Source organism: Capricornis sumatraensis, chromosome 11, assembly GCF_032405125.1.
Source record: "Capricornis sumatraensis isolate serow.1 chromosome 11, serow.2, whole genome shotgun sequence".
Classification (NCBI taxonomy): domain Eukaryota; kingdom Metazoa; phylum Chordata; class Mammalia; order Artiodactyla; family Bovidae; genus Capricornis; species Capricornis sumatraensis.
Window position 1 is genome coordinate 88108418 of NC_091079.1, and position 72089 is coordinate 88180506.

Below are 72089 nucleotides of genomic sequence, written 5' to 3' on the forward strand. Positions count from 1 at the left end.
CTCTTGTCATCCGTGTGTCCCCAGCTCCAGCTCAACTAATTTCAGGAATGAGAGTGATGCTGGTTCATAACACAGCATGGTAGATCTGCTAGTCACATGGTTCCATCCACCACAAACACCTCTTCAAATCCTCATCCTCCTGATGAATGCCTACTTTACACTACAAGTTCCATTTAAGCATCCTTTCCTCTAAGAATTTTTTCCTAGTATGTTCTCACAATAGTTTAACACTGTTCTTTGGATCCCCAAAGAACAGGTATATCCTCTATATACCTGTACCATGGATCTGATGATGCTTTACTTTGCTTGTTTACATCCCTTTCTGCATGCATAAGAAGTCACTTCTGTCAAGTCCGACTTTGTGACCCCAGGGACTGTAGGACCCCAGGCTCCTCTGTCCACGGGACCCTTCAGGCAAGAACACTGGAGTGGGTTGCCATGCTCTTCTCCAGGAGCTCTTCCCCACCCAGGGATCAAACCTGAGTCTCTTTTGTCTCCTGCATTGGCCAGCGAGTTCTTTACCACTAGCACCACCTGAGAAGCAGCTCTTTCTACTAGACCCTAGTTTCATAGACAGCTTTGCTTCCCCAGCTCCTAGCAGGGTAGTCAGGTTGCTAAGGATTCTAAACCAAAACTCACTGGCAACTCATTCCAGGTGTAGACATTGAGCAGTTGTAACCATCAATGTGCTCACCAATGTGCACGAAGGAGTGACCACAGTAGCAGAATTTGTGGGCGTTTGCCAGGAAGAATGACCAGACCTGCCCCAGGACAGGGTCACACTTACCATTTCCTTGTATTCTCAGCTCCCTAGGGTGGCTTCCTTGGTTTGGGACAGAGAAAACTCCAAACAGGAAGTGCCATGTCAACCTACATAGTGATGTTAATCACTACTGAATAACTGAGGAGTTACATCCCAGTAATGCCACTGAAAGACAATTCCCATCTGGGGAGTTTGTATTAAACTTAAAAAATGTAAAAACCAAAACACACACAAAGTGAAAAGGGCCCTTCCGTGTTCTCTCTTGAACAAAGAGGGGAAAAGATAAAGGGAGAGCTAAGGGATTTTTTAATAGTGGGAGAAAACTTACCAAGGACAAGAAGATGCCCTCTGTCCCAGATGACAGGTCCCAACACCGACGTGCTCCGGGCAGCCGCAGACCCAAGCTCAGGCCTCCGAGCAGCCTATGGAGTGCTCCGTGGAGAAGACAGGAGAGTGGCCTGTCAGCCAAGCAGTTACCCCTCTGAGCACACCTGCCAATTTCCTTCCCTCCTGTTTCTCCATCCTACTCAGTGTCTTTTCTAGGAACCGTTCTATGAACCAGGACCAGGACCGCCGCGCTGGGGATTAGTCGCAGTAGTAAATCTTCTCTGGTGAGAGCAAAATACATATCTCTGACCTCCAGTTTCTCACCAGGACCCAGCTGGATTGGTCCATCAGAACCCATACACCCTGAGGCACACACTGGTTTCATTTTTCTTCTGACATTCAGGAGACACAACATAATTACATCTATTGCTCATCCATTGTCTCTCACTCACCAGCACAGACATGAAAAAGTCAGGGAGAATAACAACTAACTCCCCAGAGCAAGTTTACTAGGCGAGCTGAGCAGCTGTGTGCGGCATCGGTCCATACAGGACATGAAATGTCACTAGAATGAACTCAAAAATACATCTCATTAACTCAGGTCCCACAAACAACTCCTCACATAACCAGTAGATATGAACTGGTCCCACATCCACAGCAGTGGAGAAAATAGTCCTTACCAGCACCAGCTCCATCCATGCTAAATGAATCTTGAAAATTTATTTAAATGAATATTAGTTTGGATTGGCTAAATTATTAGTCTACCTCATATTCCTTGGTTGAGTACAGCGCCCATTTCTCTTGTTTATTATGGTTCATATCTGAGCTAACCAATCAGAAAACAAAATGGAAATCTTTTAGAGTCAAGATGACTTAGAACTGTGTTTCAAGTTTTTGCTCAGAGACACGCTAACGTGCACTGTGGTTTCCCGGCTTCTAGTTTATTCTCCTCTCTTCTCTTGCCTTTCCACTGTCTGAGGAGAGGGAAAGCAAAGGGAGAAAAAGGAAACCAAGACAGTTGAAAGAGAAAGCTGATGGGGGGACTAAAACTTGGCTGATACTCCAAAATATGCCATTTCGGACAAATTAAAAAAAAAAAAAAAGATTCGTGAAAAATGACCAAGCCGAGTGTGACCACTCACTTCTCAAGAGCCTTTTATTTTTAATAAAAAGGAGTTATGAGAACGTCTCCAAAAAGTGACCTCCTCTAACATTTAAAATAACACTTCAGATTCAAATACAGATAGAAATTGAGTATATGCTCAAGACGGCTGATGCTATCAGTTCACGTGGATCTTTTCCTCACATCTTGCTTCAAATTCGTCCCACGTGGACCTAAATGTGAGGCTTCCCACGTGGCTCAGTGTAAAGAATCCTCCTACCAACGCAGGAGATGCAGGAGACATGAGACATGGGTTTGACCCCTGGGTCAGGAAGATCCCCTGGAGTAGGAAATGGCAACCCACTCCAGTATTCTTGTCTGGAATATTCCATGGACAGAGGAGCCTTGCAGGCTACAGTCCATGGGGTCACAAAGAGTCAGACACGACTGACCAACTGAGCACACACTTGGACTTAACTGTAAGAAATCAGAACACAAAAAATACTAAAAAATCATGGGAGAAAAATATTTTATAATCAAGCAGGCAAAAACTATAAAGAATTAAATCAAAGGGTAATCAAATGGATTTTACATATATGGAAAGATGTTCAAACTCATCCATAATGAAACAAAGGCAAATGAAGCTGTTCCAAGAAGGACGGACATAAATCCTGTGTTCTGTTCTACTCAGGAAAACCTTATAAATATTGGAAAAGGTTATCATGCTGGCTTTTCACAGAACATTACATGGGATGGTGGCTTAAACTTTGATTATTAGAGGAAACTTTGACTTCAGAGGCCTTAGATACATTTGGACTACAATTGCAAAATAAGAGAGAGAACATTTTACCACTGAATTAAAATGGTGTTCTAATGAATAAAAAGAATATTGCTATTTCAAATTGTGTTCCTCAGCTAAAATGCAGACTATACTATATACAATACACCAATTTTGTATATCAAATATATATGCCAAGGAAAAATTGGAAAGACATAAACACTATGTTAATGCTGGAAAATGGTAGGAAAGTGAAGTCGCTCAGTCGTATCTGACTCTTTGCGACCCCATGGACTGTAGCCTACCAGGCTTCTCCGTCCATGGGATTCTCCAGGCAAGAATACTGGAGTGGGTTACCATTTCCTTCTCCAGGAGATCTTCCTGACCCAGGAATCGAACCCGGGTCTCCCACATTGGAGGCAGACACTTTAACCTCTGAGCCATCAGGGAAGCCCATGTTAATGGCAGTTCTCTCTTATCTGGCATAATCAGAATTGACTTTATTTACTCTTGATTTTGTTTTTGGCTGAGACGATCTTCACTGCCACTTGGGCTTTCTCTAGTTGCAGTGTGCGGGCGTCTCACTGCGGCAGCTTTTCTTGTTGCAAAGCACCGACTCTAGGGTGCACAGGCTTCAACAGTTGTGGCCTATGGGCTCAGGAGCTGCAGGCTCAATACGTGCGGTATGCCAGTTTAGTTCCGCTGCAGCACGAGGGATCTGCCCAGATCCGGGATCAAACCCTGGTCTCCTGCATCAGCAGGTGGACCCTTTCCCACTGAGACAGCAGGGGAGCCGTGCAGTTGATTTTGAAAATGTTTTTCCTTTATACTTTTGCATTGTTTCCACCTCCCAAGACTTCTGTAATGAACACATGTAGGTTACTTGCATAAAAAGTAAATAAATACATTAATTTAGAAAATGATCACGCAGTAAAAAGAGTACTATACACTCCTCCAAACCGAGATTCAAGCAGATCTAACAACTACATTCAACAGCTGACAAGAAAGGAGCAGAGCAGGTGTCTGTATGTTAAATGAGAACTTTCTCAGCTTATTAGTCCACTTACAAGATTAACACAGGATGAAACCCACTGCAACAAGCAACAAATGTAAAGCAGATGAAATAGCTTCTCAAACGATTAATGTTGAGCTCCTAAAGAATCTTTGTAGCACCCATAAAAGAGATCTTGTGGTTTTAAAAAGATCTTGAACTTGCTCTCTGAGAAATTCAATCTGTAGGCCTGTGTTTAAACACACAGGATATTATTATATAACTAAGCAGCTGTGAAGATTAATCGTGATTAAAAATAAAAGGGAAAAGACACAGAACACCAAGGCAGGACTGTTTAACGAGAAGGGTGACTCAAAGCAAAACAGTAGCTATACTGGGTAATAAAAAGTCAACCCATAGACTTATCCAGTAAGAATAAAGATATTCTATTTCAAATGTGATTCAAAAGGTATGCTTATTAAATATATGATTATACCAGAAATAATGAAAATAATATTCATAAGCGTATATACAAAATACATGTATTATGGACCATTTGTAAATGGCCCAGTATTTCCAAACTTCATGCCATTTTTCAAACCCAAACACCTTAATGTGTCTATAATTTATCTTTCCAGCCTTACTCTTTCCTTACACGCTGCTTTTCAATTTTACCCCACAGTCCAGACACTTGAATGCCATATACACTGTCCACTCACCACTTTCTGACATGAACTTCCAGTTCATCCCTTACATATAAGCCCCAATCCATTAACATTTCCTTGGAGCCCACCACCCCACCTTATACTGTGGCACGTTCATCCAGACCATAAGGATTTATGGAGCAGCAACAGGATCTATGATAGGTTCTGGGGATATGGTCTTGCACTCAAGAACTTTGGATGAGCGAGGGACAGACAGGTAAACAATAGTTAAAATGCAGTCCGCTTGCAGGGAGTACTCATGGCTACGCTTAGTGGACCCAGCCTCCAGTTATTTGTAATCACTTGTTATTAATCCATCATTCACAAATTCTCCTATACCACTGTTTGCAAACTCACGTCTTACAGAGCAAGCAGGTAACATAAATTTACCAGGCTGGGAGTGAGACAATAGCTCACGCTAACTGATCTAAAGGCATTAAATTTCTTTTTTTAAATGCCATGCTTGAAGATCAAAATGTGCCTGTCTTCTATTTACTAGATTAACATCATTTAGTGTCCACTCCATGTAGGTCCCTGTCCCTCTTCTAGGCATTTTACATGCTGAAGCTGATACTGTGATTCTACCCATTTTACAAGTGGAACAACTGAGGCAGCAGAGGGTCCTCATAACTTGCTGAGGTTAGACGGCTGTTAGCGTGGCGAAACTGGAGCCTGAACACAGTCAGGCTCCTTCGGAGTAGTACTTCACAGCATTATACTGCTGTGTCCAAACTTTCAAAATTCCTTTATTCACCTTACACTACATAGTTACATATTTAATAATGTGCCAAATATCACTTTTTTGTTGTTGAACAAACTCTTTTTAATCAGTATATACAGACTTGATGCAAAAAAAAAAAATCTATCTGTTCAATATTTGATAAATTTCATCACATTCCTTGCTTACAATCATTTTTCTCATTTGAAGGTTCTGCTTCTTTAGAAAAGAACATTGTAGCTATACCCCCAAAAATACATGTTCACTACAGGAGAAAGTGGAGAGAGTGAAGTGTTTAAGGTATTCATGGTCATGTAAGAAACCAATCACCAGTCTATGTTCGATACAGGATACAGGATGTTTGGGGCTGGTGTACGGAGATGATCCAGAGAGATGTTATGGGGTGGGAGGTGGGAGGGAGGTTCAGGATTGGGAACTCATGTACACCCGTGGCGGATTCATGTCAATGTATGGCAAAACCAATACAGTAAAGTAAAATAAAGTAAAAATTAAAAAAAAAAAGGTATTCATGGTATTCTCACAACAACTCCTGGTAGCTCAGCTGGTAAAGAAGCTGCCCGCAATGCGGGAGACCTGGGTTTGATCCCTGGGTCAGGAAGATCCCCTGGAGAAGGGAATGGCTGGCTACCCACTCCAGTATTCTGGCCTGGAGAATTCCATCGACTGTATAGTCCATGGGGTCACAAAGAGTCGGAAACGACTGAGCGATTTTCATTCAATTTTTTAGCAAAAACTTTGTAGATATACCCCCAAAAATACATGTTCACTACATGAGAAAGTGGAGAGAGTGAAGTGATTAAGGCATTCATGGCATTCTCACAACTACTCCCCACCTCTTCTCCCCTCCTTCCAGTCCATCTCCAATACCCTTCCCAATTCTGGATGCATGTGGTTTATTATTAGTCCTCCAAAGAGCAGGATAATGTTTGGTTTTCAGTAACTGTCAGCATAACGTTTATACCCCTATGGATCTTTCTGGACAAGGCAATCCATCAGGCCAGTGTCTTCAGAAAAGTCCTATTAATACCAGCTAAAACAAATCCAAGGACACGGAGGCATCTGGTGCAACAGGCAAGATATAAACTCCTGAGTCGGTGATCTTAATTTAAAACATTTCACTAGATCAGGAGATGTAGTCACTTTTTAGTCACGAACTTTCCTAAAAACTCTGAACATTATATTCTTTTCACTTAAGTAATCTGAAGCCAGAAAACTTAAGATTCTTGCTAGAGGCTGTATCAGTTCTGCCTCCTGGCCTTTTTTCCTACTGCTTCCTCAGCAGAGACCTCCCCACAACACCTGCACCCCCTTCCCAAACCCTGCCTCCTACCCCAACTTCCTGAAATTCCTCATGTGTCCCCTCCTCTGGGAAACCTTTGACCTCCAAAGTGGCTATGCGTCCCTCCCATGTGTACCCAGTGACCAGCACGTAATATCTATTTCAGTTGCCTATTTACTTCTCTGATCTGTAGTTAAGAATATACGTAGATACACTTTTTAGCCCAATTTGCACCTAAATTTATTCAGTAATATTTATTTCTGGAAAAAAAAATTGTGCCCTTGAGCTTTAAACTTGGCTGTTTATTTTACAATCTCAAGAATGGTAAAAAATATATATGGGTTGTGAGCTTTGGCATTGAACTAATGTGGGTCTGGCATCCAACTCTAGTTCTAATGGCTGTGTGACCTTGAACTGAGGCAGTTTTATCCTTTGGAAAATAAAGACCTACTTCGTTGTCAAGATTAAAGCAAAGGTGCGCAGAGCACATCACCTGTGCAAGTTCGTGCTAAGTGTTAACTGCTGCTTTGTTTCTCAGGAGACATTTAACTTTCATCAAAAGGAGAGATTTAACCAAAAGGACACAAAAAATAATGCTAGCTGACTGGGGAACTATTCAATGTACTTTATGATAAGCAACGTTACCCACATTGAGATTAACACTTAACATTTGTTATCTGTTGCTCTCCACCTATTCGATATCAAAATGTGTCTTAAATGTCTTAAATGAAAATGTATCTGACTCCTTTAAATGCTCTAATAAAAAACAGATCTGAAAAATAAAAAGCAATGTTGGCACCACCTAACGGAGTATCTTTAATTCCAGAAAATTAATAGTACAGTAAACATCAATGAATAATAAGCTATCTCAATCTCTAGGAAGCTGGAAACTTCATCCAAATCTCTAAGCATCAAATTTAAAAGGACTTAGAAAGTATTTTGAAATTATTTGCTTAACAGTAAATTGGCTTCTGAGCCAGCAAAAAATCCAGTAATCCAGTTGAGTGGTTAAGCCCTTCTTTTTAACCCTTCTTAGACAGGAACTAAGATGCTTAGTAGCCAACTGCTGCCAAGTTTAACCTGAGACCCAAAGACAATGCTTACAAATAGACCGTCTCTATGGACGGAGGAGTCTGGTGGGCTGCAGTCCATGGGGTCCTAAGAGTCGGACACGACTGAGCGACTTCACTTTTACTTTTCACTTTCCTGCACTGGAGAAGGAAATGGCAACCCACTCCAGTATTCTTGCCTGGAGAATCCCAGGGACAGAGGAGCCTGGTGGGCTGCCGTTTATGGGGTCGCACAGAGGCGGACACAACTGAAGCGACTTAGCAGCAGCAATGAACTTTTCAACTCTGGACCATTCGGAATTCCAAGAGGAAATGTGTCCCATTTCCGTGGGTTTTCCTCTTTTAGCTCTCTAAAGCCTCAGGATTAAGTATGAAGATCTTCTTTCACCATCAGTATAATCCATAAGTACACTAACATAAACAACTGCACTGTATCTTAATTCATTTATACATTTATTAATCTCCACTTGCTCTACATCAGAAGCCATACTAAGAACTGGGGGGGGGGGGGGTTCCCAAGAAGAATAAAACAATGTATTCCTGCTCTTAAGCAGCTCTCAGTGTTGAGTTTTATTTGCAAAAATGTAATATTTTAAGCCATCATTAATTCACAATTGAAGCAGGCACTTATTCATAGCTGAAACCACAGACTTGAGATGGGACAGAGAATCGGCACAACGGAGGAGGAGTGGGCAGGAGACGAGATCACTAAAAACGCAAGAAAAGGAACCAGGGTGTCATTCTGGGCTGCAAGCTAGAGCCTCATTCAGAATCCAGATCCGCCAGCTACGAGCGACGCAAACAATTCTGCTTTTTGCAATTAGTATGTATTTTATAATTAAAACTCTTTAATTACCCCAAACGTTCCTTGTTTCATAGTTTTGAAGATCAGATGAGAACACCGGTCAAAGTACATGGCACAGAGCTTTTTAACTGGGAAGCTCAACTAGTCCACTAGTGTTTTAAAATGGAGTATCCCCTTAATCAATTATTAACACAATTTTGTTAATTTAATTGACATTAACACACATTTTGTTAAGAAGAGCTTTGTTCATGATGATAATGCTCGATGACAGAAAGTGAAGCAGAAAGGTAAACAAAAAAGTAAAAGCCTTCAAGTCAGCCAGACCTAAAACCACATTAGGATTGGAGCCCTTGACAGCCTGCCACCTGAAGGAAGTTATTTTATCATCATGGACAAATTTTCACAGGGTGGGAAAGAATAAATATTAGAGATATGAAGGCCTCAAATACTGAGGCTCACTTCACTCTTCGTGATCCCTAAATAAAGCATTTCCCAGCTGTACTGGGTGCCTGGGGTCTGGCTGCTCAGCACACAAACCCAGTCCTACTTCAGCCCCTTCCCGGTTCCTCTGCAACGCTGAGAGGGAGGGGAGCTGCCACTGCCCCGCCCTCTGGCGGCAGAAGCACGGCCTGCAGCCTCAGCGCAGCTGGGACGGGCTCCGCTCCCGGGAAGGTCTGCACTGCTGCCGACAAGGGCCGAGCCGGGGGCAGAATCCTGGCCCCCTGGCCCCAGAGCAACTTCTCATCCATTCTGTGACCTACACACTCCTCTGATAAATTCATTTTCTCCTTAAGTAGCTCCTGTTGTGTGTAAACAAGAACCCTAAATCAAGGATACTTCCGTAAAACTAATAAATATCAGTGCCATGAAATTATTTCAGTATCTTTTTCTCCATGACTGAATATACAAAGATAACGGGAGCAAAGGATTCTTCCGCTGTAAAGATGGGTGGAATAGATCAAAATCCACTCGTTGAATTTTCTCTAAATAGTCCTCCAGAGCAACCTAGAAAAAGAGAATAATGGTCACCAGATCATATGGATTAAGTCTTTTAAAGAAACATAAGACCAGCAGGTATTAAGGCTACTTTAGTATTCCTGAGATGGTCTTCTGCATGCTAAGACTGTAAACGATAATTTTTAAGAGAGAGAAAAGAAAGACATCTTCTAAGACGTTTGGAAGTTATGAAGCTAGTAAAACTGTATCACAGAGCTAGGACTAGAAATATCAAGCCAACTCGGATCATAATTTATAGTGTTCTGGTCAAAATGTAAAAAGAAATGATTTGCAGATCTTATTCCTAGATTCTGTAGAATACAAAAGGGGTGTTTCAATTAAGGAAAAGGAACATCCACCCCCCCCCCCCAGCCCCCTGCACAGAAATGCACTGTGCCATGAGCCAGAGCCCAGGTTGCTTAAAACAATATTTTGTGAAAAAGTTCAGAGTCTCTATATTTTTGTTAGAAGAAAATCTGCAACCAGGGAAAACAATCCTAGGTCCCTTAGAGGTCACGCCATGCTCCCCCATCACACAAAACTTGGCAAAGTTTTCTCTGGGATGGGGGCGGGGGGGCAGGTTGGAAGACACTGCCGATGAGCAGTGCTCTTCATGGTTTTCAATGTTACTAATCTGTAAATTTTTATCGTATTGCAGTAACTTGTTATTACACAGAGGAGCACCTAGTTTGGCACTGCACAATGCAAAGCGGCCGCACCGCCCTCTCACCCACGCGCACAGCGCCCCCTGGAGTTCTGCGGCACAACCTGGGTGTCCACAGCTGGCTGGGGCTCGTCTACAGGACTGGGTTTTCTCCCATACACTATCAACGAATAAGTTTACATATCAATTCAGTCTCTACTTCTGAATCTCTCAACTTATATACACACATCAGGTATGTGCATGAACGCGCACAGCTGCAAAAGACTTGGAAACAGTCCAGAAGTTCTTTGACAGAAACAAATAGCAAAATAAAATGTTCACATGATGAAACATTAAGCTGCAGTGAAATTAAAATGTATTTAGATGGAATAATATGGATAAATCTTAGCAACAGTATATGTGTGTGTGTGTGTGTGTGTGTAACCTAGAAGAAATAAACAGAAAATGATCCATTTTTATAAAGCTCAAAAACAAAAACTAAGCAACATACTGGTTAGGAATATATAAAATGGGAAAAGCATTTTTAGAATAATAAATACCAAGTCCAGGACAGCTACCTGGAGGAGGAAGGCAGAATACGGGGATGAGACGCGGAAAACACATGAGCGCAATGGAACAGCAACATTCTAGTTTCTGGATGGAGCAGTGAGTTCACGGGTATTCATTATGTTATGCTTCACAATACATGCATACATATATAGATATAGTCATTTGTAGATATCAAATAAAAAACACTTTAAAAAAGAATAAAAGAAAAACCTCTGAAGGTATTTTAGTGGACTCTCACATGTTCTCTTTGTTTTGGGGGAAAAAAGCTCATTTTATTCATCATGTTCTGTGACTCATTCTTTGGCTGTGGGAGATCATCATTGCGGCACGCAGGCTTCTCCAGCTGTGGTGACCGGCTTAGCTGCCCTGCAGCACGTTCAATCTTCCTAGACCAGGGATCAAACCCGTGTGTCCTCTGAACTGGAAGGAAGACTCTCAACCACTGGACTCTACTGTAACCTGCTTTTTTGAATCATTCAATATATTGTGATTAACTTTTCATCTCTAAGAATTTTATTATATACATTTTAGTAGTTTTATAATATCCAATTATAGGAATAGTTACTGAAATTAAGGTGTAAGCACATAATAAATAATTATATGGCCATTAAATATTAATAAATATTTTTAATGATGTGGTTAAATGCTTGATAAATAGGATACTACCATATAAAGTGTGATTTTAAATACACATAGAAATTCATTAAAAAAAAAGAACAGAGTAAATAGCTTTAATCTCTGGGTCCAGGAACTGTGCTATTTATGGTATGATAATTATTTTCTTCTAATATTCTTTTTATATTGTCCAAATCTCTATTATGATAATATATTACTTTTATAATCAGATTTCACTGAAATACAAATGAAACAGACCTCAAAATTAGAGTTCAACTAAGCATTCACAAATCAGGATTTGGTTCAAAGTCTGAGTAAGTGAGTGAGTGAGTAGCTCAGTCGTTTCTGACTCTTTGCGACCCCATAGACTGCAGCCCACCAGGCACCTCCGTCCATGGGATTCTCCAGGCCAGAATACTGGAGTGGGCTGCCATTTCCTTCACCAAGCAAAGTCTACTGCTAAGTCACTTCAGTAGTGTCCGACTCTGTGTGACCCCATAGACTGCAGCCCACCAGGCACCTCCGTCCATGGGATTCTCCAGGCCAGAATACTGGAGTGGGCTGCCATTTCCTTCACCAAGCAAAGTCTACTGCTAAGTCACTTCAGTAGTGTCCGACTCTGTGTGACCCCATAGACGGCAGCCCACCAGGCTCCCCCGTCCCTGGGATTCTCCACGCAAGAACACCGGAGTGGGTTGCCATTTCCTTCTCCAAGGCATGAAAGTGAAAAGTGAAAGTCAAGTCTCTCAGTCACGTCCGACTCTTAGCGACCCCATGGACTGCAGCCCACCAGGCTCCTCCGTCCATGGGATTTTCCAGGCAAGAGTACTGGAGTGGGGTGCCACTGCCTTCTCTGAAGCAAAGTCTGGCTAATGGCAAATAAATTGTTCAAGGTAACAAATTCACTGTGAAATTTTCAAAGATCTTATAATTTCTGAATATAGCTTCTGAAAACCATGGGCTTCTCTGGTAGCTCAGCTGGTAAAGAATCTGCCTGCAATGCAGGAGACCCTAGTTCAATTCCTGGGTTGGAAAGATCTGTTGGAGAAGGGATAGGCTTACCCACTCCAGTATTCTTGGGCTTCTCTTGTGGCTCAGCTGGTAAAGAATCTGCCTGCAAAGCAGGAGACCTGGGTTTGATCCCTGGGTTGGGAAGATCCTCTGGAGAAGGGAAAGGCTACCCACTCCAGTATTCTAGTCTGGAGAATTCGGACACGACTGAGCAACTTTCACTAGCACTTCACTTTTCTGAAAACCTCATCTATAGAGAACAACATATGCTACCCCGGGCAAGTCATTTTCAAGTCATTTTTAATCAGCAGAACCTTTTCTTTGAAGAAAGGAATTAACAGATGGCCCACACACAAAGCACATGGGGTGAGATGCGCCTCGGCTGGAATGAGGAGTAGGACAGCAGCAGCTCCCTGGGACTGTCACGCAGTCCCGCCACTTTCTCCTCGCACAGTTTGGAAACTGAGAACTGGGCTCCAGCCCCAGGAGTCTCTCTGACCCATTAGGTCTGCGGCGCACCCCCAAATCTGCATTTCCAACAGGACCCCAGGCAGGTACTGCCAGCACAGGGACCACGCCACCAGCCCAAGAGACTGGTTCTCGGCCTAGCTGCACTTTACGATTTCTGGGGGAACTTGTAAGTGGTATCAATGCCTAGACCCCACCTCTTAGACACTGTGATTTAGTTGGTTTAGAGATAAGTCCAACATTGTTTTCTTTTAAAAGTTCCAAGTGATTCTGACAGACAACCAGAGTTGAGAACAACCTTTTTTTTCCACAAAAGTGAACAAAACAGTCTTTAACCTTCTTGGGGCTTATAAGTCAAAACAGGTGATGGTACATCACCAAATGATCAAATAAATAACAATTAAAAATGGTGATTTAGAACATGTTGACATAGAAAGAGAGGCTCGACATCTCATTTATACCAAAAATACACATATAATTATATGAATATAAAAAGTCCAAAAAGATGAACAGACATTATCTCTGGAAAGGATGGAATTGAGAAAAGATTCCGCATGGGGATGACCCACAGAGATGTTATGGGGAGGGAGGTGGGAGGGGGGTTCATGTTTGGGAACACATGTAAGAATTAAAGATTTTAAAATTAAATAAAAAAAAAATTAAAAAAAGAGAAAAGATTCCAACTTCTTCTTTTGCCTCTTGTTATATGAACATCTAAAATATTAATGTATTACTTTCACAATAAGTAAACTCAGTAAAGAAACGAAATGATTTCAAACACTCAGATCTGAGACCTAGGACAAAAGATGTCAAGGGACAGAAGTGAATCTTTGAACATAGGGAGAAAGGTAGAAGGTATGTTTGGTACTGTAGACAAAGCTTGAGTTTTCCGTTTTCAAACATCACAAATCTTTGAACCTTGGTCTATAAAATGAAGTAAACCACACTGAAGAATAATGTATGAGATGATCTGGCTCAGAATCTGTTTCCCATAACAGGTGCTACTAACCAGAAGTTAGTCTCATTTTTTAATGTATTTTACAACAATGGTTCCTGAACCTGGCTACACATCAGAATCACCTGGGTAATTAAAAAAATAAAAATCATCACAAATCCTCTTCGGAATGCACCCCCCACAACCGCAAGAGTCTGAGTCTTAGTAAGAAGACCCCCAGGAATCAGTATCTTTGAAGAGGCTTTCCGAGATGATTCTGATGCAGCCAGCTCAGCACTGCACTTTCAGGAACCAGGGCTACATTATGGCCACTACTGAGAAAAAAATTAACAAGTACACCATTAAGTCATACTTACATGGCTGCTGCTGCGAAGTCGCTTCAGTCGTGTCCGACTCTGTGCGACCCCATGGACGGCAGCCCACCAGGCTTCCCCGTCCCTGGGATTCTCCAGGCAAGAACACTGGAGTGGGCTGCCATTTCCTTCTCCAATGCATGAAAGTGAAAAGTGAAAGGGAAGTCGCTCAGTCGTGTCTGACTCTTAACGACCCCATGTACTGCAGCCCACCAGGCTCCTCCGTCCATGGATTTTCCAGGCAAGAGTACTGGAGTGGGATGCCACCGCCTTCTCCGACTTATATGGCTAGAAGCAGCCTAACACTCCTATGAGGTGGTTTCTCCTGTGATTCCCATTTTACCTATGAGTAAACTGAGGGACATAATGATTAAGGAACTTGTTCCACAGTAAGTGACAAAGCAAGTTCAAACCAATGCGGTCCGGGAGCAGTCAGCACTAATGACAATTCCACTCACGTGCCTCTGGGGAACACACGCATGACCTTCACCAAGAGCAGAATGTTAACTAACAAAACCTACCCTAAGGGACGAAAACAAAAACAAATACTAGAGACTAAAGAACTGCACTGGAAACCTTATTTTAAAAAAAGAAAAAAAGCTATACACATCTGCTTTAATAATTAAACAACTTACTCTGTTAATCTACTTACAGTCTGAAGAAAAGCAGGAAATGCTTTCACAGGAACACTTCTGTGGAAGGACCTAGCCTAAAAAGGGAAGACAAAAGAAAACTGGTTTGAAAGACAAGTATTTCTGGAAATTAACCCTCTCCCTCTGAAAGTGAACACAAAGCAACACCAGCAGTTCCAAACAGCACAGCCAGGGCCTTTCTTGAAAACAAGAAAACAGTTATCTCCTGCTGGTTGAGATTAACTTGCCAAACCTAAAGAAATCAGGAAAAGGGCACTATATTAAGAATTCTATTCTTCTTAAAAAAAAATTATTTATTTTATCTGACTCTGCCAGGTTTTACGTGCGGCATGCAGCATTTTCAGCTGCAGCACGTGGGATCTAGTTCCCTGACCAGGGACCGAACCCAGGCCCCTTGCATTGGGAACATGGAGTTTTAGTGACTGGACCACCAGGAAGTCCCAAGAATTCTATTCTTTCTGACACTGGTTTTGGTATTTCCAGCTGCCACAACTTTGACCACCATTGCCCCCCGCCACACACAGTGGAACCCTGGATACAGAAGGCCACCTGCAAATGATATGTGGATCTTCAACTGCGTGGAAGGCTGGCACCCTAAGCCCTGTGGTTGTACAAGGGTCGACTGTATCTGCACATCAGTCCCAGCACCTCCCCAGCCTAGACGTCAGCCTCTCTCGTCTAGATGACTATAAGACCCTCCCAGCCACGCTTCCTGCGTCTGTGTTCCCCTACCGTTAATTCCTATCACACAATTAGCCAAATTAATGTCATGAAGTCACTGTTTAACTTTAAATTAACTCCCTGATAGATCATGTCTCAACTACTCATCTTAGAATTCAAAGGCCTCCGCATCTCAAAACTAATCTTACCTATCCAACCCAGTTCCCTAATGCCCTGGACTACAAAGCCTCGACCCACCTGGAGTAATGCCCACCCTCCAACCTCCCCAAGCCCACTTCTGTCTACAGACCTCTGTTTACATCGTCAGAAACTGCTTCTACTCCCTGACTCACTTCTCAACCCCCTGTACTCTGGTTTTACTCCATCTACTAAAACTGCTCTCTTCGAGATCATTCGCAGTTTACTGATCAGCATCCTTCTTTTCTCTTCAATCTCTCTGAGGAATGCAGGACTTTAGCATTTCCAGTTCTTGGAATCTGCTCCTCCCTTAGGTTTCCAGCACACTGACTCCGAGTTCTCCTTCTTCCTAATAAACGGCCCTTTCTCTTCCTACCTGAGAACTGGAGGTGGGTTCACGGTTCGGCCTTTGGCCTTCCTGCCTAGATATACACTCTCTTTGGACAACGGCACATCCACACCTGGAGCTTTAACCCTAAGCCTCCCGTGTGGGTGCCTCCCCGGGCTGTGTCTCCAGTTCTGACCTCCTCTTACAGCCGTCACCCTGCAACCTGCATTCTGGCCCACTGCCTTACATGCCCTCGAATCCCCTTAAATTCAGTGACGCCCGGAGACTACTGATCAGCAGCCAGCACACCACTGCTTTTCTACTGCAGTCTCTGACTGGCACCAGCACGATCTATAGTTGAACTTCATGGAACCCTGGACTTTCCTGCTCCTGGCCCTGCTGCAATCCAATCAGTGATCAAGTCTAGTTGCTTCTTCCTCTGTTCCGTGTGTGCCAGGTGCTGTGCTCAGTCGCTGCAGTCATGTCCAACTCTTTGCGACTCCATGGACTGTACCCACCGGGCTCCTCTGTCCATAGGATTTTTCAGGCAAGGATACCAGAGCGGGCTGCCATGCCCTCCTCTAGGGGATTTCCCGAGCCAGGGATTGAATCCGCATCTCCTGCATCACAGGTGAATTCTCTTCTGCTGAGCCACTGGGGAAGCTTGTTATATGCATATATGGGCTTCCCTGGTGGCTCAGAGGTTAAGTGTTTGCCTGGAATTGCGGGAGATCCGGGTTCAATGCCTGGGTCAGGAAGATCCCCTGGAGAAGGCAATGGCACCCCACTCCAGCACTCTTGCCTGGAAAATCCCATGGACGGAGGAGCCTGGTAGGCTGTAGTCCATGGGGTCACTTAGAGTCGGACACAACTGAGAGACTTCACTTTCACTTTTCACTTTCATGCAATGGAGAAGGAAATGGCAATCTGCTCCAGTGTTCTTGCCTGGAGAATCCCAGGAACGGTGGAGCCTGATGGGCTGCCATCTATGGGGTCGCACAGAGTCGGACACAACTGAAGCGACTTAGCAGCAGCAGCAGCATGTATGTATATACATTCACATACATACATATAAAGCATCTACCCTCCCTAAATCAGACACTCTTTATTTTTTAATGACTTATTATGGCTGAATTAGTTGGTAAGTATTAAATTAATCGGTAAGTATTAAACCTAGACAGCACACTAAAAAGCGGAGACATTACTTTGCCAACAAAGATCCATATAATCAAAGTTGTGGTTTTTCCAGTAGTCATGTATGGATGTGAGAATTGGACCAAGCCAGAGAATTGATGCTTTTGACTGGGGTGTTGGAGAAGACTCTTGAGAGTCCCTTGGACTGCAAGGAGATCAAACGAGTCAATCCTAAAGGAAATTAACCCTGAATATTCACTGGAAGAACTGATGCTGAAGCTGAAACTCCCAATACTTTGGCATCTGATGCAAAGAATTGACTATTGGAAAAGACCTGATGCTGGGAAAGACTGGAGACAAGACAAGGGGATGGCAGAGGATGAAATGGTTGGATGGCACCACCCACTCAATGGACATTAGCCTGAGTGATCTCCAGGAGATAGCGAAGGACAGGGAAGCCTAGCGGGCTGCAGTCCACAGGGTTGCAGAGTCGGACACGACTGAGCAACTGAACAACCACAAAGTATTAAATATGAGAATCACTTCTTTGAATTTTCTGGGCTTTAATAACTTAAGTGGAATTTTTAATTTCAGAAACTATTTTGACTGAGCAAACTAGATAAGTTACAAAAATACTTGCTGCAACAAATTTGCTCTTACATTGTATACTGCAAATGAGTACACCTGCAAGATTCAAAGACCACCATGGTTTCGGTGACACATTTCCCTCTTACCAATCTCTTAGGAGATGTCACAGGTATGAAATGAGACTGAGCCACAGGACAGGCACAGCCCTTTGGACTCCCCTGCAATTCCTGTGGCATTCACTCATATCCTGGAAGCAATCAGGTTGAAGCTACCAAGAGGGTTTAAGAATGCAATAAATCAGATACCCTTTCAAATGTGGCAATAGGAAATGATTTACTAGAGATGATTATTAGAGTATGCAGGATGGAAGCCAAATATAGCCCAGTGAACAGGGTCACAGTGGTGAGGGCCTTGAGGTAAAAATACACATAGAACGTGTATTCAAAAAAGGTTAACTGGGAGGGAAAAGTAAGAAACAGAAGGGTCCCACAGGCTGCTCAATAAAAACAGTAGCAACAAACTAGAAGATAAACGGGGCAAGTTGTCAGAGAGGCCAGCTGAAAACACCAGCTGGGAACTGCTGAGGATGGAAAGTTCTGGAAGGGCAGAAGAGGAGAGGCATCAGCCTTGACCAGGCAGGAAGACACACTCTCGCCTGAGAGACAGAAACAGTGAGCGGACGGGTCCCAGGGGAGCCTCATGGAGGAAGCTGAGGAGGAAAAAGGGAGATTTTTAAAAAGTGGGAAAAGTTTACAATAGTCCCTGAGATACATTTGCTGGGATTTCAGTGAGCAATGGATACACATTGTTAAACAGAAAACGCTACAACCAACCATTAGGAGTAGCCACGGCTAGAAACGATGGTTTCCTAAATGATTCGGCCAAAGGAGGCTACTTACGTGCTTTAGGTGCAAGTGTGCCTGGCTGGCAATGTCATATACCACATCTCTCACATTTCTATCCTGACTCTTCCGTAGAAAATCCTCTTGTGAAACACCATGCTACATAGGAAAATGCACATTACGTTAGGAATCAAAGCACACTTAAAACTAATTCAGCTCAAGACAACAAGTGACAGAACAATATGTACAGTAAAATGGTTTTTATGGTTTTTAAAATACAGCTATATGTACGTGTCACACACAAACACACTGGCTCTCCTAGAAGAATATGCAACAAGATGCTAAGTAACGACAGTAGTACCTGGAACAAAATAAACAAATAGATAAGAAATTTAAAACAGACAATAATGAACCTCATCCAGAAAACAAAGGTTCTCATAAACAGCAATTTTTCTTAAGGATTACTTCCTCCTTTAAAGTGAAAGAATAGGCTAAGGTGAACACTAGGAATAATTATGTAATTGCTTAGAAGGGAATGAGGCTATACCAAGTGAGGTTCTCTGGACCTTCTTACACATAGCTCCACCACGACCTAAAATGCCTGACTGATAAAACTCTGACTTGGTAATTCTGGAGCAAAAATGCAATAAGCGTGTGTTTCAAAGAAGTTACTAGAACAGACTAAAGAACCAAGAAGAGAATGTCCTTCCCCATATTCTTAAGGTAAATAATTAGGAGTACAAGTAACAGCCTTACCAGCATACAAATATCCATGGGAAGGAACACCCTTCTCCTGCTACTGTGATAGGGTGTGGCTCTCAAGCAAGTGACAATGCCTTGTGCTTTCCCAATGTGGCTGGCAGCATGGTCTGCATGAAGATCCTTTATGCCTGTGATTTCAGAAATCTAACAATTAGGCTGCTCTTTTCTCTTCAAACGCGTAACAAGTCAATACAAGCAGCATAGGGAAATCACCTTAACAGGTAAAAGGTGTTTATCCTGTGCTTCATATCTGAAAAACAGGATTTATGTGAGCAAAACTGGGCACAAAGACAAGCTGATCATTTACCAGTAACAGGTTTCTGAACGTCAACTTTTAAATAGAAGTTTCCTTAGACAACAGCATACCAAGAGCACATTTGGAATTTTAATCAGCTCTTGTGGAAAACACGGCAAGTCTTGCATTTCTTCTCCTCAGTGCAATTTCCATATGACCTCATTTTAAGTATATGCTTAAGCTTCCTGCTCTTTGCTCCCTCCTTTCACTGCGTTGGCAAACATGTCACTGAATGGGCAGGCAGAACAGGCCTGGGAAATTGGGTAAGGACTTGTATTATTCTTTTAGGCTGACATAAAGACATATTGCTTTCTTCAAATGGATGGTATTGTCCTTGCTCCAAATAATTCCATTACAATCCTCATGACAATAAGCCCTCACCAATTTAGAATAGAGGCAAAGGAGCAAAAATATCTCAACTCCATAGTTTGGGGTTTTGTTTTTTTTTTAAGAAAAATCTCATAAAAACTTACAGAGTTTTGTTTCTTCAACTTTTGCCTTAAACATGGGAAAGTATTATTGACAAAGAAGAAAGGAGTCAGGTCATAGGTCTTCCAAACAGTAAGGGTTGCATAAAAAAGTAAAATCATCTGTAATTACCAGATTATTAATTACAGCAGGAGGTAGCTAAAGTACTTTTACGAGAATCTGGGTATTTTCATTAGTCTGCATTCCATTCCAAAGAAAGGTATATATTATATTTCCTTTCTACCTCGAAAGAAAAAGAAAATCTAGTCTTTTGTAGTTGGTGCAAAGAAAAATTTTAACGTTAAACTGGTTAGACTGTCAAATTAAGAAAGACTGAAGTATAAAAGGTGTTATGTTAACAGCATGGAGGTTCCTCAAAAAACTAATAACAGAGTTACCATATGATCCAGCAAGTTTATGCCTGGGCATATATCCAGAAAAAGATGAAAACTCTCATTTGAAAAGATATATGCACCCCAATATTCACAGCAACACTATTTACAACAGCCAAGACATAGAAACAACCTAACTGTCCATCCGCAGATGAACAGAGTAAGAAGGTGTGGTGCACACATGCAATGGGATATGACTCAGCCATAAAAGAACGACACGTGCCATTTGCAGCAACATGGATGGACTAGGGATTAGCACACTGAGTAACGTAAATCAGACAAAGACAAATGTTATATAATTCCACTCACATGTGGAATCTTAAAGATAATACAAATGAACTGCTTTACAAAACAGAAACAGACTCACAGACTTAGAAAACAAACTGACGGTTACCAAAGGGGAAAGGAGTGGGAGGGATAAATTAGGGGCATGGGACTGACAGATGCTCATCATTATATACGGAATAAACAACAAGGACTTAGCACAGGGAACTATATTCAGTATCTTGTAATAACTACAGTGAAAAAGAATCTGAAAAAAAAAAGTATATGTATAACTGAATCACTTTCCTGAATACCTGAAATTAACATAATGATGTAGATCAACTATACTTCAATTAAAAAAAAGTATTTTCTTTAAGAAAGAGAAGTATAAAATAGAAAAGAAAAAAAAACTTACCCAATATTTCTAGTATTAGATAAAGAAGAGAACTCTGTGTATTTTCAGCATAATTTTCTAGTTCCTGGATATTACGATATGCTTTGTCATCCAAATTTTTTTCCTACAAACAAAATGCTTTATTTGTTTGATGAATGGGTAATAACTTATTTTAAAAATGCACAATTTTTCCCCTAAAGAAATGACTAATAATTAAAACTATTGGTATGAACTATTACACAATAAAGATAAAAAATAAAATTAAAATATTAAAGTCCTACATGTTCACTACTTACAAATCACCCCTCAAAATAATACCTCAGGAATAATCTCAATGCACAAATCACCATGGACATGGGGTTGGCTTAATTTTTACTTGCTTCTAAAGTGTAAGGTCTTTTTATACAGTTTATGAGGTTCTCACAGCAAGAATACTGTAATGGTTTACAATTTCCTCCTTCAGCTGATTCCCTGGAAAAGTCCCTGATGCTGGGAAAGACTAAGGACAGAAGGGGGCATCATGGGATGAGATGGTTGGATGGCATCACTGATGCAATGGACATGAACTTGGGCAAACTTTGGGAGATGACGAGGGACAGGGAGGCCTGGTGTGCTGCAGCGCACGGGGTGGCAAAGAGTCGGACTCAACTGGATGACTGAACAACAACAAAGTGTAAGGTGGGGGCTTCCCTGATGGCTCAGCAGTAAAGAACCTGCATGCCAATGAAAAAGTCACAGGTTTGATCCCTGGGTTGGGAAGATTCTCTGAAGAAGGAAATGGCAACTCACTCTAGAATTCTTGCCTGGGAAAGCCCATGGACAAAGGAGCCTCGTGGTCTACCATGGAGTCCCAAGAGAGTTGGATGTGACTTACCAAACAATAACAAAGTCTAAGATATCATGGAGAAAATTACTTAACTGAGCGCCTATTTAATTAAGCATCTCAGACATTACTGCACTATTCCACAGTAATATTCCATAAAGTAATGGTGGATTACCAGAATACACTATACTCAAGAAACAGAAAAACGTCAATCTTAGAACAAGCACATCTAGCAACCTTTATAATACATTTAGAAAGTCTGCGTGGCCAAAATAATATTATTCCTCCACCCCTTCCTCCTGTTTTAAAACTAGGAGAAACTGGCATCAGCAATGAATCCCAGGGGGAAAAAATATCCTCCAGATCTTTCATATTAAAAAAAAAAAAAAAACCTGAAACAATTCACACACCATAAAATCTTCTGAAGTATACAATTTCACGGTTGTAGTAAATTCCAAAGTTGTGCAATATTACCACTATCTAATTCCAGAATGTTCTCATCACCTCAGAAAGAATCCTGTATCTATGAAGTTATCCCTTCCTGTTTTCCCGTCTCCTGATCGCCACAAACCACTAATGCACTTTCTGTCTCCATGGATTTGTCCGTTGCAAACAAAAGTACAGTGATACGATATGTGGCATTTTGTATCTGGCTTCTTTCAATTAGCATATTTTCAAGGTTCACCCATGTTGGCAAATCTATTAGTATCTCATCCCTTTTAAGTGAAGAAAACATATATAATATTCCATCATATGTTTATTCACTCATTCATAGACTCTGAGGCATTCTGACTTTTGAACTATTATGAATAATGCTGCTATGAACATTTGTGTACAAAGTTTTGTGAAGACACGTTTTCATTTCTCGTATCAACCTAGGAGTGAAATTGCCGGGTCTATGATAACTCTATGTTTAACTTTCTGAAGAATCTGCCAGTTTTTCCAAACAGCTGCACCATTTCACTTTTCCATCAGCATTGTACGAAGGGTCCCAGTATCTCCATATCCTCACCAGCACTTAACTATTGTTCATTCTTTACTGGAGCCATCCCAATGGGTATGAAGTAGTATCGCATTGTGGCTTGCTTTTTTAAAATTTCTATTTATTTATTTGTGGTTGTGCTGGCTTTTCTCTGGTTGCAGGGAGTGGGGACTGCTCCCCAGCTGCAGTGTGCGGGCTTCTCTTGTTGTGGACCACCGGCTCTGGGGCACGTGGCCCTCAGCAGTGACAACACGTGGGCTTGGTAGCTGCAGCTTACGGGCTTGAGCACAGGCCCAACAGACATGGTGTACAGGCTGAGCTGCTCCGCAGCAGGCGGGCTCTTCCCATACCAGGGATCCGACCTGTCTCCTGCACTGGCAGGCAGATTCTTCACCCCTGAGCCATCAGGGAAGCCCCTTCATTGTTGCTTTGATTCCCATCTCCCTAGTGAAAAGATGCTGAGCATCTTTTCAGGGGTTTCTTATTTATGTATCTTTTTAAAAGAAATGTTTATCCAAATCTTTAAATTGGATTCCTTTTTTTTATTGTTGAGTTATATGTTCTTTATATATTCTAGACAATAGTCCCTTATCGTATATATAACTGATAAGTATTTTCTCTCATTCTGTGGATTGTCTTTTTGTTTTCCTGAATCTTTTAAATTTTGATGAAGTCCAATTATCTACTTTTTAATTTTAATGCTTGTGCTTTTGTATCATATTTAAGAAATCACTGCCCAATATAAACTTAAGAAGATTTATGCCTATGTTTCCTCCTAACAATTTTACAGTTTTAACTTACATTTATATCCATTTTGGGTTAGTTTCTATACATGGAATGAGGCAGGAAACCAAAATCATTCTTTTGCATGTGGATATCTAGTTGTCCCAGCACTGTTTGCTGAAAAGGCTGTTCTTTCCCCCACTGAATTATCTTCACACCCTTGTCAAAAATCAGTAGACTATCAATATATAGGTTTACTTCTGAACTCTCAATTCTATTCCATGCCAATGTACGTGATTTATATGATCAGTACATATTAACCAATATGTCTATGGAAGGCCAATGCTACACAGTTTGATTACTGTAACATTGTGGTCAAGTCTCAAAATTGGGAAATGAGTCCTTCAACTTTATTCTTCTTTTCTAAGATTCTTTTGATGACTTTGGGTCCCCTGCATTTCCATATGAATTTTAGGATCAACTTGTCAATTTCTGCAAAAAAAAAGAAGAGCAGCTGGAAATTTTAAAGGGACTGCACTGAATCTATAGATCAATGCATGAATACTGATCCAATCTTTTACTTTTATATATCCTTCTATGCAAATGCCAAATGCCATTTTCCATTAAACAATGGAAAAACTGTTTTGTTTTTTCATAAAAAAGAGAGATTTTCCATTATCTGTCTTGAATTCTCACATCTTCTTACATCATAAAAACAGAAGATATCTGAAAAACAGACTTTCTTCATAGTAATTAATTCTATAAGCCAACTGAGAATTTTAAAATGTAAAAGTCATTATCTTATTTTGGCTTATATTATTACTACTGTAGCCTATGATTATTAACAGATTGTATCCAAATAAACTAAGTAAACTTACATTTTCATGACAACAGTGTATGACAAATATTAGGTCAAGGACACTCCGCCAACAACGTGTTGGAAAGATCACACAGATCAGTCCCAGCCATCAAGCAATCTGCAAGCCTGGTTGGAACTAGAACTTAGTTCTAAGTGTAAGATTCTATTTGCTAGAACTTTATTTATTCACTCTATTTGGACACAGCTTCAAGCACTGGATGAATATAATGATATGTGTACAACTATTCTAGTTTTGATGAAATTAAGGAATTATCCATACTTTTTAAGGTCTGATTATCATATTATAGTTATATTTTATACAAGCCTCTTCTTTTCAATTTTTATTTTATAGTGGAGTTGATTTACAATGTTTTGTTAGTTTCAGGTACACAGCAAAGTGATTCAGTTATACATATACTTCCATCTATTCTTCAGATTCTTTTCCCATTTAGGTTATTACAGAACTGAGTTTCCCGTGCTATACAATAGGTCCTTGTTGATTATCTGTTTTATACACATTGTATTTTCAGATCAAATGATAACATGTCTGGGGTTTACTTTAAAATAATCGAATAGGGTTTAGTGAGGGAAGCTGTTATTTCATTTAGAAAATAAATGAAATAACACTGGACATGGGTTTATAACTATTAAAGCTAGGTGACGGATACATGAAAGTGTACTACACTATTTTCTCTATTTTTATGTAAGTCTCAACATTTCCTATTTTTTAAAAAACACCAAGATAGTAGAGCATGATATGCACACGCAGGCCTCTGCCTGGACACCCGCTTGCCTGTCTGTCTCCAGGCACAGGGGTAGGAGTTGAGGTAGGCGGCATGCAGTGATGGAGAACAGATAAAGTGGCATAGTTCTCTAAAAGTCTCCTTCCTCCAAAATATTGATTTACTTATTAAAACATTTCTTCCCTGAAGAATTAGCATAAGGATTAAAAGAGGAGAAAAAACAAGACTTGACCAATTGCAACTTACTCTTTCATCAATGATTTTCATAAGCCATCTTTTAGTCAGATTATGTCTTCTGACAGCCTAAAAAAAAAAAAGTTTTAAGTTTTTGGAAAGTACTACAAATGACTTCTGTAGACCTGAATAACATAAACCAAATACCAAACCAGGCCAGGGAACATTTGTAATAATTCATCACCAGACAGCAATGTTAAAAACCTAGGGAAAAAGAAAATGTCCCTAGAAAACATTTTAAAACATTTCCAAGTAAAGATAATATATCCAAAACTTTTTCACTACTCTTTTCCTTATACTATTAGTAATTAGTGAATCCACTTTCAAAACAAACAAAAAAACAAGAATTAAGCTGAGCAAGCTTCTCTCCGTGGTATGCCTCGACTTCTATGCTTATTACAAACTTTTCTCCCATAAAATGAAGACCCTATTTAATGAAAATAACCACTTTATAATAGAAAAGGCTAATACAGCTCCAAAGAAAACAATCTGTAGGGTACAGTGTTACCTTACAAGTAAAGACACTCCATTAAGAAAGAGCACACTTAGTACTTAGATCCTGGTCTCTAATACCATTTCCATCCAAGGAAACAGACTCTAAAAAAGGGGATTCCAGAGCTGGAACAAGGGAGATTCAAGAGGATCCTAAACCATTTTATTGTGCCAGAAAATAGAAAGTGCAAAAAAAAAAAAAAAAATAGGCATGTTAGGACATATAAGCCATTTTGAAGGGACTCTCATTGTCCAAATATGGGACTATATGAATACCAAATAATTAAGTACAGTAATGAGGTATAATCTGCCTGCCAATGTAGGAGAAATAAGAGAAGCGGGTTCACTCCCTGGGCCAGAAAGATCCCCTGGAGGAGGAAATGGCAACCCACACCAGTATTCTTGCTTGGGAAATTCTACAGACAGAGGAACTTGGTGGGCCACAGTCCATAGGGTCTCAAAGAGTTGGACACAACTAAAAGAATGAGCATGCATGCAAGCAATGATTTATAAAGTACTGGGAAAAACAAGAAATTCAGGAGTTTATACCAATAGTTAAGTAAATACATAATATAGGAGAGTGAGAGCAGCTGCTTATAGTAGTGTGCCAGGTGGTAAATGTGAACAAAGCATTAGAGTCGGGACATTATCGTTCTGTAATCATAATAGTAAAGACTGGATAAGAACCATCAGTGAATGTTACGTTTCACAGGAAACTGATGAGGAGCAGGATATTTGCATTGTCTTAAACCTGATTAGCTGCAAGGGAAATTCTAATTATACAGTAGACTACACATTGGGAGAACCGGGCAACATCTTGAATGTTAATGAAAATGAACAATGCAATAAAGGACAGATGGACAGAATGTGTCTCCAGATGTGACACCCTGAGAATACATCACCGATGCAGTATTCTGGCCAAGGGAGCATAACCTGAACCATCTAAGCAGGAGGAAACATTAGACAAATCCAAAATGAGGAATGTTCTACTACAAAAAAAAAAAGATGTTATATACACTTCAAAAATGTCAATGTCACAGAAGACAAAAGCTATGGAAATGTTCCAGATTAAATCAGGCTAAACAGATATGACTGAAAAATAGCTGACTGGATCCTACACTGGAGGGGAAAAATACATTAATGTATATTATTAGGTCAACTGACAAAATTGGAATATGAGAGGAAAATCAGATGAAAGTTATTTCAAAGTTAAATCTACTAAAGTCAGTAACTATTCTGGTTAAAGAGAATGTCTGTATTCTTAGGAAATTACTAAGGTAATGAGAAATAAAGGGACATGATGTATGCAACTTATACTCAAATGATTTTAAAAAACTATGTGTGAAAATATAGAGATCATGCCAGCACACACACACACACGAGTGAGCACACACAAATAATTAACAAATAGGATAAAATGTTAACAACAGGTAAATATGAGTGAACAACATAGAAGTGTTCTTGCAAGATTTTTAATTTTGTAACCTTCCTGAAATTTTGAAGCTATTTCCAAATAAGGTAAACACTGCTTTTTTGCCAAGTCAACACTAAGTATAATATATTTTCACAAGAAATATAGGAGTGAAACAAAGTCTCCGGGATATCCTACATTTCAACTGAGACTCTAAGATGTCACTGATATTAATGTAAAGGCTGGCAGGCTCATTAATACACATGCACGGGGCAAAGGATGGAAGTGTGCCCACTTTGCCCGACAGGAACGCAGCAGAAGCTATGAGGGCTGCAGAGTTGGTTTGGAAGTGCTCTCAGCATTGCTACAACTGCACAGCAGCACTCCCGCAGGCCTCTCTCCCCAGTGAATCAGCCTGGGATACCTCAGTCACTTCAGTCTGGCTCTCATTTTGTTTTGTACATGTCTGAGTAGGGCAGGGCTTGTTTGATCTTTGTAACCACACTATCAAGCACCATTCCTGGCACATAAAAGTACTCGGTAGATACTAAACCACCGAAAAGTCAGACTCCTATTTACTCAAGACTGACGCTGTAACAGCTGCAGTTCCTTGATCACAGAGTTCTGTCTGACTCTGAAGGACATCAGAGATCAAGATAAAAAAACACATACTTATAAGAAGCTGAAAACCTGTTGAATAAAGGTATCAAAACTTTGGAAATAGAAGCCAAATGAAATAAAAATCGTGGCTATAATTATTAGAAATTGTAAGAATTTCATCTATTCTGTGCTCTAAAAGTACCAATGAAACAGTGCAGCAGGAATGTACTCTGTTCCCCTATTTAATCGTCTAAAGAACCCGAAGCTCTTTAAGCAATGAATGGAAAGTCTGACTGGACAGTGGCGCAATAAGCACGTGCTCCAGAAGAATGGGGAGAGAAGTAAAAGACACACAGTCAGGACAACCACTCTGAACACCACCTGCTTCTTTCAAATGTTCATGTTAATCTGCAATACCTGTCATTATCAGAGAGCTGGCCAACATTCATCATCAAAATTTAAGCAGCTTTTAAAACTGGACAAATTGACATACATGTAAACATTCTGTAATTCAGATATGTCTTCTGGCACTTAAGTGAAGCTAAGACAAGATAAATTTATGTTAAATAAATCTCTGATCATTCAAGTTATTTCCTGACAAAGGCCAGAATCTTTGATACAAGTCTTAGCATAAACTTCTAATGCAGTCAGGTTTGCATATAAAATAAGTAGTTTCTGGATTTTGGAGAAACTTTCCTCTAAACTGAGTCAGCCAGGATGAGGTTCTTGAAGTGGGATGACTAAAGGGAAACGAGCTTCCCATCCACTTTTCCTTCCCAGTCCCTGATTGGACGGGCCTGGCTCTCCAATTACTGAGCTTCCCATCCACTTTTCCTTTCCAGTCCCTGATTGGAGGGGCCTGGCTCTCCAATTACTGAGGCTCTGTGAAGTCAACCTGAGGCCCCGAAAAGGGGCCTGCCTCTGCTGGGGCGCAGACCTGAGAAGGAGTGCACCAGTTAGGTCTGCCAGAGGCTCCTGGGACAGACGCTGTCTTCCGGCACTCACAATACGACAACGGGGGCGCAGATCAATGACAAAAGGACCCCAAACCCTGTCCTCTGCTGCTAGTCCAACGTATTTTTAAACTGTGTAAGGCTAGTTGTGAATGAGGAGTCCACAGAGCTTTAATGTAAAACTAACTACTAAATACATCTTAGTGTACAAATAACAACCTCGCCCATAGGCTTCCATTCTCAGATACCTAAACTTCATCAACAAAGAGGCAATTCTATGAAACTAGACAAGGCAGCTTTAGGAATGATAAGAGCACAAAAGATCAATGGATCCACAGTCCGGAGCATGAACTAAAGCACTGGAATAAGGAGCTACTCGGCAGACAGAAGATTCACCTGTCATTCTTTCAAAATTTGTAGGGCTTAAATTCTGCAACCAAACATGTGGAAAACAATTTATAACATAAACAGACCAAATTCCTCTTTCTTCTTTTAATAAACACACTAAAGATGTGTGCAAATTACTTAATGATTTTAAATTCTGTCAAAACTAATATACATCTGAACATTACATGAGTCCAAGAATATTTTCAGGATAGATTCCCCATTGCCACTCTCCAACTTGTATGTAACAAAAAGTATGCTTAAATAACATTCTTACAAATGAAAAGCAGCTATTTCTGTTTTACCTTCCACAGTTCAATGGCCACAGGCTGATGTGGTGGATTGTCACCATATATATCATCCACAGTTTTCTTCCAAAACTGCGTTCGCATCAGTCCAATTGTCTTCTCAGAGACAGTGTCCTTAATCTATAAGCAGGGTTTAAAAACATTAACAACCACACTACTCAGAGTTGCAGAAATCACTATTTATAACCGCAAAATCATATAATTCAGTCTTCTCTGCATTTAATTTTTCCTTGAAGTTATATATCGGTTAAACTGTCACCATTATGAGTTACCTAAGTAAAAGCTACAGATTACTTGGTGCTTATTCAAAAATATTCTCAAGGTCTGCATTCAAAAATACGAGCAATTCTTCTAAAAAAGTTATAAGGAAAAACAAAGGAGGGGGGACATTTTGTTTAAAAGAAATTTAAGAAAGATCAACCAGTCACATATAGACCTATTTGAATCCGGATTTAAAGAGAGAGACAACTAGGAAAATCTGAACACCAGATGTTTAATGATATTAAGGAATTATTTTTAACTTTTTAATGTATAATAGTAGTGTTATTTTTTTAAGTGAATTCTTTTAGAGATGCAAATTGAAATATCTGCAGATGGAAAAATTCATCTGAAACTTAACTTCAAAATAACCTGGAGGTGGGGATGATGTGGCTGAGGAGTAAAGATGAAAAACAAGATTGGCCATGAGCAGGTAACAGCTGGAAGTGGGTGATGGGGTACATGAGGGTTCATTATATTTCTCTCTCTGTATATGCATATACTTCATTCTATATATGATTGAAATTTTCCAATGAAGTTTTAAAAAAATAAGTGGAAGAGACGAAAAACAATCCTCACTTGGTCTGACGATAAACCTAGGAAATAGAACCAGAGGCTTTTCAGAGGAAGCAGAGAAGGAAATATTATTTATCAAATGTCTACAAGTTCCAGGCCCTGTGCAGGTACTGTACCAGATGTTGCCTGATCACAATCAGCAGAACAAACTCACAGGGTCCTTATCAACACATTCATTCTACAAGTACAGAAATTATGGCTCAAAAAGGTAGACGCTTATCTCATGCACATGGAGAAGACTGTGGCGAGGCTAGGGGCTGACTGCAAAGGGATGCATACGGGAATCTCTCAGGCTGACGGAATTGTTCTCTATCACGACTCTGACGGTATCTACAGGACTTGAAGCAGTTTTCAAAACGTATAGGTCTATATACCACAAAAAGTGAATTTTACTGTGATACATTTAAATAAACTCACTCGTTTATTCACTAACTTTTTAAAAGACGACTGTTAGACTCTCTCCCTAACTTACTACTGATTAAGAATGGCCTTGTTAAGCTCTGGCAAGAATCATCAATGCATGCTAAATCTAGGAGGAAAATTTATTTCTAACTGAGCTATAATTGACACATAACAGTTTCATTGTTTTAAGTATACAATATGATTTGATATGAGCGTGGTGGGCTACAGTCCATGGGGCCCCAAAGAGTCGGACATGACTGAGCGACTGAACCTACCTATCTACCTACCTATATATTGTGAAAGGTCACCATAGGTGTCATTAATATCTATTTTCACTACACAAAATCAGAAATCTGTGTATGTCAAGAGCTTTTAAGATCTGCTCTATTAGCAACTTTCAAATGCATAGTAACAGTGTTAGCTGTGTATTACATGCCCATGCCTTATTTACTTACAGTGGCAAGTTTCTACTTTTTAACCACAATCACTCATCTCAACCATCTCCTAACCCTGCCTCTGGCAACCAGTGATCTGTTCTCTGTATCTACAGGCTGGGGAAGTTTTTGTTTGTTTTGCTTTTGCTTTAGATTCCACATATAAGTGAGATCATATGGTACCTGTCTTTGTCAAACTCATTTCACATAGCATGAAGCCCTCAATGTCCACCTGTGTTGTCACAAATGGCAAGGTTTCCTTCTTCTTTACGGTAAGTAATAACTCACTGTGTAGATACACCTCATCTTTTTTACAAATATATTTACGTATTTATATTTTTGGCTGCACTGGGTCTTCGCTGCCGCCCGCGGGCGTTCCCGAGTTGCAGTGGGCTGGGGTGACTCTCTGGCGCAGTGCACAGGCTTCTCACTGTGGTGGCTTCCGTGGTGGAGCACACACTCCCAGGTGGCCGGGTTTCAGCAGATGCAGCAGGTGGGCTCAGGGGTCGCCGCGGGCAGGCTCCAGGGCGCTCAGGCTTCAGGAGCTGCAGCTCGTGGGCTCAACAGCCGCGGCACATAGTCTTCTGTTGCCCACGGCACGTAGAATCTGCCTGGACCAGCGATCGAACCCGCGTCCCCTGCACTGCAGACTCTTATCCATTGTACCACCAGGAAGTCCCAATTAACCACGTTTATCCAGTTATCCACCAACGGACACTTGGGTGGCTTCCATGCCTTGGCTATGGTAAATAATGCCGTGATGAACAAGGAGGTGCAACTATTTTTTTCAAGTTAGTGTTTTCATTTCCTTTGGCTAAATACCCAGAAATGGAATTACTAGATTTCGTAGTAGTTCTAATCTTTTGAGGAATCTCATACCATTTTCCATAGCGGCTGCACCAATTTACACTCCCACCAACAGTGAACAAGGGTTCCATTTACTCCACAGCCTCAACGTTTGTTATTTCTTGTCTTTTTGATGACAGCTATTCTAATAGGCTGGAGAAGGCAATGGCACCCCACTCCAGCACTCTTGCCTGGAAAATCCCATGGATGGAGGAGCCTGGTGGGCTGCAGTCCATGGGGTCACTAAGAGTCGGACAGAACTGAGAGACTTCACTTTCACTTTTCACTTTCATGCCTTGGAGAAGGAAATGGCAACCCACTCCAGTGTTCTTGCGTGGAGAATCCCAGGGATGGGGGAGCCTGGTGGGCTGCCATCTATGGGGTCGCACAGTCGACTGAAGCAACTTAGCAGCATTCTAATAGGTGTGAGGTGACACCTCATTGTGATTCTGATTTGCACTTCTCTCAAAGTGAGGCTGAGCACATTTTCATGTACCTACTGGCCGTATATGAGGTAAATTTTGATGAGGACCATGGTCTTAAAACACCTCCTCACATTCAACAGGAAAAAAATATTAACATCTTGACCAGTGATCAAAATTGGTATCACAAATAAGAGGCACACAAACATGTCATGCCTCATTGTGATTCCCTGAGAAGGACATACACCATTAAGACAGGTAAGTATTAGATTAGAAATGTATAATATAATTGTGACAAAAACTCCAAATGAGAAAGATTCAAGATTTTTAAAGGAACAATATGTTTTTTTTAATGTCAGTGTTTAATAGAAGACAAAGAAAAGCTATGGAAATGCTCCAGATAAAAGGAGGCAAAAGAGACATGAAAGCTAAATGTAATATGTGATCTTAGTTTGGATCCTGTACAGAGGGTTTAAAGATGCCATAAAAAACATCATTCAATCGTTTGACAAAACTAGAAACCAGAGGTAGATTAAATAAAACTAGTGTGTCTGTCTCAAATTTACTCAGACGGGTAACTGTTATGAAAGAGAATATTCTTGTGCTAATGAAATACAGCTCAAGTTTATGAGTAAAGGGCCATGGTGTAGTCAAGTTACAGTAAAATGATTCATAAAAAGAAACACAGCACATGAATGTGTGTGCATATAGGTGTGTGTGTATACAGAGAGAGAGAAAAAGAGAGGGAGAGAGAAAGGAAGGGAGAGAGAGAGAAGGGGAACAACCTGATAGAGCGAATGGGGCCAAATATTAACAGAAGGGCGTATCGGTATTCTCTGTACTATTCTTACTCCTGTGCACATGAAAGTATTTCAAAAAAAAAAAAAAAAGTTTTTAATGGTCTTGGTGCTGAGTGGGTCTCTCTCAATGTTTAGTGTTCAGATCCCATGGCATAGGGTCTATTCTAAATACAGCATCAAGAGTAATCCTTTAAAGATGTGGGCACATATATACAATGGAATGTTACTCAGACATAAGAAAAAACGAAATAACGTCATATGCAGCAGCATGGATGAACCCAGAGATTATCAGATTAAGTGAAGTAAGTCAGAAAAACAAAGAAAATACCATGTGATACCACTTATTTGTGGAATCTAAAATACGACACAAATAAACTTATCTACAAAACTGAAACAGGCGCACAGAGAGAACAGACCTGTTGGTGCCAAGGGGGAAGGATGGACTGGGAATCTGGGACTAGCAGCTGCAAGCGTATCGGATGGACAGACAACAGGGTCCTATCATACAGCACAGGGAACTATATTCAATACCCTATAAAAAACATAATGGAGAAGAAAAAATAAGTTAAAAAAACTTTTTAAAAAGACTAATCATTTCAGGAGGACACTGAGCTCACTTCTCCCCCAGTGAACACATCAAAAATACATCTACATTGCTGAAAACAACCTGAAAACTGGCAGAGAGGCTCTTCTGCAACCAAGGATATAAAGAAAAATGCACATGGAGCTGGGGAGGAAGGGAGGAACACATGTGAGGTTGGGACCTGGGCCCTTAGCAGGGGACACAGAAGAGGAGCGGAATATCACACACAGGCTCAGGGATCCACCCTGGGAAGATAATCACCCTTCGCTGGTGTGAAAACCAGGGAGACCTACTGGAGGGCTGTGAGAAACAGAGACTCTGCACAAGCTTACTTACTCCCAGGACTTGCATCAAGGCTGCAGACGGAAAAGTGCCTGCAGCTCTGACCAGCTGCCTGCTCCAGCCCCTCTTGTCCAGCACTGCCCTCCACTAAGGCAAAGGCTATCACTGCGAGGGAGTGTGCACACACTGAGAGAAAAGGAAGCCAGCCTGGACCAGAGCCAGCATGCACGCCACACTGCAGGCTGAAAACTGCCCGGGGTTCTGCGTGGCTTCCGGGACTGTTCCAGCACGCACCCCAGCCCACCCAGCTGCCTGCTGCAGCCCCTCTGGCTCTCCACTAGGGCTGAGGTGCCCTGCCAGAGGAGTCCACACACTGAGAGCTTAGACCAACCCTTAGAGCTTGTGTCTAGGACCCTGAGCTCTGATCACACCCAGACAAGGGGATGACCGCCACTGGAGGAGCCCAGGAAAAGCCCCAGCTTACACCTGGCTTAGCTATAGCCCCTTCATCTTTAGCTCTACCTCCCACCACAGTGGTAGCTGCCAGCACACCCCAAGAGAAGACATGACCTACGCTCACTTCAGATCCAGCTCTCCCATCAAAATAATTGGGCACAAACAGACTGTATAAGGACAGCCCCACAAAAGGACACCCCTTCAAGACTGGAACAAGTAACCAGTTCACCTAATTTCATACAAAGTTATACAAAATGAAAAGACAAAGGAATATGTTTCAAGCGAAAGAATAAGGGGAAAAAGCTGAGTCAAATCCCTGGTGATACAGAGATAAATAATTTACCCCATACAGTTTCACAGTACAGTAAAAAGAATGCTAACTAAATTTGCAAAAAGAATCCATGAACACACTAAGAATTTAAACAAGGAACCAGAAAATATTAAAAAGAACTAGTCAGAGCTGAAGAACACAATTAAAGAAACGAAAAGTGCACAAGAAGGAACGCACAGCAGACTAGCTGACGGAGAACACAAAAGTGACGGGCGGGGGCAGGGGGAGGGACGGAATCACCCATCAGAACAGCAAAAAGAGAAACAAATGTTAAAAAAGAGGATAGTTTAAGGGACCTCTAAGACAACATCAAGTGTACTAGCACTCACTTTATAAGGATCCCAGGAGAAGAGGCTGAGAAAAGAGAAGGAAATGTATTTGATAAAATTATGGCTGAAAACTTTTTGAAGTTGAAGGAGACAGATTTCTATAGGAAGCTCAAAGAGCCCCAAACAAGATGAACTCAATGAGACCCACACCAAAATGCATCATAATTAAAACGGCAAAAGTTAAAGAGAATTTAAAGGCAGCAAGAGAAAAACAGAGAGTCAAACACAGGGGAATCCCTGTAAGGCTATCTATCAGCTGATATTTTCTGCAGAAGCTATGAAAGCCAGAAGGGAGTGGCATGATATATTTAAACAGCTGAAAGGAAAAAACCTACAACCTAGGATACTCTACCCAGAAATGTTATCTTTCAAAACTGAAGGAGATAAAGAACTTCTCAGACAAGCAAAAATTGAGTTTACCAGTAGTAAAGCAACCTTACAAGAAGTATCAAAGGGTCTTTTTCAAGTGGAAAACAAAAGATTATAAGCAAGAATTCATAGAGGAAAAAAAAAAAATCCCACTAGTAAAGACAAATCTTACAGTAAAGAAGGTGGATCAACCACTTTCAATAAGCTAGTAGGAAGATTTTAAAAAAAATTGTAAAAGCAACCATAACTACAATAAATGGTAAAGAGACAGCCATGCAGATGAAAAGTTTAATAACAAAAACATAAAAATAGGAGGGGTGGAAGTCAAAATTGTCTAGAATGTGTTTGAACTTAAAAGACTAGTTTAAGTCAAGTAGATATAATTACCATATAAAACATATACAAACCCCATGGTAACCACAAAATAAAAACCTACGATACACAAAAAACAGTAAGAAAGCAACCCAAACATAGTACAAAAGAAAATTATACAATCACAATGGAAGAAACAAAATGAAGAAGAAATGAACAGAGAAAAATTACAAAAACAACTGGAAAACAAGTAATAAAGTCAGTAAGTCCAGTAAATCCACACCTATCAATAATTACAATTGCACTACCTACTGATGTGAGAAAGTATTTGCAAATGAAAATCCTTTGAGGGGTTAATATCCAAAATTCAAAAGCAGTTCACACAACTTGATATCAAAAGAACAAAGAAAAGACCTAAATAGACACTTTACCAAAGAAGATATACAGATGGCCAAGAGGTCCATGAAAAGGGGCTGAAACATCACTAAGCACCAGGGAAACATCACCCCACATCTGTGGAATGGTTATCATCAAAAAGACCACAAATTAAGAAATGCTGGCATGAATGTGGAGAAGAGACAGCCCCAGCGCACTGCTAGTGCAACCCCTGAGCTGGTCATCGCCTGCTGTCGCATAAAATCCACTTTTCACTGCATGTCACAATCCAACTGAGAAATGGTTTCTTGTACAGATTAAGAGGACACTGCAAAAAAAACCAATTTTTGGATCTGAAGTCAGCTCATGTGGCACACACTTATTGAACTTTTTCACCTTTCCAATTTGCTTCAAATGCCAACAACCACAGAACGGTTGATGCTGAGCTCTTCAGCCATTTCTCGTATAGCTATAAAAAGACCAGCTTCAATGATCCTCTCAGTTGGTGGTTGTCAACTTCTGCCGGCTGGCCACTGTGCTCCTCATCTTCAAGGTTCCTGTCTCCTCTGCAAAACTTTTTGAACCACCACTACACTGTATATTATCAGTTCGGGGCAAATGCATTGTTGACATTGCAAATTGTCTCTGCTGCTTTACAACCCATTTTGAACTCGAATAAGAAAATTGCTCAAATTTGCTTTTTGTCTAACATCATTTCCCTAGTCTGAAATCAATATAAAATAAATAGCAAGTAATAATTAGCAAAAATAAATAAATAAATAAAGTAATAAATGAGCATTAAAATGATGTATAACATAGCCACACTTAAGAATGTATTCCAGTATCAAAGAACAAAGTTCAACAATGCAAAATTGCAATTACTTTTGCACCAATATAATAAATCCAAATAAATCAAAACCACTAATTTGAAAAGATATATGCACCCCAGTGTTCATAGCAGCATGATTTACAATAGTCAAGATATGGAAGCAACCTAAGTGACCATCAACAGATAAATGGAAAGAGAAGATATGGTTTACATACACACACACACACACACACACACACGATGAAATATTACTAACCCACAAAAAAAAGAATAAAAGTTTGCCATATGCAACAAGAAAGGGCCATAGGGTATGATGATAGTGAAATAAATTAGAGAAAGGCAAATACTGTATGTTACCACTTACATGTAGAATCTAAAAGTTTACACAAATGAATAAACATAACAACGAGGAAAGAAGAGAAACAGACCCACATATATAGAGAATAAAGCAGTGGCTACTAGTGGAGAGAGGGATGAGGGGAGGGCCAAGACAGGGATAGGAGAGTAAGAGCTACAAACTACGATGTATAAAATAAGATACAAGGATATACTATACAACACAGGGAATATAACCAATACTTCATAATAATGTTAAATGGAGTATGACCTATAAAAATATCAAATCACTATGTGGAACACTTGAAACTAACATAATATTATAAACCAACTGTATTTTACTAAAATAAAATTTTAAAGGGTAATCCTTTTAAAACATGACCAAGAGATGGTCTCTTTCTTTGCTCAGAATCCTCCAGCGGTTTCCCGCCTCACTCAGAGTGAAGCCAAAGGGGCTGCAGTGGTCTCCCAGACCTTAGCTCTCTGGCCCAGATGCCTCTGACCTGACCTCCCACACCATCCCGCCCTCTCTGCTGTGCCACACTGGCCTTCTTCTCTTTGAATGTGGCAGGCACACATACCTCAGGACCTCTGTATTTGCTGCTACTTTTATCTGGAATACTATTCAGCCACATATTTCACACTCCTTTGCCTCCTTCAAATCTTTGCTCAAATGCTACCTTAGTGAGGTTTTTGCTTACGGAAACCCCTGCTACACCAAACCTTCCCTAACCTCCTTTTCTGTACAGAATTTATCTGTTCCTTGAGTGCAAGGACTTTGCATGTTTTACTCAGTGCTATATAACCCAGTACCTAAAGTAGTGCCTAGCATATTTTGGGCAATACCTGTTGAATGAATGAATGAATGAACCAGTTTGTGTGTGCAAAAACAAACAGTAAGACAGACAGCTGCTGGGAGACGGAAGTCTTGTGAAGGGGCCACAGGACCAAGGGGCAACCAGGGGCACACTGCCTGGAGTGCAGGAGTGAAAATGCCTGCATAATTGATTCATTCAATTGAAAAAAAAAGCAGCAAGACATCTTATAAGATGACAGAGAATTAGGGAAAATATGGAGGATTTATCTATTAAAAATGGAATTTTTTATTATTTTAAAGTTATAATGGAAGATCACAATGGAGATTATTTTTAAACTGTGACTGACTTAAGATGCTGAAGTGTAGTTTATACGTGAAAAAGGATAAAGTGAAAAAACATAGAACCATGACTTCTAGAAATACACCGAGGACCAACAGCCGGACCAAATTACTCTGCAGATTCATCAAGTCTCAGCTTCATCATGCCTTAGTGCTACAATCACATCCTTTCATTCGTTCCTAGCTCACCTCCTATCATATTCACCAGAGAGGCTGCGTCAAAACTTGCCACAGTCTTCAAGACCCCCAACCCTCCCATGCTCCCTCACTCTCAATATCTGATCTCGCCATTTAATTTACAGAGAAAATTAAGGCCATTCTATCTCAACTCCCTCAATGACACGCCTCTCCATTTCAATTTATCTTATACCTCAGCACATATTCTTTCCATTCTAATAAAAGGAAGACTCTCTCCTTCCTTTGTTACTCTTCAGACAAGAGTCAGTATAAGATTTGGGTTTGCTATAATTACTTCAATTTCCATTTCTCTTTAAAGTTAAAAACTCATTTCAAAAAGTGCTCTGAAGAACTGCTATATACACGCAAATTATGCAAATATTGTAGAGAATAAGCAGTAATACTCCGATTAACCTATTCAATTAATAGACAAAAGTGCAACGTTACTTGCATAGTTTAAAATATCCTTAGAAAAAGAAATTCCAGAATGGTCTTTCCAGAAACATTAAGTTCATTAGCTACCTTTATTTTTGGAATTGAATTGTTAAGCAGGAGAAAGAAGTCTGCAGCAGAGACCTTAAGCATGTCCAACATATAAGTTACAACTACAGTTCGTTATTATTCAGCATTAAACACATCATATCACAAGTTTTTGCAAATAATTTATAAGGTATTTTAATACCAGCCTGAGCCAGTTCCACATTGAAGGCTCTCAGTGCAAAAGCAGAGCTTCTGGATTCGGCAGGGAGTAACAGGGAACATAAATAGCCTTCATAATCTCGTTTCCTGTGACAAAAAGCAAAAGAAGGTAATTAGTTTTCACTTTCCAAGTTGCACACAAAAAATACTGACCAAAATGAACTGGAAACATGGCTTCAATTCAAAATGGGCCTTAAGTTTCTTATATGTTTCTCTACAATTACAAAAAAAAATGTATCTGCCTCCAATTCCAGAGCAGTTAAAATAATCAATCTCTATTAATTTATTTTGACATATAATATACATAATTTTAACTATTTCAGAATCACTTTGGTTTTAGTAATAAGAATTCAAATGAGCTACAGATACAGAAATCTAGAAAACAGTTCCAATAAGTCCTGGTATGAATACTCATACATTTATACATGGGTAAGACATAAGACAGAGAACACGGGCGCAGTCGCGGAGAGTGTGCCCATGTCTCTGCACACACACTCACTCACAGTTCCCTATAGCATCCGTTGAGAAAGCCTAGAAACAATGACATTCGCCCCTCCACCCCATAACGGACACCTAGACATTGATCTCTCCACTGCAAGAAACGTAGGCTCCTTGAAGCAATGAGTGACTCCGGGACTGGAGCACAGAAAACACAAGATAAGCCTGGAACATCTTCTTGAGTGGAAAGGAAACAGACATTCAAAGAATGGAGGGCCCTGTCAGAAGCCAGAGACACTGGCTTGATGAAGTTCGCACTGGCCAAGTGGGGCACCGTTTGAGCAACAAAAAAACACTGAGAGTAAAGACTGCAACAGGACCCCATGAGCCCTGACTAACATACACGAATAAGTAAACAAACACAAAGAGATGGAAAACCTTGACAACCAGTACATGTAAACTGATAAATCTAGAAGACATGGTTGAATTTTTTAACATCACCACTTGAGAGCTCTTAACTACCAAGGTAGTTAAGAAAAGAAATGCAAAAAAGCAAAATGGCTGTCTGGGGAGGCCTTACAAATAGCTGAGAAAAGAAGAGAAGCAAAAAGCAAAGGAGAAAAGGAAAGATATAAGCATCTGAATGAAGAGTTCCAAAGAATAGCAAGAAGAGATAAGAAAGCCTTCTTCAGCAATCAATGCAAAGAAATAGAGGAAAACAACAGAATGGGAAAGACTAGAGATCTCTTCAAGAAAATCAGAGATACCAAGGGAACATTTCATGCAATGATGGGCTTGATAAAGGACAGAAATGGTATGGACCTAACAGAAGCAGAAGATATGAAGAAGCGGTGGCAAGAACACACGAAAGAACTGTACAAAAAAGATCTTCAAGACCCAGATAATCATGATGGTGTGATCACTCACCTAGAGCCAGACATCTTGGAATGTGAAGTCAAGTGGGCCTAAGAAAGCATCACTATGAACAAAGCTAGTGGAGGTGATGGAATTCCAGTTGAGCTATTTCATATCCTGAAAGATGATGCTGTCAAAGTGCTGCATTCAATATGCCAGCAAATTTGGAAAACTCAGCAGTGGCCACAGGACTGGAAAAGGTCAGTTTTCATTCCGATTCCAAAGAAAGGCAATGCCAAAGAATGCTCAAACTACTGCACAATTGCACTCATCTCACACCCTAGTAAAGTAATGCTCAAAATTCTCCAAGCCAGGCTTCAGCAATACGTGAACTGTGAACTCCCTGATGTTCAAGCTGGTTTTAGAAAAGGCAGAGGAACCAGAGATCAAATTGCCAACATCCGTTGGATCATGGAAAAAGCAAGGGAGTTCCAGAAAAACATCTATTTCTGCTTTATTGACTATGCCAAAGCCTTTGACTGGGTATATCACAATAAACTGTGGAAAATTCTGAGAGAGATGGAAATACCAGACCACCTGATCTGCCTCTTGAGAAACCTATATGCAGGTCAGGAAGCAACAGTTAGAACTGGACATGGAACAACAGACTGGTTCCAAATAGGAAAAGGAGTACGTCAAGGCTGTATATTGTCACCCTGCTTATTTAACTTCTATGCAGAGTACATCATGAGAAACGCTGGGCTGGAAGAAGCACAAGCTGGAATCAAGATTGCCGGGAGAAATATCAATAACCTCAGATATGCAGATGACACCACCCTTATGGCAGAAAGTGAAGAACTAAAAAGCCTCTTGATGAAAGTGAAAGAGAGCGAAAAAGTTGGCTTAAAGCTCAACATTCAGAAAACGAATTATCATGGCATCTGGTCCCATCACTTCATGGGAAATAGATGGGGAAACAATGGAAACAGTGTCAGACTTTATTTTTGGGGGCTCCAAAATCACTGCAGATGGTGACTGCAGCCATGAAATTAAAAGACGCTTACTCCTTGGAAGAAAAGTTATGACCAACCTAGATAGCATATTCAAAAGCAGAGACATTACTTTGCCAACAAAGGTCCGTCTAGTCAAGGCTATGGTTTTCCCAGGGGTCATGTATGGATATGAGAGTTGGACTGTGAAGAAAGCTGAGCGCTGAAGAATTGATGCTTTTGAATTGTGGTGTTGGAGAAGACTCCTGAGAGTCCCTTGGACTGCAAGGAGATCCAACCAGTCCATTCTGAAGGAGATGAGCCCTGGGATTTCTTTGGAAGGAATAATGCTGAAGCTGAAACTCCAGTACTTTGGCCACCTCATGCGAAGAGTTAACTCATTGAAAAAGACTCTGATGCTGGGAGGGATTGGGGGCAGGAGGAGAAGGGTACGACAGAGGATGAGATGGCTGGATGGCATCACCGACTCGACAGACATGATTTTGTGTGAACTCCAGGAGTTGGTGATGGACAGGGAGGCCTGGGGTGCTGCAATTCATGAGGTCGCAATGAGTCGGACACGACTGAGCGACTAAACTGAACTGAAAGTATCTTCTCACCAAATAAGTGCTATTTACTAACTTTACTTATTAATTAAATTTAAAAGGCAGAAACCTTGAAAGACACCCTCTGAACAAAGTAACAGAAAGTTCACCCCACAGTAATAGGAGAAATCAACATGCTGTGCTTCCTGATAAGATACTGAGAAAACCACAGAGTGATTTCTGCAATATTCTTGCAAAAACTGTATAAACCCAAATTGAGAGAACCTGGCCAATTCTCCTAAAAAAAAAATATTAAGTTCATGGAAGAGGAGAAACTGTTCCAGATTAGAGAAGACTAAAGACTTTTGATAACTAAATGTAGCACAGAATCCTGGATGCATGAAAGTCATAACAGAATAGGAAAAGTTGAACAGAGTCTGGACTAGGTGGTAATAGTGGATCAACTTTAATATCTTGATTTTGATGGCTGTACAATGATAATATGGGAGAGAATCCTTGTGTATTAAGAAATACACACCAATAAATAATAAGGAGGTAATGGGTCATCTACATCTTATTCTCAAGTGGTTCAAAACGTCAACAATGAGGGAACTGCAGTGAAAAGTGTACTGGAGCTCTGTGTGCTGTTTCTCTAATTTTTATGTGAATTTGCAATTACTTTAAAGTGAAAAGTTAAAAAAAAAATAGTCCTTACTAGATTCATTCTAGGACGATGTAAGTATAAAGTACTAGACTGCCTACTGACAAAGCTACTTTCATTGTAACACACTGGAACCTTACTCTTAACAGTATTTCCTATCAAAACAATACTCAATATTAAATGGGTCCAACATCATTCCACGGAGTTTAGGTTCTGAAACTCGGACTACTCCCACTTTTCAACTGGTTCACATTTTGCTGTGTGGCTAACAGAGAACTTAAACTTCACATTCCCTGCCCAACTTCCACTCATGAATAGTAGCAACCCAGCTATCACAAGACAGCGCTACTAAAAAATCTCACCAGTCGCAGTTTCAGCTATAATATGGAGGGTTCAGACAAAGCAGCTTTACAGCTTACACTTTTAAATATATATAGATGTAAATATTTTGAAATTTTATTATAAAAAGTCTGTAAATATCAAAAGTGTTTAAAACACCTGAAAGTTAATATGGAACAGTGAGAAAATACTGAATAGGAATCAAAACTACAATCTTAATTTCCATCATTCAACTAGTTATTGACAGAAATGGTATCAGTCATGTCTATTTCCTAACTTATAAAATGAAGCTTGATAACCTACCTGTTTCATATCTCCTAAAAAATAACCTATATGTGAAGTATTTTCAAGCTTCTTACAGGAAAATGAAAAATAAAAGGATGACATAACAGAACTATAACAATCCTTGGGAAATAAAGACATTCTACACAGCTAAGGATTTGCCCTGTTAATAACTTTTTTTTAATATTTTGGTTGGAGATTTTTCTAAACAATATTACCCACTTCTTCACATTAAATAGAATATACTGACTATTGACCCACTTCTTCACTAATCAGGATCATTGTTATAAACATAGATTACTAGTATACAGGATATCCTGTAAGTGGCAAACCAAGGTCCAGTTACCTCAGAACTGTAACAGATAGTGAGAAATCCTGTACTCTGATAGCTTCATACAGCAACAGGGTCAATAACTTTTCATTTATTCATTCAAACATTCATTCAGTGCCTACAACGTGCTAAGCACTGTGCTAGACACTGAAGACAGCACAGACTTCAATCCAGCAGGGAGAGACAGACATGAGAAATAAACATATCTAGTGCTAAGACTGCTATGCTAATTCCAATGACCTGTGCGGCTGAAGCACAAAGGAAGAAGAGGTTCCTCAGTGAGGCTGGAGCACTTCCAGATATCACCAGTAGCAACCTCATCTCCTTATTAAAGCGTTAATTCCCAGGTCTAGGGTTTTCCCAGGTGGCACTAGTGGTAAAGAACACGCCTGCCAACGCAGAAGACAAAAGATGCAGGTTCCATCCCTGGGTCGGGAAGATCCCCTGGAGGAGGGCATGGCACCCCACATGAGTATTCTTGCCTGGAGAATCCCACCATCAGAGAAGCCTTGCGGGCTACAGTCCAAAGGGTCACAAAAGAGTCAGACAGGACTGAACTGACCTACCACACACGCAAGGCCTAAGGAACTGTTTCTCAAAACCAGACCCCAAGAAGCCTACATATAATAAATTAGGTTTGAGATTTTCCCAAGAACCTTGATTCCTAGAAGAACCCCGTGGGCTAACCTGAAGTTATACGGTATCTTTTCTGATATTTGGAAGCTTTGCATAAGACACATGTCCAAAACAATCCTGCACACACAATTTCAAAGTCCAATTCTTGCAAAGATTAATGGACAATTAGAAGCTAAAAGTTCTCAACTTCTGTTCAAGTTTCATTTTGTTTTAAACTTCTAGTCTTCTGTTCAAGTGTCATTATGTGCCTAAATTTTTACACCCATCATGTAAGTTAATCCTTACAACCACCTTATAAAGTGGAAGTATAAATCTACAAACGAGGAAATAGGTGAATCTTAGTTAAGTTTCCCAAGTGACACAACTAGCATTAATAAACTCAGATAAGGTTTGCCTGCTTTAAATCACTAGAGTCAACAGCCTCCATTCCACTTAAATACCAATATGGACAGATTACGTGTCTCCCCATTTGTAAATATATATTTGGGAAAAGCTGTTATGTGATATCCACAGACTATTACTAGAAGAACATATAAGAAATCTGTAAGAGCGACTCAACCCTGGATATTAGGCAGAGGACACTACTGGTGTCAAAGAGAAACTGCACTGAACAAGCAAATGGAGATGGTATACATTTTGGCAACCTAAACCGTTTATTATCAAAAAGTGGTCATTTTAAACTATATAAAAATGAATATAACTTTTTTGGCTTTTACAACTTTTAATGGCCTGATATCCACTAATGCTACCTTGTTTCTCCAAAAGTAATCAACAAGTAAACAAGGGGGGATAGGTACACTATTTTTAAAAGCGATTAAAAACAAAACACTGAAATGCATGGGAATTCTGTCATTATATTACATTTTGCTACAATGGAATCCAAAAAAATTGGATTTACTAGCCCAATCAAATCCAGGGTGGTTAACTACTCTAGCACTTCTCTGAAGTCATTGAGACCAGATATTTTGAGACTTTCTGCCACTCTTATTAATCAAAGGCAGCAGAGTCGGGGAGGGGGGCAGTGTATTTTAAACCATTCATCCCTGAAGTCAGACCTGGAATCCAAGACAGGGCCCTTCCGAGATGTATCAACCTGATACATCCAATTCACTCCTCTGTGCTAGGCCTTGCACGTGTTACCTGAACAAAATCGTCATTAAGCCTCTGACTTTATGAGGCTTAGATTTCACTGAACTCGGGTAAATCCCCTGAATTCTCTCTAAATCTCTGTTTCCATATCTGCTAGATAAGATAATACAGTTTATACTGTACTCACTGTGCCCCTGCTTTGCGCCAGACATTGTTCTAAGTGCTTTAATTCATAAAACTTGGAGTATACAACTGTCCGTCATACTTTGTGGCAAAGATTACATAAATTACTTGTAAACTAATACTTTGCATAATGCCTGACTGACACACAGGAAGAACTCAAAGTTCAGTTCAGTTCAGTCGCACAGTCCTGTCCGACTCTTTGCGACCCCATGAATCGCAGCACACCAGGCCTCCCTGTCCATCACCATCTCCCGGAGTTCACTCAGACTCACGTCCATCGAGTCCATGATGCCATCCAGCCATCTCATCCTCAGTCATCCCCTTCTCCTCCTGCCCCCAATCCCTCCCAGCATCAGAGTCTTTTCCAATGAGTCAACTCTTCACATGAGGTGGCCAAAGTACTGGAGCTTCAGCTTAGCATCATTCCTTCCAAAGAAATCCCAGGATTGATCTCCTTCAGAATGGACTGGCTGGATCTCCTTGCAGTCCAAGGGACTCTCAATTCTTTGGCGCTCAGCTTTCTTCACAGTCCAATTCTCACATCCATACATGACCACAGGAAAAACCATAGCCTTGACTAGACAGACCTTAGTCGGCAAAGTAATGTCTCTGCTTTTGAATATACTATCTAGGTTGGTCATAACTTTTCTTCCAAGGAGTAAGCGTCTTTTAATTTCATGGCTGCAGTCACCATCTGCAGTGATTTTGGAGCCCCCCAAAATAAAGTTTGACACTGTTTCCACTGTTTCCCCATGTATTTGCCATGAAGTGATGGGACCAGAGGCCATGATCTTCGTTTTCTGAATGTTGAGCTTTGAGCCAACTTTTTTGCTCTCCTCTTTCACTTTCATCAAGAGGCTTTTTAGCTCCTCTTCACTTTCTGCCATAAGGGTGGTGTCATCTGCATATCTGAGGTGATTGATATTTCTCCTGGCAATCTTCATTCCAGCTTGTATTTCTTCCAGTCCAGCGTTTCTCATGATGTAAGTTTCTGCATGTAAGTTAAATAAGCAGGGTGACAATATACAGCCTTGACGTACTCCTTTTCCTATTTGGAACCAGTCTGTTGTTCCATGTCCAGTTCTAACTGTTGCTTCCTGACCCGCATACAGATTTCTCAAGAGGCAGGTTAGGTGGTCTGGTATTCCCATCTCTCTCAGAATTTTCCACAGTTTATTGTGATCCACACAATCAAAGGCTTTGGCACAGTCAATGAAGCAGAAATAGATGTTTTTCTGGAACTCCCTTGCTTTTTCCATGATCCAACAGATGTTGGCAATTTGATCTCTGGTTCCTCTGCCTTTTCTAAAACCAGCTTGAACATCAGGGAGTTCACGGTTCACGTATTGCTGAAGCCTGACTTGGAGAATTTTGAGCATTACTTTACTAGGGTGTGAGATGAGTGCAATTGTGCAGTAGTTTGAGCATTCTTTGGCATTGCCTTTCTTTGGGATTGGAATGAAAGCTGACCTTTTCCAGTCCTGTGGCCACTGCTGAGTTTTCCAAATTTGCTGGCATATTGAGTGCAGCACTTTCACAGCATCATCTTTCAGGATTTGAAACAGCTCAACTGGAATTCCATCACCTCCACTAGCTTTGTTCATAGTGATGCCTTCTTAGGCCCACTTGACTTCACATTCCAAGATGTCTGGCTCTAGATTAGTGATCACATTATCATGATTATCTGGGTCTTGAAGATTTTTTTTGTACAGTTCTTTCGTGTATTCTTGCCACCTCTTCTTAATATCTTCTGCTTCTGTTAGGTCCATACCATTTCTGTCCTTTATCGAGCCCATCTTTGTATGAAATGTTCCCTTGGTATCTCTAATTTTCTTGAAGAGATCTCTAGTCTTTCCCATTCTGTTGTTTTCCTCTATTTCTTTGCACTGATCCCTGAAGAAGGCTTTCTTATCTCTTCTTGCTATTCTTTGGAACTCTGCATTCAGATGCCTATATCTTTCCTTTTCTCCTTTACTGAACTCAAAGTTAGCCACTGCTTACTTAAAATTAACTACTAGTCATCTTTCATATTTATAAGCAACTACTCATATAAAATGGACTTCCCTGGTGGCTCAGACGATAAAGCGTCTGCCTACAATGCGGAAGACCCGGGTTCAATTCCTGGGTCACGAAGATCTCCTGGAGAAGGAAATGGCAACCTACTCCAGTATTCTTGCCTGGAGAATCCCATGGACGGAGGAGCCTGGTAGGCTACAGTCCATGGGGTCGCAAAGAGTCGGGCACGACTGAGCGACTTCACCTTCACTCATGTAAAAAGCTTAACGTTAAGACTCAAGCAACATGACAGACGAAGGAATTTTGCCACAATTTGGGGAGCGATGTGAAAGCTCCTGTGGCTTCACTCCCACTCCACACCCGGGACTGACCCCCGGGCACACGCGTTGGAATGCCAAGGGGCAGGTCGGCCCCGAGGCCCGCCGCGCCCACCAGGGTCCCTTCCGGCCTTGCTCCCCGACCTCAGGGCAGGCCGGGCTCTCTCACCGCAGCAGCTCCAAGCAATAACGGTCAGTTCCCGAAGCGCCAAGTCCAGTACCCGCGGCCACGCTCCTCCCGGACGCCACGGGCTCCGAAAGCCGCCGTGCGCGCGCCCACAGGCCCCGGGGTGGTCGGCGGCGACAAGAGCCGGGGACGCCGAGCCGCAGCGGTCCCCATGCCGAACCCAAAGTGGAGGCGGCCATGACACCGACGCTGCGTGCCCTTCGACCTCGCGTTCTCGGCGCACGGCTACGCTCGGCCACACCCCCGGCAGGTCAAGCCGCGCACGGCGCGGCGGCGGGAAGGCGACCTCTGGACGCCGCTCGGAGAAGCCAGGTGTCGCTGTGGTCCGCCGCTGTGGTCCTCTGCCGCGCTCCTCACAGAAAGCCCCGCCTGAGTCCCAGGGATTCCGCCCAGGCTCTCCCCTTCCCTTCCAGGCCCTCCTGAAGATGTGTTTATCGAGATAGGAGAATGGAGAATAATTTGACAGTTTACTAGCTTGATTTATAACTTTTAAACAATTATTCACCTGGCATGTGAGCCTCCGCAGGCCGGTCAAATGTTACGGTTGAGTCTAGTTGCCAGGACCCGAGACCGGCAAGCTGGTCCAAGCTGCTTACATCTGGATCCAAATAACACCTCCTGCGTCCAGGTTTGACCGGACGTTTCCTGCTGCCGCCACACTCTTCAGTTTAGTTCAGTCGCTCAGTTAGTGTCCGACTCTGCGAGCCCATGGACTGCAGCACGCCAGGCCTCCCTGTCCATCACCATCTCCCCGGAGCTTGTTCAGACTCCTGTCCATTGAGACTGTGATGCCATCCAACCATCTCATCCTCTGTCGTCCTCTTCTCCTCCTTCCCTAATTCTTCCCCAGCATCAGGGTCTTTTCCAATGAGTCCTCTCTTCGCATCAGGTGGCTAAAGTATTGGAGCTTCGGTTTCAGCATCAGTCCTTCCAATGAATATTCAGGACTGATTTCCTTTAGGATTGACTGGTTGGATCTCCTTTCAGTCCAAGGGACTCTCAGGAGTCTTCTTCAACACCACAGTTCAAAAGCATCAGTTCTTGAGCGCTTAGCTTTCTTTAGGGTCCAGCTCTCGCATCCATACATGACTACTGGAAAAACCACAGCTTTGATTAGACAGACCTTTGTCAGCAAGGTAATGTCTCTGCTCTTTAACATGCTGTCTAGGTTGGTCATAGCTTTTCTTCCAAGGAGCCACACTAGTTCTTTCTAAAATGTGCTTCTGATTATGATCCTTCACTGACTGACAAACTTTGCTGAGTGTTGGATACAGCTCTTCCATGACAATAAATAGCCTCTGTTTACCTTTCAGCCTCAACCCAAGCATTTGTGACTCCAGCTTAGTGTTTCTCCTTAAACCCAAGGGAGAGTTCTGGTTTTGTGGACCCAAGAACTCCAGCCAATTCACTCTTCTTTGGTTTTACTCCCTGAGTAAAACCTCTCTTCAGCCTATACAGAATCTCAGTCCCTCCCTCATAATGTTCTCTTTTCTCTTTGGGCTTCTGTCCTTTAGCACTAAGTTTGAAGTGAGGTGAAGTTGCTCAGTCGTGTCCAACTCTTTGCGACCCCATGGACTGTAGCCTACCAGGCTCCTGTGTCCATGGGATTTTCCAGGCAATAGTCCTGCGGTGAACTGCCATTTCCTTCTCCAGGGGATCTTCCCAACCCAGGGATCGAACCTGGGTCTCCTGCATTGTAGACAGACACTTTACTGTCTGAGCCACCAGGGAAGTCAGCACTAAGTTTAAACCTGCTCAATAGAAAAAAAAAAAAAATCACTTATCTCCACCTGCAGTTCTGGTCTCCTGCCTAGTTGGACTTTTCAATCTCAACTCGTAAGTCTTTTTGTCTGGACAGTGTGCACCTTCTCACAACCAAGGAAAACACTTTGGAATCATCATTACCTACTCTTCCTTGTATAACTAATGTAATCTAACTGGTCAGGTCCTATCAATTCTTTTTTCTTCACATATTCATGTCCATGACACCAAAACCTGGAATCAGATCCTGGTTCTACTTCCTATTATCTCTGTGACTTTGAGTGACCTTTTCTTGCGCTTCAGATTCCTCCACTGTGAAATGGTAATAGTAATAGAAGCCAAAGTTCTTGTGAGAATTAAATAAGTTAATACCTTTAAGGCATCCAGGGCAATGCCTGGCCCATTAATAGCACTCAAAACAAGTCATCTGTGTAGGGAAAACATTAAGAAAGACTTTAAAAGGACCAAAAAGATTTCTGGGTGTCTTAATGGAAAGTTAGACACTGTCCACGTTGCCTGATTTTATGGGTTCTTTGTGCTTTTCACTGTCTTTGAACTGTTTCATAATTCTGTAAGTGGCAGAATATTGAGAATGCAAATAATTCTTGTCTGTGACTTATGCAGATTATATCCGTAGGAGATTGAGTTGATTAGTATTCTGTGGTTATTGTCTGATTTTACCCATTTCTAATCTATTAAACAGATTGACTTAAGCTTCCTGCCAATATATGTCTAATAGTTTGAATACTGCTTTGAATTGGTTGTAAGATCTTACTGGTTCCCCCACAAATTAATGAAGTTAATTAAAAAAAAATTTTTTTTTAATTTTTGGCTATGCTGGGTCACCGTTGCTGCATGCAGGCTTTCTCTAGTTGCAGGGAGTTGGGACTATTGTCTAGTTGATACGCCTGGGCGTCTCACTGTGGTGGCTTATCTTGTCCAGAGTGTGGGCCCTATGGCGTGCAGGGCTTCAGTAGTTGCAGCATGTAGACTTAGTTGCCCCAAGGCATGGGAAATCTTCCCCAACCAGGATTCAAACCAGTGTCCCCTACATTGGCAGGCAGATTCTTAACCACTGGACAACCAGAGAAGTCCTGAAATTTTTAACATGTGTTGATTTTATATCTGTATGAGAATTAAGACTATACAATTTTGTTAAAAGTTATTTTTTTAACAGTTATCATTTGTTATCATTAACTTCTCTTTTGTTTTGTTTCCAGTACCCAGTGTCACATCTTTCTGATGGACTCATTTCTTTTCATGTCTCCAGGCAGATCAATCTATATCAAAAAATATAACCATTTCTCATAAATGTTATGAGCCTGTAGACTTTTTTTTGAGCCTGTAGATATTTAAACCTGAAAGCACAATTTCCATTAACGGGATAGAGGAAAACTAAGAAGTTTTAAAATTATTCTGTGGATAACACATTGTCACTAACATTTATTGAACATCTATTACTAATAATGAAGTTAATTTTTTTAGAATTATGGGTACATGAAAATATTTCCATAGTGTAATTTCTTGATATTAAAGTCAATATATTTGAAATATTTATGCATTTTTCTTCATTTAAGGTTATATTAAGGCAGAAGACCAGTGCTTAACTCCTAAATTAACATTAAAAAATAAATGACCACAGAAGCACAATTTGTTAACTTGGCCTTTAGCAGTGACAGTTGCTTACTTTGTCATCTTTGAGTTTATGACTCTCTCCTTGGTGGTTATAACTGATCCATCTGTGTAGCTGTGAATGAAATATAGTAGCATTTATTTCCAAGCTTCAGCTTAATAAAGATTGTCCTGTGGTTATTGCTACATTGTAAACAGCTGTGCATCATTGTTCCCGAATATTACATCACTTCTTATTTTTTACATGACCTCTGTTAAGAAGTGAGTTTCACTTTTTATAATAAGAGTCAGGCTGACTTATTGGCTTTTTTAAATTATCTTTCATTTATTTATGGTTGCGCTAGGGTCTCCGTTGCTGCCCTAGGGCTTTCTCTAGTTGCGGCGAGTGGGGATCCTCATTGCAGTGGCTTCTCTTGTTGCAAAGCCTGAGCTCTGGAGCATGGGCTCCGGTAGTTCAGGTGCATGGGCTGCGCTGCTCTGCAGCATGTGGAATCTTCCTGGACCAGGGATCAAACCTGTGGTGCAGGGGTGCATTGGCAGACAGATTCCTATCCACTGTACCACCAGGGAAGCCCACTTATTGGCTTTTATATGACACCTTGAGTGTATAGTAAATGCTCGGCACCAGACCACACTTGTTTAAATCTCCTCAGACAACAATACGGCACCCGTCTCCTCCAACTTCTCCTTGGCTCTCAGGGATCAACTAACTTCTCCTCAGGCCACTTTGTTTTGTTACATGTTTTTAATTATATATATTTTTTCTTTTTAAAAAATCTCATTAAAGGAGATTTGGACAATATAGGCAAATGTAGGGAAAAAGATCATGCTAAAACCTATGATTCAAGTCACGACTTAGTGACTGGACAGCAATGATAAAAGGAGACACAAGGTACAATATACTACTTATGAAACATTCTTGCCAAAGAGATTTAACATGAATCTCTTTAAACTTCTAAATCCAATTTTGAAGTTTATAAGAAAGGCAGAGATAGGAGGAGCAATATAAATGACATAATGAGGAAGTATATCAGAATAATTCAAAAGAAAAACTCAATAAAAAACAAATTGGGAGGACGCTGACACCACGAAGAGCATAGGGGAGGCTTGCACCAACACGAAGCTCGAGTATGTCCAGTGCTTCAATCACTGGGTTTGCCCAACCTCTTCAAGCACTACCACCAGTGTGTTCAGAAAGCAATAAAGGAGAACGAGATTCCTACTGAAGGACTGGAGTTCATGGGCCATGGCAAAGAAAAGCCTGAAGGCTCTTCTTGACCTTGACAGTCATCTTGAGAGTGGACTCCTCAAATCAGGAAATTGAGGTCTCTGGATTGTGTCAATTAAAACCGAAGATAGCATTGATTTGATGAATTTAGGAGGGAGGAGTTTCCTTTCCTCCTTGCTATTTTTCTCTCTTTTGTAAAAGATGATGAACCATCACTTTGCTTTGAGATTTCTGGCTTTGGCGTCTCAGCAGGAACTCCATGTTCTAAACAATGGGATTCTTTGGGATTATGGTTGCAATCCTTGGTCTGGGATCAGTTTTAAATATATCTTGTATGAAAACACGCAGAAGCTTGTCAGGATGACTAAGGTTGCCTGACCTTGAGTCATTCTTTGAAGGACATTACGTACACTCTACTGGGGTTATTTGTTCATGGAAGCAACTGATTAAGATCTCTTTTCTCTAAGGGAGCTAATACTCCAGAAAGGGTCCCCAGCACAACAGTTCCAGTCAATGCTTGCGAGCACAGTTTTATTTTTATATAGTCATTTTACTGTGATTGCTGGTGGACTGGGTTAGCCAAGAGGCAGATGGCTTTCAATGGTTCCCTACCTTAACAAGTGGTGTCAGATTTCCTATTAAGACATGAAAGCTTCATGAATGCTGCAGTGAACACCATTTCAGAATGCATGGTGTACTTCAGGAATTAAAATCCTTGGAGTGGCTCTGGAGGAAATCCTAAATGACAAAGATTTACTGCTGCCAGCTTTCAACTTAAGTCAATGAATTAAGTCCACTTGCTTATCATAAAAATGCCAAAATGCTGCATATGATTAAATGAGGGGTGGGGAGAGAAAAGAGGTCACTTGACTTGTCTTGTTTACTCACCCTGCCCTGTAATGCCTGTAATCATGATAATGGAATAAGTTGTAACATTTAGTTTCTGTCATTTTAAAAAAAAAAGAAAAATTGGGAGAATGTCCTAAATTTAAAAGGACCAAAGAAACATAAAACCAAGTGCCATATATGCAACTCAATTGGATTCTGGCTTGAATTACATAAGCTACAAAACACATTTTAGGGATAACTGAGGAAAGTTGAACTTGGGACTGAACATTAGTGATGTTAAAGGATTACTGTTAATTTTGCTTCAGTGGGAGGCTGTAGCTCTACAGAAGACATCTTTATTCTTAGGAAATACAGGCTGAATTATGTAGGGGTGGAGTTGTGATATTTGCACCTGATTTTCAAATGACACAGGAAACAAAACATAAACATGTAGACATGTATCAGTCACAGAGTGAAAGAGACAAGTCGCGCAATTATGACATGTGGCAAAATGTTTTGTCCCTGTGGTTTAGTCACTAAGTCATGTCCGACTCTTTTGAGACCCCGTGGGCTATAACCCACCAGGCTCCTCCGTCCATGGGATTTCCCAGGGAAGAATACTGAAGTGGGTTGGCATTTCTTTCTCCAAGGAATCTTCCCAATCCAGGGATCCAACCTGCATCTCCTGCATTGGCAGACAGGTTCTTTACCACTGAGCCACCTGGAAAGCCTGTGGCAAAGTGTTATCAATAGTTAAATCTAGGTTGCACCACTCTCAACTTTTCAATATGTTTACGGTTTTTCAGTATAATACCTCTTCTTCCTTTGGATGTGTGGATGGGACACTTGTTACTGAAGCAACCATCTTTCAGCCTTGAGGGAGACTTGTCTGAAGATCAAGCTGAAATGCTGACACGGGTCCCTTCTGACATTAGGGAGTAGATGCATTTCAACCACTGGAGCTACCCTTCTTCAGATGCGTTCATTACGTGAAATAATCCATATTCCTTAGTATTTAAGCCATTTTGAATTGAGCCACGATCTCTAGTAGAAACAAAAAAGATTGAAAATAGAGTATTTAAGGAGGCAGCAGGGAAGCCAGGAGACAGTGGTGTTACCAATATAAATTATTAATTCACATACAAATTTTCCCTCTGCATTTTATGACATGAATTTTCATTATGATTTATTTATGAACATTTTTATTTAATATGTTTGAATAGGTAATCTATTCCTGTGATAGGTTAAATAGGACCACGAATTCTTTGCAGCTATTATCAAAAGATAGAGTCTGTTTCCCACTCCTTGAATCTGAGCTGTCTTTGATGTTTGCTTTGACCAGCAGAAGGTAGCAGAAGTGATATTGTGCAAGTTCCAGAGCCTGCACTTCAGAAACCTTGCAGTTTCTGCTTTCCCCTCTTGAACAGCTCTCTGAGTCAGCCAATAAAGAAAGTGGTTTAACCTACCAGAGGATACAAAGTTATACGGACGAAAACCAGACAGGAGAAGCCAAGACCTACTGCAAAACACGTGAAAGAAGTCAGTTTGGACCTTTGTGCCCACCAGATCTCCCATCTGAATTCCACCATGTGACTGAGGCCAAGTAAACAAATTGAAGAACAGCCCAGCCAACCCACAGAACCAGGAGAAGTAATAAATCATTGTTGTTAAATCATCCAGTGTTGGGGTGGTTTGTTATACAGCAGTTTATTACTAATGGAATTTCCAAAGTGCAAAAAAATTTGAAGTGCAAAAATACACAAGTGAGGACTTGAGGTATTTGTACACCCAAGTTCAGAGCAGTGTTTTTCAAAATTGCCAAGCAACTCACATGTTCATCGACTGATGAATGGATTGAAAATGTGAGAAATACATACAAGGTAATGTTATTCAGCCTTAAAAAGGGAGGGGGGCCATTCTGACACATGCTGCAACATGGATGAACCATGAAGACATGGTGTTAAGTGAAATAAGCCAGTTCGCGGAAGGACACTTAGGACATGATTCCTCTTACATCAGGAACCTGGAGTCATCAGATTCATTGAGAGAGAAAGTAGATTGCAGAGGGAGGGATGGGGCCTTACTGTTTAATGAGAACAGAGTTTGTTTTGCAAAATGAAAAAAAATCTGGGGATGGATGGTGGCGAAGTTCTCACAGCAGTGTGCGTGTACTTAATGCTACAGAGCTGTATGCTTGGAATGGTCAAGACGGTGGATCACAACTGTTTCCCAGTTTGTTTTTGGTTTTGACTTCTCTTGTGGAATCTTGCCGTGTAGAAATTTTGTAATACATTTTTGTATAGTCAAACATCAATATTTGCTTTTGTGGCTCCTTTTGTGTCATTATTAGAAAGGCTTTTCTGATTTAAAAATTTTTTGACCAATTTTTCTCCCTTGTTTTCTTTTAGTACTTTGGTTCCTTCTAAACTGTGGAAAATGCTGAAAGAGAGGGGAATACCAGACCACCTGACCTGCCTCCTGAGAAACCCGTATGCAGGTTAGGAAGCAACAGTTAGAACTGGACATGGAACAACAGACTGGTTCCAAACAGGAAAAGGAGTACATTAAGGCTGTATATTGTCACCCTGCTTATTTAACTTCTATGCAGAGTACAGCATGAGAAACGCTGGACTGGAAGAAACACAGGCTGGAATCAAGATTGCCAGGAGAAATATTAATAACCTCACATATGCAGATGACACCACCTTTATGGCAGAAAGTGAAGAAGAACTAAAGAGCCTCTTGATGAAAGTGAAAGAGGAGAGTGAAAAAGTTGGCTTAAAGCTCAACATTCAGAAAACCAAGATCATGGCATCCGGTCCCATCACTTCATGGGAAATGATGGGGAAACAGTGGAAATAGTGGCTGACTTTATTTTTTTGGGCTCCAAAATCACTGCAGATGGTGATTTCAGCCATGAAATTAAAAGACGCTTACTCCTTGGGAGGAAAGTTATGACCAACCTAGATAGCATATTGAAAAGCAGATACATTACTTTGCCAACAAAGGTCCATCTAGTCAAGGCTATGGTTTTTCCAGTAGTCATGTATGAATGTGAAAGTAAAGTCGCTCAGTCGTGTCCGACTGTTTGCGACCTCATGGACTGTAGCCTATCAGGCTCGTCTGTCCATGGGATTTTCCAGGCAAGAGTGCTGGAGTGGATTGCCAATTCCTTCTCCAGAGGATCTTCCCGACCCAGGGATCGAACCCAGGTCTCCTGCATTATAGGCAGACGCTTTACTGTCTGAGCCACCAGGGATGTCAGCTGGACTATAAAGAAAGCTGAGCACAGAAGTATTGATGCTTTTGAACTGTGGTGTTGGAGAAGACTCTTGAGAGTCCCTTGGACTGCAAGGAGATCCAACCAGTCCATCCTAAAGGAGATCAGTCCTGGGTGTTCATTGGAAGGACTGATTTTGAATCTGATGCTCCGATACTTTGGCTACCTGATACAAAGAACTGACTCATTTGAAAAGACCCTGATGCTGGGAAAGATTGAGGGCAGGAGGGGAAGGGGACAACAGAGGATGAGATGGTTGGATGGCATCACCAATTCAATGGAGATGGGTTTGGGTGGACTCTGGGAGTTGGTTATGGACAGGGAAGCCTGGCATGCTGCGATTCATGGAATTGCAAAGAGTCGGACACAACTGAACAACTGAGCTGAACTGAGCAGCACTTCTACAGGTCCTGTATATTTACATATATATGTTTATATTTATATTTGTGTAAATATATATATGTTTGTTTGGAGGGAGTGTTACAAAGGAATGGATCCAACTTTTTTCCTTATACCTGTCTAGTTGTCTTACCATCATTTATTCAGTAGCCCACATTTTCCTCCTTTGATTTGAAATGCTTCCTTTTTCACAGAATAAATTGCTGTATGTGTTTTGTGTCTCTACTGTTCCATTTGTCTCTATTAACATTCTAGTGCTACACTCTTCTAATCACTGAGGATTTAAAATAGTTTTCATATGTGTCTGGTACTGTTAGTCCTCATTGTTCTTATCTCTTCTCGGAGTTTTCCTGGCCATTCCTGTTTATTTTTTCATTCGATTTTTTGGATCAGTTTTTTTCTACTAAAAAGATTCTGAGGGTGTTTTTATTAGAATTATGTTAAATTTATAGCTGACATATATTTTCTCCAATTTTTGATTTTATAAATAATTCTTAGATCAGTTCAGTTCAGTCGCTCAGTCGTGTCCGACTCTTTGCGACCCCATGAATTGCATCACACCAGGCCTCCCTGTCCATCACCAACTTCTGGAGTTCACTCAAACTCAGGTCCATCGAGTCGGTGATGCCATCCAGCCATCTCATCCTCTGTCGTCCCCTTCTCCTCCTGCCCCCAATCCCTCCCAGCGTCAGAGTCTTTTCCAATGAATCAACTCTTCGCATGAGGTGGCCAAAGTATTGGAGTTTAGCTTTAGCATCAGTCCTTCCAATGAACACCCAGGACTGATCTCCTTTAGAATGGACTGGTGGGATCTCCTTGCATAAGCCATTATAATTGAATCTTTTCCTGTAGCTGTGATTATTGCCTTATGATAAATTCCTAGAAATAAAATGTGAGCTTTTGAGATAGTGGTCATTGCCAGAATTCTTACCAAAGAAATTGTATACTCCTACAAACTGGATGAAAATGATAGATTTATTAAATTTAAAAAAAAGTCTTGCTACTCTTAACAGGCAAAAAGTAATATGTCAACTTTTAATTTTCACTTGTCTGATTATTAGTGAGACAGAACATTTTTTGTTTGCTTCTCTATTTGTATTTAATTTTCAGTGATTCACTATTAGCATCATTACCCATTTTTGGTTGAAAAAATCTGGTAGTTTATTTCAAAATACTTTTTTTCATTATTTAATTTATTTTTTTAAGAAGCATTTATTGAGCACTTTTACATTTTTAAAAATTTATTTGTGGCTTTTCTGGGTCTTCGTTGCTGTGCGTGGGCTTTGTCTAGTTGCAGCGAAGGGGGCTGCCCTTCGGCTGAGTGCACGGGCTTTTCATTGTGCTGAGTTCTGTTGCAGGGCATCAACTCTAGGCTTCTGTGGGTTAGTAGTTGCAGCTCTCAGACTCTAGAGCACAGGCTCAGCTATTGTGGCGCACAGGCTTAGGTGCTCCATGGCTTGTGGGTTCTTCCTGGACCAGGGGTCAAACAGGTGTCCTCTGCACTGGCAGGCGGATTCTTACCAACTTCGCCACCAGGGAAGTCCTCCTTATCCATTTTAATGCTAATGGTCCTAATGTTTTTTGAGCTATATGTTGTTGTTGTTGTTATTGTTCAGTCGCTCAGTCATGTCTGACTCTTTGCAACCCCACGGACCGCAGCACGCCAGGCCTCCCTGTCCATCACCAACTCCAGGAGCTTGCTCAAACTCATGTCCATCGAGTCAGTGATGCCATCCAACCATCTCGTCCTTTGTTGTCCCCTTCTCCTCCTGCCTTCAACCCTTCCCAGCATCAGGGTCTTTTCTAAGTTGAAATGAGCTATATGAGCTTATATATATTGTCTATCAAATCTATTTTAAGTGTTTATCATATATTTGTCAAATACTTTTCCAGTTTGTTACTTAATTTTAGTTGCATATAACATGTATTATTGTATGTAATTTTTTATTTGTTATTGCATGTAATTTTTTATTTTAAAAATTACATATTCACTGAATAAATTAATATAGAGCCATATATACATATAAGTATATTTAAACATATATACTAAATATATATACTGAGCCTTCTCATACTGCTAAAGGTATGTGTGGTGATTTTTTGACATTTAAAATTTTAAGCTTTTTATCAAATTTACAGAACTTCTCCTTTGTTAATTTCTTCCATTTGTTTATACTTAGAAAGATATTCCCACACAGAAATGAGAAGTGGAGGAAGGCAGAGCAAGTACAGAGAAACGTCTTGGTCTTGAGATTATCTGGGCATCAGATTATTGTGACGTGGACTGGGATCATGGCTTAGAGATAAACAGAGGTGGACAGATCAACATGTAATTTGGAAGTTGACTTACAGACAGATTCATGGGTGGGTGGGGGGGTGTGTAACGGAGAAAAGAGAGAAATAAATAATGACCTAGATTTTGACATAAGCAGCTGATGGAATGGGGGTATCTTTTTCTCATTTCTGAACTAAACAATGTGAATTCTTTATAGGGTGACTGAGAAATTCTGGTATATGATACTTTCCCAATGATATTCATCACCACGGATCCCCCTTCAACAGGATCCTTGAATATGGGCTGGCACAGCCTTTTGTCTTCATTCTTTGACCTGCCATGTTTTAATGTGCCTGCCTACTTTGCAGGAATGTTCTCTTTGTGTTTACAAAGTACGCTTGAGTACACGTTCTCTTTGATGACTTCTTCCTACGTGCGAATGTGGGCTAGTTTTCCATTTCTCAGTCGCTGGGAGCTTCGGAAGCAGGGTTTATGGGCACCAGGGGGTCACACACAGGCAGGGAGGCACTCCTCGGTGCTTTCTGTGGTTATCAGATTGTTGCCAGGAGGGCCCTCGGGCACTTCCTGAGGGCTGGTGCTGTATAACTCACCACCACCTTTTATCTCAACATTAGGGTCATGAAAGGAGAACTCGGTTTATGAGTGTGTGGCCTGGAATAGCTAGTTTGGAACTAATCAGTAGAAAGCGTCAGCAAGTTTATTATTACATTGCGATTGCACAGACCAGTGTCCAGTCAGTTTGTGCTGTCCGCCTTGAACTGCACAAACAGGTTTAGAGGACAAGGTTGTTTCAGAGCATCACAGCAAAGTCACAGTGCCTAACTCCAGGGGAAGAAATAAAGCTCCCTGCCTCTGACCCTTGTACCGCAATACTATCTGATGCCTGCATATGACTCTCCCCCTTAACAACCCAGAAAAGACACCTCTGACTTCCTGCCAAAAGGACACACACATACACACACACAATTGCTTCTCTGAGAGTGACGATGGCTTGTGAGGAGGCGTGTCTTCTAGCAACCAGTAGCAATGTACCAACAAGGGAAAAAGTTCACTAGAGTTAGAAATGTCATCTGTGGTCTTGGAACAGCTTTTCTGGGCCAAACAAACTGATCCTTCTAGGGAAATAAGCAGTCTAGGTCTTTCAAACATGATATTCTAGCTAATTCACAATTCTGTTGTGTAACCAAAGGTCACACCTACAGGCAAATTAAATGTTTGTCACTAAGGAGATATCCATCTGGCAAACAAAACACTGTGGGATCATGGTGCTCCCTCTTCCTGGAATGTCCTTGTGTGCTAAGTCTACAAGGAGGCCATTTGGCCATACTCCCAAATCCAGCCTTTGACTAGTCACCTCCTGCCTCCTCAGATGCCCAACAGAGCTATGCTGGCAAAAAACACTGTCTATTACTCTGTTTATATAAGCCCCACTGCTGAGCTGTCTGGATCACCTCAGAAGCAAAAAAAAGACATAGACAAACCCAAAAGAAGCAGTGAGATCCAAGTTCTAGATCAAGAGATAAAGCTGCAACTGAGGCTTTCCTGAGTTTGGGTTAGCAGAAGAAACTCAAGCTTATCCTTGTCACCAAATGTCCCAATCCCCTTTTCCCACCTCACAGACTTCCACTCATCACCCACTGAACCCCCATTCAAATGCCTCTTCCTTTCTGAACTTTCCTTGACCACAGCCGCATCCAAGAGAAATGAGTGATTCCTTAATTTGTGATTCAGTAGCAATGTGTGTGTGTTTCTCTTTGATCACGTTCTTCAGTCTTATTGTGGTAATCTGTTTACATGGCCCTCTTCCCAGGCTCCAAGAGTAGACTCTGTTTTATTCCTTTTTTTATTTCCAGTGCCTGGCTGAGTGCCCAGCATTAGGAGGTATTCAGTGCATTGTTCTGAAGCCGTGTTTTTTGGCACTGGAATCAAAGCACCTGGTTGCACAGTTTGCGCACTGCACAAACGTGCCTGGGCATGGGGGTAAGTGCTGGTCTCAGGCTGCCAAGTGCGAACGGTGCCTTCCTCTCACCCAGAGGCACAAGTTGGCAGGGTTGCGTGAGCCTCGAGGGGGGCTTCCTCTGAATTTGCACCAAGATGCTGTATAGACTTGCACTTTTTGCTATTGGAAGACCTAACCAGCCACTTTAAGGATGGCAGCATGTGAAAAAATTTGAGCTTGAAAAGAATAGCTCCCCTTGTGAAAAGTTTCCACAACTCATTTCATTAAGCCTTCCAGTTACCTGATTTTGGAGAAAGTGTTGAAAGTGTTAGTTTCTCAGTCATGTCCGACTCTTTGCGACCCCATGGACTCTACCCCACCAGGCTCCTCTGTCCATGGAATTCTCTAAGCAAGAGGACTGGAGTGGGTAGGTATTCCCTTCTCTAGGGGATCTTCCCAACCCATGGTTCGAACCTGCGTCTCTTGCACTGCAGATGGATCCTTTACTGCCTGAACCACTAGGGAAGCCCAAAATGCACCATGCTTTTCAGTGTAGTGTATTCATCTTCTATTACTGTTTTTCTAAATACACAAGTATACAGGTTTAGTCCTGAAAAAATATTGTCTATTGATGTTCTTTTCCTGAGCCTTTAATACTGGCTATAGCTTACTATGGACTAGACACTAGAAATTTTAATAAAATTGGCCAGCGTAAACACCTCATTGGTGCCAAGTTTCTCATTTGGTAAAAAGGTGTCTATTATACATTTCGATCAGAAACAATAGGAGGAGAGATTTCCTGGGGGCCTTAAGACACTGTAGGGGTCTATTCCACTGCAGGGGGTGGAGTTTGACCTGTGGTCAGGTAACTAGGGGGCTTCCCAGGTGGTGCTGGTGGTAAAGAACCCACCTGCCAAGGCTGGAGACATAAGAGATGTGGCCGGGAGCCTGGCAGGCTACCATCCGTAGGGTCACAAAGAGAAGGACACAACTGAGAGATTTAGCAGAGCGCAGCACAGGGAACTAGGGTCTCACATGCTGAGTGGTGCAACCAAAGCAAAAAAGTCGAGAACAAACGAAACAATTAGAGGCAAAGTTGTCAGCTATGGTTTTTCCAGAAGTTGTGTATGAATGTGAGAGTTGGACTATAAAGAAAGCTGAGCACCGAAGAATTGATGCTTTTGAACTGTGGTATTGGAGAAGACTCTTGAGAGTCCCTTGGACTGAAAGGAGATCCAACCAGTCCATTCTAAAGGAGATCAGCCCTGGGTGTTCATTGGAAGGACTGATTTTGAAGCTGAAGCTCCAATACTTTGGCCACCTGATGGGAAGAGCTGACTCATTTGAAAAGACCCTGATGCTGGGAAAGACTGCAGGCAGGAGGAAGAAGGGGATGACAGAGGATGAGATGGTTGGATGGCATCACCGATTCAATGGAGATGGGTTTGGGCGGACTCTGGGAGTTGGTGATGGACAGGGAGGCCTGGCGTGCTGCTGTCCATGAGATCGCAGAGAGTCAGACACGACTGAGCAACTGAACTGACCTGTCACTGTGTTAGCGCAATTGTGGGTTTATCCATTACGCTCTTCAGTTTCCACTGCGCTGTGTGCTGCCAGGTTTTCAGTGCAGAAGCTACTGGTTTGTTTGCTTCTCTCTCTGTTCTCACCCACCTACCACAAATAGACCATCAACCGTTTTAGGGATAATAACTGCTGAATACTCCACAAAGTCATGTCTGCAAAGAAAGAAAATAGACGGTGGCCCTTCCACAAGTCACAGACAAGACCTGTCATAGTTGCCATGTGGTTAGGGTGCATTGTCTCTGCACAAAGTATTTTGAATCAGAATTAAAGAACCAAACTTTGAAAATATCTTGCTTTTCAATATATTTAGGGATGATGCCAGATTATCCCTAAGATAAAGGCATTCCAACGTGGGAGAGAAAAGAACAGAGTTTCAGTTTTGTACCAAAGACTGCCAATACCTTCCTGAGCCACAGCCTCTGAATCAAGTGCCCTTGAAGGGTGAGGGGTGGGAGAAGGTGTCTCTGTGAACAATGCCCACGGAGTGTGCCGCCGACGTAAATAGTCAGGAGCCCAACAGCTTCTGATGTCCCTTCTTTCTCTTCAGGCCTCCACTCTCCATCTCCTCCTGTTTCTTCTCTTCCTCTCTTCTCTTTTGACACTTGCATTATGTTTTGCAACCACAACTTCCAGGATCAGTTCAATACAATTCATATTTAATGAGCATCTTTACCCGTGTGTGGGATCTGGGCTGTTCTTAGTTGCTCAGGCGAGGGATCTAAATTCTTTTCCACTCCTACACATCTTCCCAGGTGTTTCCTTGTCTGCTCCCACTCTACTAGATGGGGAGCACCTTGAGGAAAGGAAACAAGTCTCAGTCTTACTTGTTTTTACTGCCTGGATTTGTAGTAGAGTAAGTGGCTGCTCGGGCTTCCCTGGTGGCTCAAAGGTAAAGAATATGCCTGCAATGTGGGAGACCCAGGTTGGATCCCTGGGTTGGGAAGATCCCCTGGAGGAGGGCATGACAACCCCTCTAAATACTCTTGCCTGGAGAGTCCCATGGACGGAGGAGACTGGCAGGCTGCAGTCCATAGGGTTGCACAGAGTCGGACACAACAGAAGCAACCAAGCAGCAACAAGTCGTTGCTCAATACCTGTTTTTAAAATGAAAGTTATTGAACGAATAGAAATAATAAGTGACAAGAAGCCTTCCACTCTGTGATATTTTATTTAAAATTTCTGAAACAAACATCAAAATATTCACATTTTCTAAATTAGGGTAGCAGATACGAGTATACATTATCTTCATACTATTTTTCATATTTGAAAATTTCTGTGATATTTAAAAACCAAGATGAGTAATGCAGGTGATAGCAGTATGATAGAAATGTCTTTCTTCAAGGATCTCATCACTTAATTAGGGAATTGTTCCAAGGGCACCTGATTGCAGAAGTCTGTGGGGCTGTACATTTTTTAGGGGTTAACTGGCTTGCAGTTAAAAAAAAAAAAAACAAATAGGTCTAAACCTTGAAAAGCAGGAGTTGATACTACTTGTCCAGTTTGCAAGGTATCCTAGGAATCAGCAGATAAGCACTTCTGGTATTTTTTAATACACATCCATGCACATTCGTGACGATGAAACATGGTTAACAAGAACTGGATGGATTCTAGGCAGCATGGTGTTAACTATCTGTCTACCTGGGGGTTGGTGGAAAGCCTCTTGAGAACTGTGGCAAAATATGTTTCCTCCTTAGGGTCAGATCTCCTCTTGTCTTCTCCATCCTGCACTCTTCCTGGAATATTGATCTGTATGGACCACATCCGTCGATGCTTATGACTCGGCCTTCTGGTTGGGTTCAGCTAGAAGTCAGAGGAAGGGAAGAAGAAGAAGGTCAGGTTGCTTCACCCTCCTGTTTCCTTCCTGTAAAGTTGCCTCCAGCTGGCAGTGTCCCTTGACTAAAGGTCATTGCTTCTCCCATAGAGAGTGGCGGTGATACACGACTCTGTGTCTGTCTCTCTCTGTCTCTCTCTTGGGTCTAGGAAACACCTCTTCTGCTTATCCCTGTGGGCCTGGGTATTACGGGCTCATTAAGAAGTGCCTTGAGCTTACACACATACAGCTTTGAAAACAGTCCCTTTGAATATAAAACATCCCAATTTAGCCTCTTCTGAGTGGGCCATCTGTTTTCTTTTGGGATTCTGATTAATCAAGGTTGAACCGTGACAGCTAAGTTTTACCTCCTCACCAGTGGCTAGCACCCAGGTTTCTGTCCTTCACTTAGCTGATGCCGGGAGAGAACGTCAGAGAATCCCCTTTAAATACTAAACTCCTGTCTGTATCTGGTGTCCTCTGTTTTTTTCTAAATCTTTTCATCATCTTCTTTTCTGCCACAAAGTCATAGAAACTGAAATGTTAAATTACTAAGAAACACTAGAAAACATATTGTCAGCATGAAATAATTACAGTCCTCCTTTAATAAATTCTACCTTCTGATGACTTTTGATCAGCTTGTGATCCTCATATATTAGTACACTAGTATATACAAATATTTAATCATCAGAGGGGGAAATCTAAACTTTCATTCTACCATGTAATGATGAAAAGGGAATGTGTGTAATTTAGTGTAATTTGAAATATTATGGAAAGCAACAATCAGTGGAAATGTAAATGTCTGGGATTATGTCCCTGGGCCTGGCCAGGGATGTCTGGTGAAACCCACAATTCTTCAAGGCCTTCACACATATTGGTCCCTCTGCCTAAATACTCTGCCTGCCTCTCCCACTCTTCATCTGGCTAATTCCTATTTATCCTTCAGCAAACTGCTTTAATGTTACAACCTCAGATAAGTCTCTGACCCAAGTGTAAATTAACGCCCACCTCCTGTCAATTCTCTCTGATAGAACCCAGTTCTTTTCCTTTATCATAATCGTGTGTGTGTTAGTTTCTCAGTCATGTCTGACTCTCTGGGACCCCATGGACTGTAGCCTGCCAGGCTCCTCTGTCCATGGGATTTTCCAGGCAAGAATACTGGCGTGGGTTGCCATTTCCTTCTCCACGGGGTCTTCCTGACCTAGGAATCAAACCCAGGTCTCCTGCATTGCAGGCAGACTCTCTACCATCTGAGCTACCAGGGAAGCCCCAGACTTATCACAACATAAAGTATATATTTATATCTCTGTTCATTGGCCAATGTCCATCTCACCCATGAGGACAGAAATCAGTTTTGTTTGGTTCCCCCACTATGTTTGAATTCTTTATCAGTATCAGGGGCCCAACCAATAGTCGTGAAATAAATGAATGCATTAAGTTCTTAGAAAGGAAGAGCCGCTGCGTGTGTGAGTTATAATTCCATTTATAGTACTGTTATCAAAGGTGGATTATTTATATTCCTTAAATTTAAGAGGATGTCCCTAGACACATTAAAATAAATCTATTTATTTATCTACTCTAGATTTGCATTTTATGAGTCATTCTTTGTTCCAAGAAGGCAAAAGCCTAGCCAAGAACTTGTCATAAACAGTCCTAAAAAAAAAAAAGTCCTTTCTTAAAGTTATAATGAGATGTACTGGGGGATACCTGCTGTTTTTGCCTGCCCAACTTCCTTTGCCGATCTTTAGGTTACAGAACCAAGGACCACCATGTGTGGCCTCTCTGGGTTGTGCACTCCCCGACTCCAGGAGGCCCCGTTCACACACACTACATCATGAATTAGAGTTCTGAAAAGCTCTTCCTGTTGGGGAACACTTCTCATACACCGTATCGTTCAGTCCGTGCGTGGGCTCCCTTGCCAAAGAGGTGGACACGTGACCCAAACCAGTCAATCAAAAAACTATCTTCAGAAATCACCACTATTTATTGTAGGACTATATATATAAATCGGGATTTCCAGTACTAAGAAGTATGGATGTCTCGAGCTGCGAGAAGTCCTTTTGCCATGTAATGACAAAAAAGCTGTCTGCGAGGGACGTCAACATACAGGAAGGCAGAGCAGAAAGAAGGAGAGCATGAGACAGATTTGTGATGATCAGAGCTGATCCCCAGCCCTGCCTAAACTACTCCTGGGCTTTTCAGTTATGTGATCTAGTTAAGTTCCCTCCCTTATTTAGTCAAGTTTGAGTTGAACCTCTGTTACTTACAACTCCAAGAGCATTGGTTAATACAGATACCAATCTCAACCTTGTTTTCTGCTTAACAGGAAACTAAATTTGCTTCTTGTGACACCAATGACATCATGTATCTGCCTACAGTCCTCCAATTGCTTCTCATGGTGCCTGGAAAAAAGCCAACTGTCCACACGTCATGGCCTGTAGATATCTGCACGGTCCGACCTTACCTCTGCCCACTCTCCCTGCCTTTCGCTCACTGTGCATCAGGAATCCTGACCTTGGCGATCCTTACAAGAGCCAAGCACGCTGCCACCAGAGGCTATTTGCACTTGACATTCCCTTGTCTGGTACACGCTTCTCCCAGTGTATCTGCTTGACTATATTCTGTTCTCTGTTCACATGTGAACTTCCCTCATCATCCCATCTTAAAATCCTACTTTTCCTCTCTGTATTAGTTTCCTAAGGGTTCCCTAACAAAGCACCACAAATTGGATGTCTTGATTCAACAGCAATGTATTGTTTCACAATTCTGGGAGGCATAAGTCTGAGATCAAGATGTTGGCAGAGTTGGTTTGTTTTGAAAGCTGCGAGGGACTACCTGTTCCATGCCTTGCTCCTAGCTTCTGGTGGCCTGCTGGCAACCACTGGCATATTACAGAAGCACCATCCAAATCTCAGCCTTCATCTTCACACGACGTTCACCCTGTGTGTATGTCTATCACTGTACCCTAATTTCCCCTTTTTGTAAGGACTCCAGTCATATCGGATTAGGGCCTCCTCCAATGACCTTGCAGTCATCATTGACTCAATCATCTGCAAAGATCCTATTTTCAAATAAGATCGCATTTACAGGTACTGAGAATTAACATCTTTTTGAGGGGGCACAATTCATCCCATAACACTCCTCTTAAGCCATCTTATTTTTCTTTATAGTATGTACCTGACATTATAAACTATGTGTATACTGATTTAATGCCATTCTCTGCTTCAACTAGGATGTAAGTCCCATGAGCATGTAGATGCAATATTATATCCACAGTTGGATTTTTCCCCCAGCTTTTAAAATAGTGCCTGGTATATAGGGGATAAGCAATCAAAATTTGTCAAATGAGTTAATACTACATAGGAAAATGGGCCCTCCTATTTTAAAATAGAAAGTCTGAAACTTCTTCGTGCATAGCCAGCCAACTATTTGAAGAGACTAAATCTTCTCTGATGACTTTGATACGTGTATTAAAGAGTCTAAGGCTTACTGGAGATCCAAAAAAAAAAAAACCTGTCACAAACTGACATACCATGCCTTTGAAAACAGAAGGGTGGGTAGAAACACTCTAAGGAAGAATGGAATTTGGGAGTGGTAGGTTGAGAGGGGACATGTGAGAAGGGGTAGAAGTTAAATAAGTTTATGAGTGGTCAAGCTCTGGCAAAATCCTGCCGTAGTCATTGTTTTGTCTGACTTGGTGATAAAAGTATGCCAATGGCCTTCAATGACGTTACGTTGCTTTCATTATTAAAAAGTAATATTAATGTGAAAGCAAATTTTGCCTGCTGCAGATATTAGAAGTGCCCCCTCAGGTATAGCTCTGTCAAGTTGTATTATCATTATCTATCTTTCAGCTGGTGCCCCCATTGGAATATGAGCTGAGATTAGGGTCTGTGTCTTTTTAACCCACAACCAGTCAAAGAACAAGTGATTAATTAACTATCAATGTATTTGCAGCACACACACACACACACACACACACACAAAGAGTTAAGAGCCCTTACTTACATAAGGCTTTTTAGAAATCAATAAGAAGACAGGTGACCCAGTAGATCAAAGGAAGTGCAGATACCATATAAACATAACAAGTTGCTCAATCTTGCCAGTAGCCAGGGAAATGCAAATTAAAATCATAACAAAATTGAATTTTTGCCCATCTGCTTGGCAAAAGTTGAAAAGATTGATAACTTCCAGGCTGGTGAGGGTGTAGATAACCAGGTGCTCTCAAACTTCTGAGTGTGGGATTGTATGTGGAACTGTATGTCCAGTTTCAGAATACACTGACCTTTTGACCTAAATATCCTATTTTTTAAGCTTCTCCCCTACAAAATAGGCAGTATTCAAAATAATACATATCAATAAGTCTCCAGAAGTTCAATATAGGAAAAACATAGGTGTCTCATTTGGTTTTAAACAAATCCAGAATATGTTTTTATACTTTTGAGTTTGTGGAGTAAAATTCCTGCTCTCAACAGAATAAATTATCAATTAAGTAGCAGAAGCAACATTTATCAAATGTCAACTGGAAGCAAATAATGTTGTTTGATTCCCTAATTATGTTTAGTCACGAATATTTAAGAAAGTCACTCTTAGCTTCTACCAGTCTAAACCACCCTAAACCAGTCTCTGAGGGAAGTAAACCCTAGCCCCAAAGGTGAGCTAAGAAAGTGAGAAGTCAAATGGGCAGGCACCCTGGGCAGTAAACTCAGCTTTTGCTCTCAAATTTCACCCTGTGCTCTTACCATCCCTAGTTGTTTCTGTTTACAATTAAAAAGGGGAAAGTGCTGCTTAGAGCAAGAATTGCCACAACCATTTTCTCATACTCAGGGAGTGGCTTAATATGTGTATTTGTAACTTATCCAGCGAAAATGCCAGGCAGCCCTCTTTGAATAGAAGCGATGACTCCTCCCACTGAGAAAGAAAAGGTATTTTTATCACACTGAAGTGCTCTGCATAAGGAAGTGAGAAGAACCTCGACTTTTCCTAGGGATAGGGAGGAGGTGAAAATCAAGGAAGATTTGAGGGGTTTGGGAGGGAAAGCAAAGGCTCCCCTAGAAAGGGGATGGAATTGAGTCTAGCAGGATGCTGGAGGCCAGCCAGTGCTCCCATAACGTGATAATGTGCTCTCCCCAGAACTGCCCCGGCCACTCCGAGCTTTGGAGTGAGGTCTGGCTCTTTCCAGGATAGCCCCCAGCAGTGACTGAGGCAGGCGGTGGCCAGGGCCCAGCTACTTCCACCAGAGGACCCCTGTACTGACCAGGCAGAGCGCCCCTCATTTAGATAAAGCCTTTGTGAAAATGAAGCCTGGGTCAGATGGCTTCCCTCCCGTTTGTCTTCTCAGCTCTTACTCCCCAGAAACCCTTCCCCACTTCCCTCTGTCAGCACCTGCTCCCCAGAGAGCTGACCAGCACAACCAGGGACCCCTCCCTCGTTTACCCCTGCCAAGATTTCTACACCAGTGGGATTTTTCTTTAGACTCTGAAAGAAACCATTTTAATTTCAAGTTCAGGAATTAAAACCAAATAATTGCCAGTTTGTTCTGTGCCACATAGTCACTGCTTAACTTCAGAGGACTACTGGCCTTGTCTCTGAACAATCACACTCTTCCTTAAGAACGTATTCCTTTCCTTTTTTGTTGTTAAAGAGAAATGAGAGAAATTCTAGGGGAAGAAGACCTGCAAATGGTGATATAGAAACTTGTAACTTTTATGAGCAATGGAATCCTAATTTCAGAATAAAAAAAAGACCTCCTAGTTTATTCTAAATAAAGCCCCTAACTTTGCATCAGAGGGTTGGTCCATAGAGCACTTGAAAGTTGCAATCTAGATATCCAGTTACAAAAGCAAATAAGTAAACAACAAAAAACAGCTTTGCAACCATCTTAGTAAAAACAGTTAACATTTCAAGTAATTATAACTTGTGTTTGTATTATTCCGAATGACTATAATACTAGGTGGTAACTCCCATCTAGATAAACTAGCACTTATGTTATTGAAGTAGATGATAAAGTTCAGTGTTTGGGATCTCATGGTTTTATTCAACTGGATGTATTTTTCTTTTCATTGTTTTCAACTCACCAACTGTATTTGTTGAAAGGACAGTTCCATTTTCAGAAAAAATCACACACAAGGCCACTTGACCTTTTGGGTCTATGTGCTGAGGAAATTGTGAGGCAATCATGAATTCAGTGCAGTGTATTTATTGGAAGAGGGGCATTCTGGGTTTTGTTAAGAAGCTCAAACAAGCTCAAAAATGTGTAACTTAAAAGAAACAACAAATAGTTGTTACTTGTTTAATAACCTGTTAAATCTATCAGCAAGGAGGCTGACATTTGAAATGGCTTCTCTGAGTATTTATTAAGGGAATATATTTGTTGGTTCCCTTTATTCTCTAAATGCTCTTTTTTCCGCACTCTTTTGCCATCTCTGCTGAAATTGTCTCTTTCTTATTTTTAAAAAGCAGAAGCTCACCTTCAGCTCCAGTCTGCTTCACCTTCATTAATCCACTTTGTGCCTGGGCTGGCCTGGAGCAAATGGGGTTATGATGAGATTTCTCAGCCTCTTAGGAAGACCGCGGTCCCTACACCTTTCAGTTGCTGCTTTGAGGGCCTGCTGCACCGCCCACCATCTCCTTTCCAGGGACCCACTGACCCGGTAGGTCCCGGGCAAGGCGGCTGCTGACCTAAGTCCACCTGTATCTGATTTCTGTTGACACCATAGAACAGCCCACTTGTCTAACAAAAGAGTGGTTCAGTTACAAATTACATGCAGACTGTCCGGTTATCTTTTCTGGGCTGCTAAAATTGAGACAGCGTTTTTTAAGTCAAAGGCAAT

General features: G+C 41.2%; 1 protein-coding gene and 1 non-coding gene across 2 annotated transcripts; both read right to left on the reverse strand.

Annotated features, from left to right (window-relative positions):
• Positions 1-8335: 8335 nt before the first annotated feature.
• NDUFAF6 (NADH:ubiquinone oxidoreductase complex assembly factor 6) lies at positions 8336-48678 on the reverse strand. The gene is made up of 9 exons (XM_068983759.1): positions 48482-48678; positions 39619-39718; positions 29657-29779; positions 25524-25580; positions 21169-21271; positions 19329-19462; positions 18630-18731; positions 14822-14878; positions 8336-9563 (listed from the first exon to the last, which is right to left on the reverse strand). Exons 1-9 carry the CDS (start codon positions 48676-48678, stop codon positions 9435-9437), a joined length of 1002 nt encoding a protein of 333 aa, XP_068839860.1. The 3' UTR covers positions 8336-9434.
• LOC138088857 (small nucleolar RNA SNORA14) lies at positions 17889-18023 on the reverse strand. The gene has a single exon (XR_011145762.1). It is a non-coding gene; the product is annotated as a small nucleolar RNA SNORA14 (small nucleolar RNA).
• Positions 48679-72089: the final 23411 nt, after the last annotated feature.

What these genes read in the sequence shown, in the direction of transcription:
- NDUFAF6 (XM_068983759.1), bottom strand. Translation starts at nt 48,678, where the DNA reads ATGGCCGCCTCCACTTTGGGTTCGGCATGGGGACCGCTGCGGCTCGGC. An exon ending in TCTAATACTAGAAATATTGG is followed by an intron (nt 19,463 to 21,168) that starts GTAAGTTTTTTT and finishes CTGAAATCACAG; the next exon opens with GCATAAAGGATCTTCATGCA. An exon ending in TTCCTGCTTTTCTTCAGACT is followed by an intron (nt 9,564 to 14,821) that starts GTAAGTAGATTA and finishes CTCTTTTTCTAG; the next exon opens with GTTGCTCTGGAGGACTATTT.